This window comes from Cyprinodon tularosa, unplaced genomic scaffold (assembly GCF_016077235.1).
Source record: "Cyprinodon tularosa strain WSP-4 unplaced genomic scaffold, ASM1607723v1 ctg324, whole genome shotgun sequence".
Classification (NCBI taxonomy): Eukaryota; Metazoa; Chordata; class Actinopteri; order Cyprinodontiformes; family Cyprinodontidae; genus Cyprinodon; species Cyprinodon tularosa.
In genome coordinates this window covers 266,179-337,193 of record NW_024039035.1, presented here as the reverse complement: position 1 = coordinate 337,193, position 71,015 = coordinate 266,179, and the positions used below count along the sequence as shown (strand labels likewise).

The 71,015-nt window shown below is 37.7% G+C and overlaps 5 protein-coding genes across 8 annotated transcripts; 3 read left to right on the top strand and 2 right to left on the bottom strand.

Moving 5' to 3' along the window:
- Nucleotides 1–10,468: 10,468 nt before the first annotated feature.
- On the bottom strand, nucleotides 10,469–27,334 carry si:dkey-67c22.2 (uncharacterized protein LOC792544 homolog). The gene is made up of 10 exons (XM_038293350.1): nucleotides 27,161–27,334; nucleotides 23,661–23,752; nucleotides 23,163–23,364; nucleotides 22,039–22,112; nucleotides 19,158–21,938; nucleotides 18,698–19,040; nucleotides 18,055–18,578; nucleotides 17,486–17,958; nucleotides 14,849–14,941; nucleotides 10,469–12,142 (listed from the first exon to the last, which is right to left on the bottom strand). The coding sequence occupies exons 2-9, from the start codon at nucleotides 23,686–23,688 to the stop codon at nucleotides 14,867–14,869; spliced, it is 4,500 nt and encodes a 1,499-aa protein (XP_038149278.1). The 5' UTR covers nucleotides 23,689–23,752; nucleotides 27,161–27,334; the 3' UTR covers nucleotides 10,469–12,142; nucleotides 14,849–14,866.
- Nucleotides 27,335–29,180: 1,846 nt separating this feature from the next.
- Nucleotides 29,181–36,164, top strand: ercc1 (excision repair cross-complementation group 1). The gene is made up of 9 exons (XM_038293318.1): nucleotides 29,181–29,363; nucleotides 29,566–29,979; nucleotides 31,300–31,403; nucleotides 32,189–32,288; nucleotides 34,642–34,718; nucleotides 34,968–35,067; nucleotides 35,224–35,295; nucleotides 35,673–35,741; nucleotides 35,835–36,164. Exons 1-9 carry the CDS (start codon nucleotides 29,307–29,309, stop codon nucleotides 35,895–35,897), a joined length of 1,056 nt encoding a protein of 351 aa, XP_038149246.1. The 5' UTR covers nucleotides 29,181–29,306; the 3' UTR covers nucleotides 35,898–36,164.
- Nucleotides 36,165–37,934: 1,770 nt separating this feature from the next.
- Nucleotides 37,935–51,045, top strand: prmt2 (protein arginine methyltransferase 2). Of its 4 annotated transcripts, none has more exons than XM_038293360.1 (9): nucleotides 37,940–38,183; nucleotides 38,273–38,459; nucleotides 41,498–41,659; nucleotides 42,590–42,754; nucleotides 43,827–44,002; nucleotides 48,638–48,767; nucleotides 48,854–48,990; nucleotides 49,947–50,112; nucleotides 50,195–51,045. In XM_038293360.1, the coding sequence occupies exons 1-9, from the start codon at nucleotides 38,119–38,121 to the stop codon at nucleotides 50,225–50,227; spliced, it is 1,221 nt and encodes a 406-aa protein (XP_038149288.1). In that variant the 5' UTR covers nucleotides 37,940–38,118; the 3' UTR covers nucleotides 50,228–51,045. The 4 variants fall into 4 exon arrangements, 2 of the variants coding, with proteins under 2 accessions (XP_038149288.1, XP_038149287.1); XM_038293359.1 differs by having other exon boundaries at nucleotides 38,268–38,459; XR_005281503.1 differs by lacking the exon at nucleotides 48,854–48,990 and having other exon boundaries at nucleotides 37,935–38,183; nucleotides 38,268–38,459.
- A 693-nt stretch (nucleotides 51,046–51,738) lies between these two features.
- On the bottom strand, nucleotides 51,739–56,623 carry LOC119788739 (zinc finger protein 501). Its single transcript, XM_038293357.1, has 2 exons — nucleotides 56,429–56,623; nucleotides 51,739–53,286 (listed from the first exon to the last, which is right to left on the bottom strand). Exon 2 carries the CDS (start codon nucleotides 53,255–53,257, stop codon nucleotides 52,235–52,237), a length of 1,023 nt encoding a protein of 340 aa, XP_038149285.1. The 5' UTR covers nucleotides 53,258–53,286; nucleotides 56,429–56,623; the 3' UTR covers nucleotides 51,739–52,234.
- Nucleotides 56,624–59,288: 2,665 nt separating this feature from the next.
- LOC119788721 (sacsin-like) lies at nucleotides 59,289–70,756 on the top strand. Its single transcript, XM_038293315.1, has 8 exons — nucleotides 59,289–59,425; nucleotides 61,483–61,528; nucleotides 61,907–61,994; nucleotides 64,088–64,199; nucleotides 65,104–65,250; nucleotides 65,354–66,770; nucleotides 69,295–69,383; nucleotides 69,494–70,756. Exons 2-8 carry the CDS (start codon nucleotides 61,500–61,502, stop codon nucleotides 70,621–70,623), a joined length of 3,012 nt encoding a protein of 1,003 aa, XP_038149243.1. The 5' UTR covers nucleotides 59,289–59,425; nucleotides 61,483–61,499; the 3' UTR covers nucleotides 70,624–70,756.
- The last annotated feature ends 259 nt before the right edge of the window (nucleotides 70,757–71,015 follow it).

Genomic DNA, 71,015 nt, shown 5'->3' with positions numbered 1-71,015 from the left:
ATTAACTGGAATTCTTTATCTCCTGGAAGCCATGATCATAACACTAAAATTAATAGAACTTATCAACTCTATGGTTGATAAGACTATACACATTTTAATTCTATAATTTGAATGAATAAAATTTTTTATATTTTAAGTTAAAGAGAAGCACCTGTATTTTATAGAACATTTCCTTACTTCGTATAATATTTTCTATTATTTCGAAAAAATGACAACAGGCTTTCATTTGTAATTTTGACTCTTGAGCGCGTATTGAATTTACAAGTGTGGACACTAAAGGAAACCTTTATTTCTTGCACATAACACATTTTAACCTAGATCTACCTTGATCTCTTTGGACACCATCACAGGCTCTGTCATGATTGCTGTGACAAGCAGCACACGCAGACTCACAGCACCACCTCTGCTCTCACACTGAAAATAACATCCACACACACAGCCTTGCTTTACTGACTTAGTAGGGACCTTGTATAAAGTTTTTTATTTTTATTTTTACTTTTCTATGGCTGTCTCCTTTTGAAAACAGATTACAACTATATTGTTTTTTGAATTAACACTGAAGACAATCCCATCTCCAGATGTCATCTTCAGAAGAGGAACTTTATTTATACTATTAAAATTTGATTAGAATGTGCGGCACAATGGACTTAGGAAGATTTAAAGGACTAAAACTTAAAAGACAAACAGTACATGGTCAGAACAAACAGCTTTGATTTTCTCTTAAATCTTGGTAAAATTAACCTTTTGACAACTAGCATGGGCTTTTTTGCCCTCAGTCTGTATATTTAGATGTACAAATACTAGGGGTTCGAAAGGACAGTTCTTGAATTTAGAAAAAAGCCATCTAAGATCTATTTGAAATCATCAGTCACACTTAAATGTCTGTCAATAATAAGCAGAATCTATATTAAAAAAGAAGTTTGAAATACTAATTTAATTCATCAAAAGAAACCCATACCAAGTCCTGATACTGCGTAACCTGTAGAATGGAGAAATCACTCATATAGAACCATCCCTACAACAAAAGGTAAGTATGAGCTCAAGAAACAACACTTTATGCCTAAATCTGATTAAAATTAAATAACATATCAGAATGTCTTTGTTCTAAATCATTCTGGAAAGAGGTGCAAAGCACTTTTTAGACTTTTAAACTAAAGAAAAACCTGGAACGAAGTTCGATGTCTTTAGAAGTGGACATCTGATTTCACAAAAGGAGTTCACAAAATACTCAAGAACATATAAAGCAGTAGACATCTCAGTTGTATTAATTAAGATTAGCGTTCAAATTTCTACAAAAAGCAAGAGATAGTGCAGCAGTTCTTTTTTTCTGTCATTATGTGTGCATATAAATATTCCTACATTATTATACCTAAGGACTAGGGATGCACCGATCCGATATTTTTATCGGAATCGGTCCAGATATAGGGAAAAAAACTAGATCAGTATCGGTAACAATTGACTTGATATATGGGCCGATCTATTCATTCTAACTCTAGGAAATGCGCTGCCCTCATGCGGCTGCACAACAACACAACACGGCCATATTGTTTATGATGGAGCCAACGAAAGGATCTGCGGTGTGGAGGTTTTTCACACTCTCAGTCTACTAGCCCAATGGCTATGTGCAATATTTGTGGGAGAAATGTTTTGAGGGGTGGTGTTAAATCTTCAAACTATAATACCACCAACTTAATGAAACACCTCCAGCAGTTTCATAACAAGGAACATGCTGAGATTATCGGACTCGGTAAACAAAAAAGGAGCAGCGGTAAGCAGCTAACTTCTTTGAAAACAAAGTAAAGAAGGGACATTTTTCCATGTAACAGTATACAGGCCAAAAAAATCACAGAGATGATACTTGGTAATGATAATGACACTTTTTTTTACATGTTGACCAAGTCAGAGAACTTTTGGTTTAAGATTTTGTGCACAGTTGTTAAATAAATGAGTCATAACATTTATATTTGGGTGGTTTCCTATTTTTTTTAAGAAAAGGGAAGTCAAATCATATGCACAGAAGAAGTTTTTTTTTCACACAATAAAACCATTTTTTAGGTAATATTTCAGTATATGGTATTGGTAACGGATCGGTATCGGCCAACATTAAACTTCAAAAATCGGTATCGGATTGGAGGTGAAAAAAGTAGATCGGTGCATACCTACTAAGGACACCTTCGAACAGCCATTTGGGGGGCTATTGGAGGCAGATGGAATATCGGGAAAGAATCCCACATTAATGGGGACAGGATGCAACCTTCACGCAAAAGATTTTACCCCTACACCTTTTTACTACAGGATAACAGAGCTAACTGCTGCCCCACTGAGTAGCCTAAGTCAACTTGTACATAAAAAATTCTTCAGAGATGCACAGAGTTACACATGCCTAAATGACATTTGGGCATTGGAAAAAAAATATCAAGTGAAACTGCACCTTTACTTCCTAGTTCTCATTAATATTTTAGCTGGGTTAAAGTCATTCATCCATAAATCAGGAACTGTTTCTCCTTTCTGCTGCCTTCATGAAATATATATGCTTGAATGCAACATGTGTCCGACGTTTATGTGTTATTTTTGCAGCTAACTGTCCTCCTTCTGTAAGATTCTTTTATGGAAATGATTCGGCCCTGCTGAAAAAAGGCACTTGAGCAGAAATGTAAACGCCCACGTAGTTTTTTGAGGCTACAATAGAAGAAGTGCCGTCATATTCAGTACCTTTACTTTGTATCTTTACTCTACTTTTCAGTCCAACAATGACCCCTCACAGTTACAGACAAAGCTCCTGTTTTTAACCAGACCTTAAATCCCTCTCAGTAAAATTGCCCTTCTTATGTTCTCTTTTGTTCCTGGTTTCTCTCTTTTCTCTCTTCACTCTCGACGGCTTTTATCTCGTCGAGCCTTTCTTTCTTTCAAATCCTCTTTTCCGTTTTTTCCCGGCAGTCTCTGTTGTCTTTATTACCCTGCCTCAATGTAAAAACTCCTGGTCTGATTCAGAACTCCACCACGGGCTGAATACATCGGCTTATCTGGTGTGCATGTGTGCCTGCCTTAGTGTGTACGTGTAGACTGTGAGGCAATTTTATGATAGGAAAAATGGAAAGCAAGGGGGCTGTGCATGGAAATTTGTTATGTGACCTCCTTCCTGGCTGCTTGACAAAATGTGTAGTGTTTGGACAGGGTGGTCGTTGCAAAGCACTCAGCCGTCTATCGACTGGCAGCCATTGATCTGCGAAATCCAATGACTCACTGGCTGCTCAGAATGCAGCCCACATATATACCCACGCAGACGTGACTGCTGTGTGTGTAAATGGGTGCACATGGAGACACTGACTGATTAAAGTAATTACAGTCCACAAATTAAATGAGTATAATTGGCCTGGGAAATTTGAACTGAGTTGTTCTTTTGGATATTGTAGTTAAAGGAGATTACAAACCCCCGCCCTCACACAGTAATTGAGAAAACAATGTCGTGAACCAAAGTTGAAATGAAGATAGTGGTTTACGGTGGCTAAGGAATATATTTTTTTCGAATTAAAATAGAAAACAAGCCAAACCAATGTGTATCTTGAGCTATATGTCAATATTCATTGCAGCTGTTCCTACTGAATATGTTGAAACCAAACAAGGAATGTGATTAGCTTGGTGAAATTCTGGGAAAATACACAAGTGGATGAAGTTGTTTAATGAAAGAAAACCACACAAGAGTCGCAGAAATATCTTAAATCTGATAAAAGTAATAGTGAATACAAATTCTATGAAAATGAATAAATGAAAGTCCGACATTGCTTTAAATGACGCTTCATCAGAATGAATTTAGACAATTTAGAAATTTGACTAAATTATTAATAATACATCTGGAAAAGCCTGAGAATAATGTGACCAAAGGGAAATGTTAAATGAGATGTTTCCACTCATTGACAGCACAGTTGTCTACAGTCCTGCAATCAGTCAGTGGGCCTACATTTAGGGCTACAAGTAGTTACTATGCTGGTTGGTGAGTACCACACTCAACATGGACCTGTGGAAATGAACAAAATAGTTTTCTCAGGTGATTAGAAATACATTTTTAGACAAGCATGTTAAAGGTAAAGGCTATAAGAACAACTCCAAGTAGCTTGATGTTCCTGTGACTACAGTTACTCATTTTACTCATAAATGGAAGATCTATGGGACTGTTGCCAACCTCCCTGGATGTGACTGCAAGAGGAAAATTGATGACAAATAAAAAAGACAGATAACGAAAGAACTTCTGAAGAGATTAGTGGTTGTTTGTCATACAAAATGGGAGACGACCAAGTAGGACACTACTATTGAAAACACATCAGAAAAAAAAGCAAGACTGGAATTTGACCAACTGTTGTCAACCCAAATGTTGACAAGCCACAAGAGCCACAGGAGGCTCTTGAATCTGTCGAGGGTTCAAAGAAATCTCAAGGCTATCTGTCATGATCTGGCCTGTTTGCTCCTCCTTAATTGGATATTTCTTTCACCTGTTGTTTTCCCTCCCTGCCTCAATTATAATTTATTCCTGTCACCTGTTTCTTTAGGGTTAAATTCTGTTCAGCCTGAGCATTTGGGGCCAGATATTTTTTTGTGTGTTTTTGTTAACCTGTATGTTAGTTTTATTCCTTTGTTCATGTCCTGGATCCTGGCTGCCAGTGGAAAGAGGGCTTCGTGTTTTTCCCGTCTCCTGATCGTCCACTGTTCCTCCCCCGTGGAGTCCTCTGAGTTTTTGGCTCTATATGTGGGGAGGTTCAGTTTTTATCTCACTAAGCCTGGCTCCAAGGAGGAGACCAGTTTAAAGGTCCTGCATCAAGTTCTGGTTCCACATTCTGTCTTGGCTATCCTCTGCCACTGAGCCTCCCTGTCTGCACCTGATCCTGTCTGCTCCTGTGCATGACCGCCTGGTCATGCTTCCGGTCCCAGTCAGACTCTGAACCCACCTGGGAGCTCTATGATGCCTGGAAGCCTGGATCCTGCCACCTGTCTGTTCCAGCCGGATCTCGATCCTGTTCTATCTGTTCCTGTCTGTTCTGAATCCCTGACCAGGATCGGCTTCCTGCAAGACCTATGGGACTGCAGCACTGGGGACATTCATGGACTGGACAGTTAAACCAGGTAAGTGACCAACCCAGATAATCATCTTCAGTCAGATGATCGTGGTCACTTACCTGTGTTTCTCCCACAGAGTGTCAGAGATTGGGCGGTACCCCGCCCCCCCTTCCTGCATCCAGCTCCACTTTAGTTTTCGTTTTGTTTTTTAATAAACATTTTGAACTTTCCTACTGACTGTCTCTCCTTGAATCCTGGGTCCCTCTGTCCTCGGTTCTTGACACTATCAAAGGATTCTAGAGAGAAATGTGCTGCCAAGTGTCAGAAAGCTTGGTCTCAGTCCCAGGTCGTGGGTCTGTTACAGAATAAGGATCCAAACACAACTTAAAGAATGGCTAAGAGGAAAACATCGGACTATCCTAAAGTGGCATTGAAATAAATTCTATTAACTATCCTTGGAAGGAGCTGAAACATGCTGTCTGGAAACCTAAGACAACTGGAACAGTTTGCTAATGAGGAGTGTACCAAAATACCTGCTGGGAGGTGCAGATGTGTCCTTAACAGCAGTGTTATTTTCATCAACAATGAGGATGATATTATTTTGTTGGTGCTCCTTTTTTCATGACTATAACAAAAACTGATGAGCTAAAAGTTGATCTTTGATGACGAAATCATGAAGAATCGTGTGTGAGTTTTCGTTGACGAGACAAGACTAAATAAAAAAGTTAGCAAGTAGTCTGTCAAATGTTTAAAATGCATCCTTGGTCTGTAATCTGTTCGATTAGCTAAGCAGTATCAGCCATGCTACTGCGTCCTATTTGGTCATACCACCCACCTTGTGTGCAGCACTGCGCATTCTGCAGGACACAGATGGTGAAAAGAAGCCGGAATGGTCTGGTACCTTGCGCTGAACTCTGACAAAATCTGATCTTCCAGCTCCACTTGTGCATCTTTCTTAGACTTTGATAACTTTTCTGCGTGCTTAGCTCAGAGTCGGTGCCAGTGCTCCACAGTGATAGTTCGCTGTCAGCAGTATGGCTCTTCCTGCCCTCGATGCTTAATAAACTATATATGGCTGATCATCCTCTGCCAATTGTAAAAAAACATGTTGTCCAACTATCAGGATTTCATTTCTTCCAGCTCACAAGAGGTAATGCTAAACCTTCTTTCACTTCTACCAAAATGAATGCCTAAATTATATCCAAAGCAACTTTTTATTTTTGCATAAAGACCCAGGTGAAAAGGTACATAGATCTTTGAATATTTCTCTCTCATAGTTCTCATTTCTATCTATTCAAATATAATGCAAATTTTTCATTGTACTATCATTAAAATATTTTCTCTGTTTCCTTTGAATATGTCATTGTTTTAGTTAGCATATCCATTAAATTTAGGTCTGGATTGGCATGGCACTACAAGGCAATTATGTAGGTTCTCTCTGTATCTTTTTTATATCAGAACCCTATGAATTTAAATCAACTTTGACCCCTGAGCAGCAGTAACTGAGGGGCAAATTAAAGAAATAAAGACAGAGTTGACAAAGTAGAAAGAAGGATTTTTTTGTTTTTTTGGAGTAATGATGATTTTTTTTTTTTTATTTGTGTGTAATGCATAGTAGATCAGGAAGTGTTTCCTTTGGGATGGAAACGTTGTACGTGTAAAACTATTCTTTTATTGTACATTTTGTTAGCTTGTCTGTCTGCTATATAAATCAATATGATGTTTTGAACTAGATCTGCTATTTTCACAACTTTTGTGAGACACTTTTGTATAAAGTAGGGAATTAATTCATAAAAAAGTTTATTTGAATTCTATACATTTTTGTAACCTTGTCTCTTTTCCTGTCAGACCCATGACTTTGCAGCTGAAGTGTTGCATGGTAAAACTTAAATAAACCTAGGGTCTGTCACAGTTGAAGCTACGCTATCTCCCTTGCAAAAAATCGTTTTTGGTGCGATCATCCACATTGACACTCAATGAGCACTAAATGCTACGACATTGTATGACAAAAATTTCTGTCCAAAGAAATCTGAATATAAGATTTGGCGCTATCAGGGATTTACTGTCTTTACAGTGGCTTAGCAGAGACATCTGCCAGAAGCTGCCACAAAGTCACCAACATCTGCAGGAAGGGTGCCAGAAGCTGCCAAGGCCGCTACCAGAGGTTACCTCATGCATGAGGTTGTCAGTGACTGTTACAAGCTGCAAGAGGCTGCTAAGGCAGCTGCAAATAGGCTTTTTGAGAGTGCCAAAGGCTGCCAGTAGCTCCCAAAGGCTCCTATTGGGATTCCAGAGGCTGCAGAGGCAGCTGACAAAAGAGGCAAGCCATGGCGTTACCAGACTAGAAAGTCAAAGATGGTGACACCTTGGCTGATTGTCATTACATTTAGCTTGTGTGTTATTCAATATTTACTTTAAAATTATGATTCATTACTGTATATGATTTAAGAAACAATGTTAAGCAGGTACTATAAGGTGAGTGCACATGCTTCAGGTTAAAAGCTAAAGAAAAAAAAGCTATACTGTCAAATAGTGTGTTACATGTAAGAGGAATCAGCTTTGGTGCTACAGAGCTAAACAGACAACAAGAGATTTGACATGAATAAATATGGAAATATACTGTGTTGAATAGACAAATACCAATTGTATAGAAATAACACCGTAGCTTTTAGTAAAACTACAATAATTGCAAAATGAAATCAAACAACATAGCTTTTACATGTGCTGAGATATTTGTATTTTCTGCAAGGGGAAACCTACTATTTTATTTATATGTGCAAATAAAGCTCTAGCCTGTTACTTAGTTGCTACTTGCAGATGATGAAGATGGAGTCTGGCTGTTATTTAATAAACGATGTTAAACCTAAATTTCAAAGCACTGCAATTAGTTCAGAGTATTGACAGACATACTAAGGTGACCTCTTTTGTTTCGAAGTCTGTAGCTCATTTTCGATCTGCGAAGTTTATTTTTGGCACCTAAAAGGTTTTTATTTTGTTTGATTGCACATTGTGTGACTTTTTTTTAAGATAATCAGTTTGAATCCAATAACAGCTCCGATATTGTTCAAATGGTCTGTTAAAAAGTTAGTTTGGCTTAAACATCTGTAGCAATAATAACAGGTAAAATAATTCATATTCAATACCCGCTCCAAACTTTCTCTTTTTCCACAAGAAAGCACTATTTTTCAAACAGCCGGGCTGCAGCTAATTGGTGCCTAAAAACAACTTATATAGGTAGAAATATACCTCTCATAGTGCTAAAAATAGATAAGATACAGAGGGTAAAATGGAAGCTGTGCCGGAAGCTGTGCTGTAAAGAATTGGGAGACGTCCAGTTGAACTTTTTACTTTTGTCACTAAAAAAAAAAGACTATTACAGTAATCTGTTGTCAGTTCTTTTTGTGGGTAATAATTCACAGTAAACAGTCATATTCTGTAATCAATCAACTGTTTTTGAAATGTCTTTTTGTTCATTCATTTAACATGTCACAGATACACATAGCATCAAAGACTAAGTTTTCAACTCAAGTGAATGCAGTCACGTTATATTATTGGTTGACAGTTTAATGAATAACCGTTAATGACATCATCATTCGAAACTAATTGCTGCTTTACTTATTGGCAGCCCATTTGCTGGTAGTCAATGTTGGCTGCCACCGCATGAGCAGCAGCTGCTGGGGTAGTATTGTAAAGGTCCTGGACTCCTCTGGTAGCCTCTGGCTGCTGCCTCTGTAGAACAGAAGTGCCATAGATGCTTCTGCCATCAACTGAGCCCAGTCCTGCTGGGTTTTTGGGTGAAATTCGACGTTCGCTGTGTATTTGCTACTGCAGGCTACTGTACAAAAACCTAACACTGAGCGATTTTCAATTTTACCCCGCAAGATTTCAAGCACGTGGTTATGCTGGGGTGGATAATAGCTTTAACTTTTTGAACTATTAAACTGCTTTAACAGTTTGTCCAACAGCATGTATATATTCTACTTGTGGAAATTGTGCATTTTCGGTGAAATTTTCTTTAAGCCTTCAAAGAATCATTAGAGAATAATTCTGAAATTTGTCTGAAGAGTCCATTGTCCAAATTATATGTGGCCTTTAGGGAATTCTTAGAAAATGTTTCCTAAAGGTTACTCCATGACAGTTTTAAATACACTCAAGGGAAGCTTTAGGAACATTCCCTGTAGCTTCCAGAAGGTCATTCTGTCATTGTCTGAATAACCTGCATGGAAACTTTGGGGAACTTTTGACAGAATACCATGGAAGCTTTAAAAACAAACTGACCTATCTGCATCAACTGCCTGCAACAAATTCGTATTATTTCTCAGATGTGTTTAGAAGCCTTTAGAGATGGATAATCCAGGTCCAGAAAGTAAAAAAGCTGCCTTGTTTTCCTTCATCCTGTTTAATTAAACAGCTGATCAGCTCCTCAGGGTATTTGTTTGCATTGTGGAGCCAGAAATGCAAATGGTTGGAACTGTTCCCGAACAGGTCTTTTACTTTTTTAAGCCATCCCAGCATTATGAAGTGCATGGTCTCTAAAGGATGCATTTCAAAAAGTAAAGAACTTAGAGGAAAGATTTAGTAAATACTCTTGGAAGTTCTCTAAATTTTATTTTGCCAAACTTTTACATAATCTTTAGGCAAACCTAGGATAATTTAATCAAGAATACCAGCAAAAGTATAGCTAAAATATATTTTATGGTTCTTAAATCTTTTAATTCCAGGTGTCTAACATTTTTTATATGAAGTTTAAACGGGATTTCTGCACAGCTGTAAAGTGCACCGTTTTCCAGTGTCATAAATTCTTACTCTGGGATTTTCTCTAGGACTACGATTCCTCATTTCTAAAAACAGAAATGCTTTAATTTTTTATGGAGACTTGGCATTATTGTGAATGAACTGCAGATTGATGCTCACATATCTTTGTTATAGGAGAATTAAAAGATTCAACCATGGTGTACCTCCAAGTTCACTCACTGACTACAAGAGACCAGATTTTGTGGTTACAAAAAAGGTATTGAAAGAATTGCTGATTTTCCCACATTTAGAGAACATAAAGTGCACCACCTTTAGGAGATATTGAAAACTGCAGCTGATTTCATACTAGATCCCTTTTTAAAAAGGCATTATTGGACCAAAATACAGGTCTATTTTACACAGTATGATTTGGACCAGGCTGAGAATAATCAACAGCTTTCTGGCTCTATGCAACAGGACAGTGATTTATTCAACTAGTCACTTTTAAAATCTTTTAGTTTTAATGGTGGCTCAGATAGAGTATTGTTGGTTAATTACATGCATATGTCCCTTTATTAAAATGTGAATGGCTAAAACAGCTGCTAATCAATTTGAATATTATAAAGTCTTGCTTAGTAAAGTTCAATTACAGCCAGTGATTTAAGATAGAAGAAAAACAATATGAAAAGGTTTGAGGTTTTTAATAATCATCAACACATTTATATACAAAGCAAGCAACAATATCATGTTCAAATAAAAGAAACAAAATAATCCTAAAATGTTATAACAGTTATAACAAGACATTGTACAGAGCAAGTATAATTAATGTTGACAAAAATCAAAGATCATTTTCTACGGTTTACCAAAAAGGGGCATGAATGTGAAAAAAGTGAATGGAATCACAATAACACGCCCCTCCAATGAAGAAAATTATGACGATATCTTATTATAATAAGCACACACTTGTCCCTTACAGTTTATGAGCACCAATTGGTCTTTGTTCTTCAATTATTCAATGGGGCAAATAAGCGCGTGAAAGCAAGAGGATGAGTTTACAGCATTACCAGATTTAGGGGTTAAATTGTTCGGGCTTGTTGGGGTCTTCCATTTAAATCTACCAGATATCTGAATACAAAGCAGGAAGGTGTATGCATGTCCTGCACCTATTGTTACACCATTAATGCAAGCATCTTAGTATCCTGATTGTCAAAACCATTTCACAGTGGCGCACTTCAGGATACCCTCGGCTTCCTGTTTTAGAAAAAAACAGATTAAGAAAGAAAATGACTAAAAGTCAAACCCACAACTGAATGGATCTAAAACTATAAACCTGTATTAATAGGACAAAAGGTAATTGCCTGTTGAGCACATCTTAATGGTATTTTCTTTAGGTTCAGAAACAAAAAAGCAGAGAAAAAAAAAACAACTTGATCTTGGGGGTTTTGCGTCACATCCATTTATCAGTATCTGCGATATTCATATCTACTGTCCCTCCCAGTGCCTGAAATGATGCAATCACAGGGATCCGATATAACTCTAGGTCATTTTCAAACACACCCTATGAGTATGTGCAGCAAATCACATTCAGAAACAGATATCCCAACAAAGCCCTCATCAAATAGCAAATCAAACATGAGATTGGTGCTGTAACAGTAGACGTAATTTACACACAACCAGGGTAGCAGTTAAGCTTTTCTTTTTTTCCTTCAGCCATTAATATTCTGAAATTTTCTAAAAGTGATCTTTGCATCCTGACTTTCTCTAAAGTGTGTACCTAATTTTTATAAAGACATTACAAATGAGGATCTACTAACTTTAACTTATTCTGCTTTATATGATCATAAAACCAGGGGCTACAGATAACTGAAAAGAGTACAGAAAAATAAAGAATAGACTGTTTAACACAATCCTAAAAAAAACATTAAAGGTAAAGCGGTGTTTGAGAAATTTGGAGCATATACAAAAGCATTGCCCCACGGGTTAGTTTGGGTAGTTTCTTCTTCGGGTTTTCTAACGGTCTTGCGTAGGTGAGAAGCTGCATTGTTGAGATGGTGGTGAAAGACTTCAATACAAACATTAAAACTCACTGTACAGTCATACAACTGCGCACCTCAGTGCCTCCTGTTTTCTCAGTGGTATAACAGGTGAAAATCTGCAAGTCTCTGGCTCTCATACAAAGAAAACAACAAAACAAGGAGCAGTGCCAGGCAGTTGGCCTTGCCGACGCTCCTATATTTTATAGCTGCAACAACCAGGGTGCTTTTCCACTCTGTCAGATCATCTGGTTGACAGAGAGAACTGGGGAAAGAAGGTCCTTAAGAGAATCCTACATTTTACCTCAGTCATTCAAAGGAGGTGGCTGTAAATAGGAAAGAAAATAAAAAAGGTACTTTAGTCATTGGAAAATATAAATTTAAAAAGAAATGTTTGATGGCATACAAGAAGTATTTAAAGGGTGTTAGCATTTAAACTTAACAGTAGAAATCCTAGCCACATTCAACATATATAAATGATTCAGAAGCAAAAGCTGGATAAAGGCAAAAGTGACAAAGCTTGGACAAAAAGGTGAATCTATACAGAAAAATTGTTCAATATGTTCTGATTTTATCTGAAAACTTTGGACCACTGACCCACATTACAGTCATTTTCTGTCTCCTGATTAGATGCTTATTTGGATTTCAACCATTGAAAATGATTCTAAATGAAGAACTGATGCAGAGTCAACGATACGCTACAGATTCAATCCAATAACCTTTAATATATAAAAAGATGCTTAAATTATATTCTTTGAACCTACAAAAAATATCTAATATACTAGAAATATATTTTTCTTTACATTTAATGTAGATTATTGTGGTTTACGGATCAAAACACTAATATTCAGTTTTTCAAATCCTATATTCAAAATAAGGAAATATCTATTTTTCAGTCATTTACTGGGCCCGCACAAGTAAATCAGTACCAGTAAAAAAATCTTTTTTTTACTTAAATCATTGCTGGAATACACATACCTGTTATCACCTATAGGTGGCAGTAATGCAGGGGATACAGCTTTAACTGATCAAGCCAAGTATAAAGATGAATTTAAATCATCCCAACAATAAATAATGGCTTTGGGACTAGTGGTTCTTACAGTTGTTAGTAGCATGAAAACTATTAAAAACATTAAATTTCTGCACATTTCAATCAGAGAAGCAGCTGGCAGTCATTGGGTGAAGATCGATACGGAGACTACAGCATGGCCTTGCAGTTAATTGCCAAAAATATGAAGAGGACCGGCAGTTGAAACAATAATAGGTAGCTCTCAGGTTTAGTTCTATACATTATTAATCTGAGACTGCTCTCATTTTTCAAGCTAATTAGGCGAAGCAACACCTAGTGTCCATCTACCAAAGTGTGGTTTTAGCCAATCATGGTAACAAATGAAACAAAAACTGACAACACAACTTATGTTTTCTCGTTCATGCTGTTTCAAACATAAAACCGTGGAGTCTGATAAAACAGTAGAAGAAGCTCCTGTGTAGTTCAGCTGTGGGCTTGGCGGCTCTTACTTTCATCTGGGCTATATGTGCTAACCCATTTTGCGTCAACTTGAACGATTCAGTCTAGAGTGGTACAAAATGGATTCTTGTGTGCTTGTGAAGTTGCATATATAGAGAGATTTTAGCTTGTAAGTTGCACACAGAACTTGACAGCTTGTGCACCATTTGGAGAACAAATGGCATAAGTGTGAAAGAAGCTTCAATGAATTCAACAGCTCCATGGAATACTGTAAATGGTATTTTTTGGGTTACGTTTTGCCATGGGTAGTCTAACTAAATAAAGCCGAGAAAGAAACCATGCACACAGGTCATGGCTTTTAAATAGAAATTCAGGATCTTGTAAAAGAAAGTAAAATCTAATAGGATGTCTTTTTTTCATAGCTTTTCTAGCTCACTGAACCAAGAGGGGATACATTATAAAATGAGTCATGCAAAGCACTAACTCTATATATGAGGAAAGTTATGTCACTTCAATGCAGCACAGTGTTCGCAACTAATAAAGATGTGCAAGTGAACCATCAGTTTTACTGTGGTGCCATTTTATGGTTTACAACCTCTATACGTGATGCTGCTTTGTCCCACATTATTTATTCTCCACTCATATTGTGTCTGTTTAAAAACACAGGTGAGTTTAGAGATTGTAGCTAAAATAAATTCCGGAAAATGTGAATCAGGTGAATTTCAGCTCTTTCTCTCTGAATGATAACATATTTGTGTGTTAGACACATTAGCAGAGGTGTTTATTGATTACTACACAACCCACTGTGTGGCGCTGCTGGGTGTTTAAATCAGTGAAAAGCAGTTAACTGTGATCTGAACATGGGAGGAATTTAACGCCTTATGTAAATTGTTGTTGTTAGGTTTAACTTTCATCTCAAGGATGCATATTCATACAGGTCTAAAGAGATGAGATTTTAGAGCCCTTTGGGTACCTATTCCTACTTTATTGACCAAGGTATCATTGTTTCTGACTAGTCAGCAAGGTCACTTGACCTAAATTCCAGAGGGAGCCTGTAAGGCAGTGTGACCAGAAAGAGAAGGGATACAATGCAGATAAATTGAAGGCTAGAATAAATTCACCTTGCGCTTCTTTAACATCTTAGCAGAACCAGACAAATGCTTCCTTATTGCACATAGATACACTTTCAGTTGGCCATCATTTCTGTATTAAGATCTTGTTTGATCTGTTTTATGTTATATTGGAAGTTTTCGTAAAACTGAAGTTTTTTTATTGACAATAAATCAGAATCTTATAACTAACATAAGTAGAGACACACTGTGTATAATAATCTATAAAACAGACAACTTTTCAATTGACTTACTGAAATTTATTTTGACTTTCTTATTGATAACAATATACCGAGGTGGGGCTGAAAGTTAAATTTGCTGAGGTAAAGTTCACAAAATTATTGGCTTTAGATAACGTGACTTGTAGTAAACACATTCTAAATTGAAGCCTGTTTTTAATTGTTAGAAGACAAAAACAAAAAATAATAATAATAAGGATAAAGAGAAGATTTCACCTTTTGGCCTTGATGGTTTTAACTTTCATCATCTGACACATGGGGCTTAGCAATAGCCATCTCCTCTTTGCTATTTGCAATCATCTTGCACTTCTATAGAAAAAAAAAAAAGATTAAAAAACAAACATTGGTCACTTTAGAAATAAAAACACCACAAGTAACATTTAAAATCAGTACTTTCATTGTACAGCTCCCCTCAGTTTTATGCAACTGCTCTATATGCATTAAATAAAACAATGCCACCCTTAAGGTGAATTTTATATATGCATGATTCTAAGCAACCTTTTATTGGACAGTGAGGAAATGATCCAACAAGTTATGAAAGTGCTTTGTTTTATAGTGCTGCTCAATTTTAGAAAAGCATGCAACTCAGTTTTACTTTATTCACATTTTCTTCATTCTTCTTTGCTACATTTCGCACACTCTTTTCCCTTAAGCATGTTTCACACTTAAGAAGACCTATATTATAATTAGACTCAGCCATGAAATAAGATGAAAATGAACATTTAATACTTAAGCAACTATAACTTGGCAAGTGCATTCAATAAAGTTGTTTGCAACTTTAATATTGAACACAAAGTTACTGTATTTTCACGACTATAAGGCGCATATAAACGTCTTTTTTTTTCCCCTCAAAATGTGCGGCGCGCCCTATAGTGCAGTGCGCTCTATGTGTTACTGCGGACGTTGTTGAGACCGCCATTAAAGGGGGGAAGTGTGGGCGTGGATTGTGTATAAAAGAACAGGTACGTGCTTTATGCAGAACATTGTTGTCTTAACAACCCTGAAAATGGCAAAGAGACACGCCTATAAAGCACAGTTTAAACTGAAGGCTATCAGCTATGCAGAGGAACATGGAAATCGAGCGGAAGAAATGAAAATTGAACATTTTCAAGGAGGTCCGTCGTGGTGCTTTCGTTTTATGAAACAGCCGGACCAGGACTACAGTAGCTCAGCAACGTCCGGCGAATTATAATGAAAAACTGGCGAGCTTACACTCCTACTGCAGCAAACACATCGCAGACATGGACGAGGTGTCGCTCACTTTCGACATCCCGGTGAATCACACGGTGGAGAAGAAAGGGACCAGCATGGTAGCGATACACACAATGGGGTATGAAAAGGCGTCGTTTACTGTTGTGCTTGGCTGCCACGCAGAAACTGCAGCCTATGGTGATTTTTAAGTGAAAGACTTTGCCTAAAGAGACTTTTCCAGCTGGAGTCGTTATTAGGGCAAATGAAAAGGTGGCGTTTTCCACGCATCACCATCGCTGTTAATCTGTGACTCCATCTCATCTGCCCATCTCACAGCCGATGTGGAAAAAAAAAGGTGAAACAAATGAACGCTGTGCTTGCTGTTATTCCGGGAGCGCCGGGCAAGTTATGCCACAGTTTGCGGATGGATTGTATATGCTTGGGCTAACGTGTCTGTTGGCACTGTTGTTCGAGCTTTCGCAAAAGCCGGCATCATTTCCGAGGAGCCGCTTGGCACGGAAAGTGACTGAGAGCGAAGAAGGGGAATTTGCCGTGTCTGATTTAGTGCAGCTGTTTAATTCAGAAACAGAGGATGATGACTTTGATGGGTTTGATTAATACTTTGTAATAAATACATGAATAAAGAACAAACATACTCAGTTTTGCTCCCGCTCTATTTTTAAATACGCCGTAGAGGTATTTAAACGTAGTAGAGGACATGTACCTGTATATAAAACTCACGCCCTATAGTCCGGTGCGCCTTATGTGTGTGTTAAATACAGTAATGGCACACATAACTGAGATTGCGCCTTTTAGTACGGTGCGCCTTATGGTCGTGAAAACACGGTACTGTTAAAAGGATATGTTTTTGCATTGCAAAAAGGCAGCAAGCTATTTTCCTGCCTTAAGCTAATAAGGTTGATCTAGCAAAATAATGTATATCCAAGCTATGCACCGGGTGAGTAAAACATTTATTTTCCAATTGTTGTTGTTAAATAGGGTAACTTTTATCACCAATACAACCTAATTATGTTTGTTTTATGTGAGGTTGCATGTAATGCAACAACACCACCAAAAAACAGAGTGAGTACAACTTTATTTCTGAAACTTAAGCGTTTTTAAGCCCAGCATCAGTTTTAGACATTAAACTTGGTAAGGCTTTGGACTTGAGGCAGAATTCCAGCTTTGTTTAGATGCTTATTTAGCCTTGGTAGTACAATTTAAGCTCTAAATTAGAAATACAAAAAGGTCTTCCTTAATATATACATACAGTAGTAGCCATTCAAAATGTCCCTTGACTGGTCCCCTAAGATTCCTTTTTTAAACATCAATCTTTGTACCAAAATATTCTGTCGTGATTTGGGAACATTAGCATCTAAAGAGAAGTATCATCTCCTGGTCAGACCCTGTCATTCAGTGAAAAGTTGGAGTCAGAGTTAAAAAAAATATGAATGCCCAGGAGAAGGAGGGGGTCCCTCCATTCGGCTGGCATTTGCCTGGGAAGGGCAACTTTGAATGGCTGCTACTGAATATTAAGGATGGTTTCCTCACTGAGAACTACATATGAAAAAAAAAACAAGATTTTAAAGGTCAGTTGTGCTCAGCACAGATTTAAACCAAAGTGTATCAAATTCAGAAGTGACACATCTAAAGCTTACTAACCTCTGTGAGTTCCTTAATGGTATGTATGTTGGCCTGGTGAGTGACCTTCCTCTTTGCTTCCTCGATGTGGTCCATATTTAGAGACTGTGATTGAGGGACAAGGCTAGGGGGTGGTTTGTTAGTTATAGTGGGAAGAGGGGCAAGGGGTGGCATAGCGGCAAGGGCCCCCATGTTGGTCAAGGCAGCAGTCATTGTGGCCGCTGTCATACTTGCCACAGCGGCACTCATTGTGATGTTTGACATTGTGGGCATTCCAGGAATGCTTGGTAAGCCCATTGGACCCATGCTGGACATATTTGGCATTCCCATGCCCATTGGAAGAGGTAAAGGTAATGAAATCGGCGTAGGAGATGGTGTCGGGAGAGGAAGCTGGAGAATGGCTTTTGGCCGAAGACTCTCAGGAATGGGAACTCCTGCCTTGGCACACATGGCGGCAGCATTTGCCTTGGCTATTTCAAGTAACTGGTCTTTATCTGACAAGAGAATGGGAGAGAATGAGACAAAGGGAAGAGTATAAAATACAAAATAAGGTAGGTGCATACACTTTCATCTAAAAAAAATTGTTTTACCCAGATCAGTGAGCCTTGGAGGTGTCTTGCTAGCACTCCGCCGTGATCGGGACCCTGAGCGACGTTGTTTGCGGAGAATGACAACCGGAGAGTGGCTCGGTTCCCTCTTCCACCGGTCTCGTCTATCAAACGAACGACTGCGAAATGCTGGCCTTCTTCCTCGACCTCGTGACCTTGACCTACGTCTACGATCTGAGGAGCGAGACCGGGATCGCCTGTTTCTGTCTCCTGACCTGGATCTTTTCCTCCGGCCTGTGGAGCGGCTCTTGGACCGCCTACCTCTATCTGGGGACTTCGACCTCCTTCTTCCCCTAGCGTTTGGTGAACGGGAACGTTTCTTGCGAGTTGGAGAACGGGATTTTGACCGGCGGTTTCTGGCTCGTGACTTGGAGCTAGAACGCTTGCGGCGGGTGGTAGACCTTGAACGTGATCGTCGTCGTCGGGGAGGACTGCGAGATTTGGACCGTCGCTTCTTTCTTTGTGATGGAGAGACAGAGCTTCTTTTCCTAACTGGAGACTTTGACCTATGAAGGGATAAGATTTGAAAGAATTAATAACAGCACATAAAGGACCTTAGTGCCAAGATTCGTTGAAATCAAACTTTTTTATTTCTTTAGTATTTAAGAAATGGCGTATTGCAAACCTGGACAACTTTTTCCTGGATGCTGCCTTTGATGTAGAACCAGAAAGTTTCCTGCGATCAGTGGGTGAACGAGACTTGGAAAGTTGCTTCTTTGGTATTTCTGGAGATGCTGAACGTGAGGAGCTTCTCTTGCTTTTTGACACAGCTTTGATTGGAGATTCCTCATCCTCTGACCCTTCTGAGGACCCAGAAGCGTCTGAGCCACTGCCTGGTTCTCTTGATGCAGACCTTGAACTGGGAGCATGCAATTTTTTAGACTTAATGGGCTGATCCTGCAACAAATCCAAGGAACCTCTGGTTTGAGAACAGCCGTCAGCTGCATGGAGCAACGGTTTCTGGTCACCTGTTGAATGCACCCGGATAGGACAGCAAAAATCAAAATCTATTCTTTTTCTCCAAAGAAAATGCAGATCTAATGCAAATATAAATATTTTTATAAAGTAAAATTAAGAGGATTTACCTGTTTCAACACAAAGTGCTCCATTTTCTTCAACAGCTTTTTCTTCTTGAGTCTTCTCTCTAGCAGCAGGAGGAGGAAGCTTCTCTTGAATAGCAGGAGTGAGAGCCGTCTCCTCTTGAATAGCAGGAGTGAGAGCCGTCTCCTCTTGAATAGCAGGAGGGAGAACCTTTTCCACTTGAACCGTAGGAGGGAGAACTTTGGCCTTCTCCTCTAGAACCGCAATAGGGGGAAACCTCTCCTCTTGAATTGCAGGAGGGAGGGACTTCTCCTCTTGAACCACAGGAGGGAGGGCCTTCTCCTCTTGAACAAAAGGAGGCAAAGCCTTCTCCTCTTGAACCGCAGGAGGGAGGGCCTTCTCCTCTTGAACAAAAGGAGGCACAGGCTTCTCCTCTTTAACAAAAGGAAGCACAGGCTTCTCCTCTTGAACAAAAGGAGGCACAGGCTTCTCCTCTTGAACAAAAGGAGGCTCAGGCTTCTCCTCTTGAACAAAAGGAGGCACAGGCTTCTCCTCTTGAACAAAAGGAGGCACAGGCTTCTCCTCTTGAACAAAAGGAGGCACAGGATTCTCTTGAACAAAAGGAGGCACAGGCTTCTCTTGAACAAAAGGAGGCACACCCTTCTCCTCTTGAACAAAAGGAGGCACACCCTTCTCCTCTTGAACAAAAGGAGGCACAGCCTTCTGTAGAACAAAAGTAGGGACAGCCTTCTCCTCTAGAACAAATGGGGGGACAGGCTTCTCCTCTTGAACAGCAGGAGGGACAGCCTTCTCCTCTTGAACAGCAGGAGGGACAGGCTTCTCCTCTTGAACAGCAGGAGGGACAGGCTTCTCCTCTTGAACAGCAGGAGGGACAGCCTTCTCCTCTTGAACAGCAGGAGGGAGAACCTTCTCCTCTTGAACAGCAGGAAGGAGAACCTTTTCCTCGTTAGCAGGAGGGAGAACCTTCTCCTCGTTAGCAGGAGGGAGAACCTTCTCTTTATCTGGAAGAGGAGCCTTTTTATCTTTAGCTGGAGGGGAGGTCTTCTTCACTTTAACTGGTGTGTAAGATATGGATCTGGCTGAGGATGAACTTTCAGACCTCCCATCACTGGATTCAGATCTTGACCTGGATTTAGATTTGTTCAAAATCGCAGAAAATGATTTTGACCTCCTCCTACCCTTTCTTGGAGATCTAGATCTCCTTTTGCTCTGGTGTGGTGATCTGTGTCTTCGGGACAAAGAGCGTGATTTTGAACGCTTGCTAGACCTTGGTGGTGAACGGTTTCTCCTTCCAGTAGACCGAGAACGTCTTTTGACTGCTGAACGGGATTTAGACCGCCTTCGGGAGGGCGGACTTCTTGATTTGGTCCGTTTGCGAGGACTCCTCGATCTGGAGTGCCGGCTACGCTTGGACATTACAAAGGATCGAGAACGAGTTCGCCTACTCCTGCGAGCTGACCGAGATCGCGAGCGGCGGGACCTGGGTGGTGGCGACCTCCTGCGGCGAGACAAGGATCGACTTCTAGAACGTCTGCCTCCTGTACGCCTTGCTGGAGATCTTGATCTAGAACGTCCAATAGGACGCCTAGACCTAGAATGAGAACGACGAGGTTTTGTGATGGAACGTGACAATGAACGCCGACTCCCTGCACCACCTCGCCTTGGTGATCGAGTTCTGGAGCGTCTTTTACCCCCACGGGAACGTGATTTCGACCTTCGTTGTCTCCTTGGAGACCTAGACAATGACGGGGACCTCCGCCCTCTGCGCTTAGGGGATCGTGATACCTTTCTTTTTGGAGAGGGAGAACTTCTGCGTCGCTTTGGTGAATGGGACAAAGATCTCCGTCTTTTAGGAGACTTTGACTTGCTCCGAGATTTTGACCTCTTCTTTAATGGAGTGACAGACAGAGAGGTGGATCTGGATCGACGGCTAGATCTCTTCTGTGACTTTTGGAATGGAGAAAGGGATTTTTTCTTTGATTTTGGAGGAGAACGAGACTTAGAACGCGAGAGTCTTTGACTTTTCTGAGGAGTCGAAGACCGCCTTTCCTTAGAGCTTGATGGAGAATGGGTTCTAGATCTTTCTTTTACAAATTCTCCTGACTGAACCTCCGTTTCTTGCTTGCTGAGACAGGGAGATGGTGACCGACTAGGGCCTGATTGGGATCTCATCATTTCTAAGCCCTTAGAGGGAGATAAAGACCTGGGGGACTCAGACTCTTTTACCTTTTCCCCTTGTAGTAAACAAGCCTGATCTTTCAGGATTAGGTCATCCTTTGGAGTACTGCCTTCCTGTTTGGGGATTATGTCTGGTAATTCCTGAGCATTCATGAATTTGGCGTCTCCATAATTGCTTTCAATCTTTACCTCAACAGTATCGGTCTGTGTTATCTCATCTTGGCCAACAGAAGGCGATCTCTTATCAGTTTCTTTTTCTAGTTCATTGGTGCAAATACCCGTCTCATCTGTGCAGGGGACATCAGTGTCTTTTATCTCTTCGGCTTTTATTTCAGGCAATTCAGATTTTTCCATTAAGATGGGAGCTACTTGCTCCTCTTCTTGGTTGCCTTTTGGATTCAGTTGGGATGTTGGCTCCTTGAGGTCCAGTGCAGCAGCTGGAGAACATTTTCCATTGCCAGCTGTCTTAACTCCTTCCCCCTCAGAGTCAGAACCTGAAGCTGAGCTGCTGTCAGACGGCGAGCGTGATGATTTTTTTTCGTGTTTTTCATCTTTCTTTTTCTTCTTTTTTTTCTTCTTCGCAGCTTGCCTTTTATGTTTTTTGGGTTTTGAGCCTCCATCTACATCTGCATGATGTAAGAGAAGCAGTTGCAGTTAGTATTACAATAAGCATTTATTATGTTCTTTTGAAAGTACAAATCATTGGTATGTGTCAATTCTGTGTACCTATAACTGCATCTTTTCTCCTCTCCTCTTTAATTCCAAGGTTTTCAGTTCCAGCTGCTGCTGCCAATCTGGCACTAAAACAAAAAATTAAGCAAACTTAATTTCTAGGTCCAGGCAAGGCATAAACTTGTATAATAGAAACCAGTTTAAAAAAAGGCTGGAACAGAAATTTAACTAATTATGTTTTACTAAACAGTTTAAATACAGCAGTCACATTTCCATTCTTAAACATAGGATAATTGCTGATGTAAGAAACGTTAATTAATTTTCTCTTTTTTTTTTCTAATGTTTTCATAGCAGAAAAGAAAAAAATTATGTAGCAAAATAACTCATATGATGGTCTAGTTCAAAGAAAGTACCAAATTCCCCCAGCTTCGGTAAAATGTATTTCTTGATAGCTGATTGCTCTAATTCAGCCCATCAGTCATATGTCTCTCAACGTTTTCATCCCCTCAGTTAACATATAGAATATTCTTGTGCGAAAGTGAATAATAGGGCCCTTAGTCTGATGACATTGTTGTTTTATATGTTTAGACAAATGTAGAGGTTTCTCTACTGGAATAACTGTAAATTATTTAGTAATTTATTGCGGTACTCTGATATCACATGGTGGTTGATGCTCTTTTTACAAATAAAATACTTTATATGACTTTGTTGGTTCACATCATTTTGATATAAACCAAATGTTAAAACCTGGTCAATACATATTCATGAATATCCTCCCTCCATGCATCCAGTCTCTTCACAGATGTTTCTGTGAATTCCTTTACCTGATGGCTATACATTTTGGAAATTAAGACCATCCTTTGATACCATAAACATACATAAACAATTTTTTTTTCACGGTAGCCAATGAGGTTTTATTGTCAGAACTTGTGTTCTAACATTAATTCTCAGTAGCATGTATTAAACAAGGTGCCTATATGAACAACGTAAAATGTAAAGATCTTGTATATGCTACATTTAAAATGACCGATGGCTTTTGCGAAAGAAAGCCATTTCTTCATCCTAAGCTTAAGAAAAGAATATTAAAGAGCATTTTATATTGTACAATAATATAGTCTTCTTTAACCATTGTAGAAGTTAAACACAAAATGAATATACATAAACATTTTCTGTCTGACCTGGCTCTAGTGGTCCTTCTCGGTGGTGGAGGAGGCTCTGCGTCGGACTCGGCACCAGATTCTGAACTGCTCTCCTTCTCGCCTTTTCTCCTCCTCTTCTTCTTTTTGCTTTTGTGTTTTCTATGCTTCTTGTTTTTCTTGTGGGGTGCTTCAGTACCTTCCTTGGCATTCAAGTCATCTTTTTCAGGCGTGTCATCCTCACCTGTACATGTAAGGCAATATTTTAGTGATCTTTTTTTTATTGCTCAAAAAAGAAAACACAAGGAGAATTGTCAAAAGTTTGCCCTGACAGAGTGACCAAGACGTGTCATGCACAGGAATCAGCATGAGTCTTAAACACAATGCAATTTAATTTATCCTTTGCAAACCTACATTAAAAAATTCTGACCAAAAAAAGAATTTGTTTTTAAAAGTAAAATGTAATTTAGGTTGTATGAAATGTAAGATACATGAAAATTAGCGTACATTATACACTTTGAAGAGCTAGATATTACATACCTGATGGAATGTCCATTGCACATTCCATTACGGCAGCACAGAGATGTATTAGAGTGCCTTCTTAATGATCTTCAAACAGAAGTCTCTCAGTGCTGGAAAACAAAGGAAATATATTAATATGCATTATGGATAAACACAGCCTCATTACTTTATCAAGCGTTTTGCCCACGATCAAAATAAAATAAATTAGAAAGGAATCCTAGAGGAGTAAATCATGATAATCTAATCGGGGAAAAAGTGAAAGCAATTAAATGCGTTTTATTTCACATAAGATCTCTTTCTTCAAAAAGTCTGTTAATTAATTAATTTGTGATAAATTGATTTATGTTGTCTTTAGGGCTGTAACTAACAATAATTTTGCTAACTGATTAACCTGTTGATTATTTTTCGATTAATGATCGGATAGCAAAAGGTTTCTTTTCCACTTGAGGTGTTCTGAATAGAGCATATAGACAGACAAAAAGTTTTTCATCTTAAATGCAAAAGGTTTATGTGTTTTTTTTTTTTTTTTTTTTTTTTTTTTTACAATTTTGGTAAAATTACCGCTCTAAATAGGTTGTTCTGCCAGCTAAAGGTAAATTTTAGAGTCTCTATACTCCATTTAATGATAAATGATAAACTAAATTATTTGAGGACTATTTCAATAAATGAAATGCAGTTAGAACTGATTGAAATGCAATGTGAAGATTCTCTGAAGAGTCAACATTAGCTTCTCTCCCTCCCTGAATTTTATCTGAGTTTGGATAACGGCAAGTTTCCTTTGATGAGACACCACTCAAAAGAATGATGAGCCTATTCGGCTCGACATAAAGATGTGAACAAACATTTTCTCTGCTAAATGAGAACAACAGCAGGCTGAGAACAATAATGACTGATAGACATCTCCGGGAAGTCCTTCGTGTCTCAACCACCAAACTTTCTCCTGACATGTCAGGCATCCTTCGATACAAAGGACAGCATCACTGCTCCCACTGAGTGCAGTGTTCTTCACGTCATATGTGAGTTGGACTTCACACGGGATCACCTAGTATGTGTAGAGTATATGTATGTGGATTTATTGCATGTGAAATAATTAAAGAAACAAACACAGCAATCATGTGTCAATAGGTTAAAAAAGAAAGTGTGGACACCCCTGGCTTAAGGGGTGTCTAAACTGATGAGCCAACTTTTAATTTCCGGATGGTCTGCTACGTAGATGACTAATGGTTTCAAAATTTACAGCAAAACAACCAAGTATTGAAACAGCCTAAGAACATCACACTACCACAGCTGTCTCTGAAGGTATGGGGCCTTTTTTTCTAAATAGTTGTTTGCTCTACACTAATTGCAACAAAGTGCATATCTTTAAAAATGTCCACATATATCACATTGCTACATAATATTTTATGAACATGTGAGAAAAGCCTTTGAGAAGTTTATCGTCTGCTGGGGCATTTTGGCCTAGGATTCTCCCATAGATCCAACTTTTGCTCAGTTTCTTTCTTATCCTCCTGTCATGAACAACCTCAAGTTATGTAGGTACAGCTTCAGGGTTCTTAAAGGTTCTTAAAGTGGACAACACATGTTAACTTGTATAATTTTCAAACCTTACCCTTTTGACACAGGGTAAGGTTTGTTTCTATAGGTTTTACCCTAAATAAATGAATCATATCAAAACTGCAGTTAGTATTTACCAAGGATAAATCTGCACATTTCTCATCTTTAACATTTAAGAGCCTTGACAAAGAATGGGTATCTATAAGAGGGTCAATACTTTTTCACAGCACTGTATACATTGATATGTACAATATCAAGTTGTTATATTTACAATATTCTGTATTGAATAACGAGAAAAATTCAACATTTGGTATGTTGTGAGCTGCTCAGTGGCTAGGCTGTGCGATTTTGCCAAAAATCAAAATTGACATTTTATTTCGATTATCCTTTGCACTAACCACTAGCGTAATGAGCTTATCAAGGGTTGATTGTCCTGGGAATATAGTGTTTCCCATAGCCAGATGTGTATGGATCTGAACTCTAGCTGCAGCTCTTTGATCTCCTCTGTGAGGTGGGGAACACACTTGCTGGAGTGAGACAAATAGTATCTCACTCTCCAAAACCTTGAGCGCCTCTGCCATTTGGAAATTGCATTTATTCAAATTGAGATCAAATTGCGAATGCCAGAGAAATGTTCAGCCCTAGTGTATGGCCGCTAATTGGGCTCCCATCATTTGGGTTTACTCCTGACATATCTGTCCACTCAAAAACAGCAAAAAATTTTGTTATTGACAGTTTGAGCTTCTAGCACCTATAAACAAAGACGTTTGACTTTTATTAGGCAATCTATTGGCAGACAAAACTAAAAGTGTGTATGCTGGAAAAAATGTTACACTTTAGTGTCAGGATTAACAGGAACTATTAGCTTCAATTTGAGTGACACAATCTGTTAGAAAAAAAATGTATGCAAAATAATAACATTAACTCTGATCGAAAAAGATCTGCCTAATCACAATTAGCCAATATTTTTGAAAAATCGTTCATTTAGTGACCGGAGAACACATTCTCTAAATGTGTCATTTGTTGAAAGAACCACTTAGAGCAGAGAAAGATATGCATTTAGAATTCACGATTAAGACCCCTTAGTCTATCAACTTTATCTATTCAGAAACTACCTCAGAATGAAAGTTTTGGCTGCACGTGGCTTAAATTCAGTAAAAAAAAATATAACAGATTAGTCGATTTTGCAAAGCGATCAATAGTTGCAGGCCTATTTATAACGGCATTATACTTGATTTAAAAACAGCACAAACAACAATGCAAATACATGCAGCAGGAGCACGTAAGATCTGGAGCATTATAAACTGACAATGAGGCTATAACGGCATACTGATCTTAAAGAACCCAGACTGCACAACTCTATGAAGAAATTACCATTCATTCTGTATAATAATTACAGTTAATAATTTTTGTATGTCCTCATCAAACAATGTTAACACAAGCGGCACGATATACGCTCACCAACTTGCTGTTTTAATGTTTAATCAACAATCTCGACTTAATTTCGCTGATTTGAAATAAATGCATTGTGCTGGGATTAAAAGGCGTTTAACACTGTATTCAAACCCGCATCGAAAGCGGAGCTGAATGAGAAAAAAGTTGTGTGCACATCGCCAGCCCGTAAACACGTTAGATAACGTTATCCAGGCCTACAATGCCCTAGCTAACATTTATTTTCCATATGGCATCCGTTCGCTTTAGCTAAACACAACACAATCAATTTTATAATAAGAAATACCTCGTTTTCAATTTCTACAAGCTGTTTAAAGCTGTATTTTTATTTTATTTTTGGCCGCAGGAGCCAAATATCCGGCCTATGAAAAGATGCGGCCTCACGCGCCGACAACGCACATACAGCTCAAACATTTAAGCTAGTTTATAGCTGCTATGTTTTAGCTGCTACTGATGTCAACAAAGCAAACTTCTCCCTCGGTCACAGTTTTACTTGTGTAGCACATATTTACCAGTTTATGATAAAAGGCTCCGGTTGCTACAAAGGTGAGTAGCGGGACCAGATGAATGCTGGACTAAATAGCGCGAAATCAAGCAGTTGGTAAATATGCTAGCCGTTAACGTTAGCTCACACTCTGCTCCGCCATGATGGAGAGAGGTATCCCAGCATGCCATGCTTCGGGGGTTGAACGTCTGCGTCACCATTTCCAAGGCAACGCTACAGCAAACACCTACCCTCCAAAACAAGAGTTTCCACGTGCTCAATGTGTGCTTATGGTACATTTCATGGTCAAAAAACTGTGATTTAGTGTTAGAAATCAAACCAGTAGTAAATGCTGATGTCTAATTACACAGTGTCTCATTTTTATCAAAAGTCAAAACTTGAACCTTAGCATATCTAACCAAACTTAAAGGCAATAATCTAAACGAGATGTTATATGTCTTTTTTGTGTGGTTTTCTGTTGTCATCAGAAATAGTGTCAGTAGCGTTTTATTTTTCTACTCACAAAGCATGCTCTTTGTTGTCATACAACAGCCCTTTTCAGCCAAATAAAATTGGTTCTTCTTATTCATTCCGTAAAAATTCAAAAAATATCCACTGGACTTGGTTTTCAAGATTTGAAGACGTTTCGCCACCTCTCCAGGAAGCTTTCTCAATTCAAATTCTTATTCATTCATTTGTTTGTTGTTTATTTATCTGCTGGAATTCCCTTTATAGATTTATAAACCTCGTAATCATGCAGCTGCCTGCTATCCATGACATTTTTGTGATAATGGTATGAACTTAAACATTAATTGGATTTTTCTCAGAATTACAAGATACAATAGATGTAACAAATGTAGCCATGCTCAGCAGCCTATACTTAACCTCTGTAAATTATTTTGTGTTGCACATTTCTTTTTTAGGATCAAATCTAGATTCAGATACTATGGAGAATTTATTAATCCCAACCAATCAATAGACAAGGAAGGTTCTATTGTTGATTAAATAAGAGGCAGAGTGCACTTATCTAATAGGGGCCAATTTCCTTAATATCCATGTTTTTGGGTAGTAAATGCCTGCAATATGCAGCAGCCAATGATTATCAATAAAACTCATTAATGCAATGGGAGAACATGCAAATGACATGAAGAGAAACAACTTCCCTTGTTTACAGACTTTGTGTTCTATTTGAAATTAAACAAGACCATACCAATCATTAAAAGGGTCTCTATCCAAGGAAGCACAGGCAGCATCTTTGATTCTCCAGGATTCTCTGGGTAAGCATCTGACAACAGTGAACAGAAGAAACTTCCCATTTAAAAAGGAAAGACTTTTGGTATTTGAGAAAACTGGGATCACTATAAAATCACAGCTTCTCAAATACCCAGACAGAAAATAGTTTTAAATTGCTTATGAAACATAGTGGCTGACAATTTTCATACTATTAAATCAGTCACATAAACTAAAACACATCTACGTTTAGTGAGCAAAAAAGAGGCTCAAAGATCACCACAATATGCACAGAAATACATTGTTATAAACTCCTATTGCCAAACAATGGTTAGCTGCTTACTGTGAATATTGGTTGTAGATTTCACTACTTTCGCACTTGGATATAAAGCAATGTCAAGCCACATTGAGGCAATGCATGCAAATTTAATAAACTACAGAGAGAGAATTGAGGGAGTATAAATAGACATTAAAGCAAAAATGTGTGCTGTACTTTATAGATGGGCTCAAACAAATCTGCAGATTTTAAACATAAAACTGTGCTACAAAAACAATTTTAGTTAACTATCTGGGTTTCCTAAGTCCTTTTTCCACTGTGTATAGATGTGTCACCACAAAGGTCAAGGGTAGCTAATGCTACTTTTTACAGAACTCATAGATTTTTTATCACTCACGGATTAAGCAACAGGAAAAAAATATGTATGTTAAGATGTGCTTTTATTTTGGTAGTCCCGACTCCGGATGTGAAAACTCCAGTCTTTCTTTTCTTATGGAACGTTAGTGGAGTTACATAACACTCCTTACCAGTTAGTGGCGGAAATGCTCACTTAACGTTTTTGCCAAACGCCATAAAAAATTTCAATAAGAACAAGAAGAGGTTGATATAATAGATGATTTTAATGTGAAACGTTTTATTTTATGAAAAAGATAAAAAAAAAACGGAAATGAAAAGGTTTCACATCAACCTGGACGATTCTGCGTTCACTAAAGAAAGAATACCGGTATGTATTCTTTAGTCCTTCTTAGCATAATGTAGCTTTGTTTATAGCTAACTGTTTTAAACTTCTATTTAAATAACGTTCTCTTTTGACTTCCTTTTTCAAAATAGTATATCAAGAACATTATCATGGGTCGTCGATTTTCTACAAACCTACACATTTTCATTCGCAGTTTTTAAAAACTCTGTTAATTTTTATTTTACAGCCAAAGTCTCAGTTTCAGTCAAAACAAAACACAAGCTCTCCATCAACGTCCAGCACAGAGCCAGTTGCTAAATGCTCTGTGCAGCCCCTCTCCTATGCAGAATACATCGTCCAGAGTAAAGGTACAGCAGCTGCAGCTCCACAGAGAAATGTTGCCCCCAAACAGCCCATGACAGGAGGAGCTGGGGTCTGCAGTCTGCAGCCAAAGGAGCCAGAATCTGTATCATCCAGCACTGGGGGCTCTGAAAAGACCCAAGAGTGTGATAAAAGGACTGAAGCTCAACTCGAGGAGGGCAAAAAGAATAAGGACAAACTAGAGCCATCTGAGAGGAGCTGTCACAAGTCAGATCCAAGCCTCATCCAGGGTCCAAAACCAGTGGGCTCTGGGAGCAGCATTATTGTCAGTCCTCGACAGGTAAGCTTGGACTCAAGGTGGAAGGTGTCCTTTTATGTGCTTCCTTTTATCATCTCATGCTGGTGAAGATTCTTAGTCATCCAGGTCATCCCTTAGCAAAAAGTAGTATACTTGAAGTATATTTTATTAAGAATACTTAAGTATAAGTTTAGAACGTATACCGTACAATGTACTTTTAGTGTATTTGAAGAATTACTAAAGTAATACTTTTTTGAACTAAATTGGGACATTTTTAAGTTTACTAAAGTATACTTAAAGTATACTTTATTAAACAATAATGTAAACAATAGTATAGTCAAGTACACTTGAATTATATGAAGTATATGAAATATAGTTTAGAATAAGTAAACTCTACGTGCACTGCCTGATTTTAAGTATGAAATTAGTGCACTTTTAGTATACTTGAATAAACTGCTTTTTGCTAAGGGATAGTTATTCCAAAAAAGTTAAAAGCAATCCGCCAGACTTTTTTATGTTCATTAAAAGTCATTAAATAATTATTTTTTTGAATTACGGCCTGAATTGGCCATAAAATTTATTAAATGTGATTATTTTGGCAGATTTATTTTGGCATTTAAAATGCTTTATTTAGAAAAAAAAAAGTTTATAAAAACAATTTATTAAACGATATATATATTTGCAAATATATCGCGATATATTATATTGATTGTAAAGCCTATGTTCAGAAAAGAAGCTTGAGACGGAGAAAAGGCTAGAGAATGGGCAAAATGCTCATTTCAACAAAAGTGGCTGGAAATCGAGGAATTGCAGCTTGCCCACGGTAAAGATGAAGAAGGAATTTGCTGTGTATATATGGAATCAGGGGTACTTGTTAAATGCATTAAAATTATATCTAAGAGCATTAAAAAGCATTAAATTAGAGTTGCTCATTCCTGTATAAACCCTGTTCTAAGTTTGAAAACGAAGACAGGGGATCAAAACATCTCGCCTGTTCAGTCAGGCCAACAATTCCCTCTAACAACACCCTTTCAGAGGCGTAGACTAGTATTGGTATTGACGGCTTATAAAGAACTCAAACGACTCCCCTTTCGTAAGTGGCGTAGCCATTCTTCGGGTACAATTTGCATGTTTTCTAAACCAAAACAAGGCATTTTTTGGTCCTCGAACTCAACGAGCATTCTGACATTTTGAATTGAAAAAGCTTCCTGGATGGGAAGCGAAACGTCTTCCAACTTGGATTGGTTTTTAAGTTTTTTTGAATGTGCATCATCTTGTCCATTTGCTCATTTGCTTGTTAGTGAGTATTGCCTGTTATTTTTTGTTAAAGACGGAATACTGTGTTTGTTTTTGGTTTTGCAGAGGGGTAATCCCATTCTAAAGTTTGTTAGGAGTGTCCCCTGGGAGTTTAGAGAAGTTGCGCCCGATTACATCCTGGGACAGACAACTTGTGCTCTTTTCCTTAGGTGAGTGGTTTTGGAAGGCTATTAGATTAACAAGAAATGATCTGTCTGAACAAATTTTCCAAAAATAGAGCCGGAGAAAAACAAGGCAGTGGCAAAAGTTTTATTAAATATTGTGACGAATTCCAGGCCAGTACTTTTACAATTTTTCACCTCGTCTGTTGGTTGTATGTCATTGCAATATTTACTACACATTATTGGTCTCCTGTAGGTCTATGATGCTGATATGTGTATATTTGTGTGCTGTGGGTAACTACTGCAGTAATGGTAGATTCACATGGGATGATTTTTTCGGGCGACTGGAGTGACAGATTTAGCTGTTACCATTATATAGCGGCACGCAGCAGGAGTTATGTGACTGACTTGTTTCTAGCAACGTCACAGGCGTGATTTTGGCTATGCCAGCGGCACTACACCTGCAAAGGAGCTGGAAAATCTGAACTTCTGTGTATTGTCATGTTGCTACCACTAATCAGGGTCTGGAAACAGGTTGAGCAAACTCTCTTAGTGAAACGGAAAACTCAGTTTCCTTATTTCAGGTTTAGAAAACTTTAAGTAGCCTGCCTGAAGTCCTATAACTTGTCTGCTATTATTGCATATTATTATGCATTTATTAGTATTATGGTGAAATATTGGAATGTGTCATCTGCCCTTAAAAGTAAATAATTTAGCACCAAGGATGATGACTTGTTGGGTTTATGTTAATTGGTGAAATCTTTTCCTAACCCTTATTCTGTTCTGTGTTTTATTTTTCTCAATTTGTCAATGGTTTTGGGCCTGATTTGAAGCCTGAGGTATCACAACCTAAACCCGAACTATATCCATGACCGTTTAAAGCAGCTTGGAAACGCATTCACCTTACGAGTGTTGCTGGTTCAAGTAGATGTGGTAAGTAATATGGTAATGATTGATAAGACTGATACCAGTTGGTACCTATGCTGCAGACAAACACTATAGCTGTCAGAGTAGAGTGGAAAATTGTTTCATAAATCCGTGTCTTTTAGGAATGAAACAAATATTTGAATTAATCATTGTTAATCGATTATTAAAATAATCATCTACTAATTTAGTGACATGCCATTAGCTATAAGAGAAACTTACTCAGAGCACTAATTATGCAAAGTACCTTGTTAGGAACATGAGGAACAATCATATCTCTGATATAAGATGGAGCTTGGCCATTTAAAGCTTTATATGTGAGAAGTAGGATTTTAAATTCTATTTCTTGATTTAACAGGAAGCCAATGAAGACAAGCTAGGATAGGAGAGATATGATCTGCCTTTTTAATTTTCAACAACAGTCTGGCTGCAGCATTTTGGATCAGCTGAAGGCTTTTAACTACAGTTTGTGGACTTCCTGATAGTAAAGAATTACAATAGTCCAGCTTGAAGTAACAAATGCATGGACTAGTTTCTCAGCATCAGCCCTGGACAGGAGATTTCAAATTTTTTGCAATATTCCACAGACGAAACAAGGAAATTCTAGAAACCTCTTTGATATGGGATTGAAATGACAGGTCCCAAAATTAACACCAAGATTTTTTTATTTTATTATCTAAAGTGACTGACTAATCAGCTTCTTTTTCAAAGACTCTGGTCCAAAGACTATAACTTGTGTTTTGTCTACATTCAGCAGCTGAAAGTTAAGAGTCATCCGGGTTTTTGTGTCTTCAAGACATGCCTGTAATCTATGTAATGGGTTAGCTTCGTCTGGATTTATAGACAGATATAGCTTAGTATCATCAGCATAACAATGGAAATGAATCCCATGCTGTGAAATAACTCTACCGATGGGAAGCATTTATATAGTAAAGAGAATTGATCCTAGCACTGATCCCTGTGGTACTCCTTTAGGTATCCCTGGAGCATGAGGAAGCTCTATCATTGACGTGAACAAACTGATATTGGTCAGATAGAAACTATTTAAACTCATCTAGAGCTATTCCTTGATTTCCCACATAATATTCAAGTCTTTTTAAAAGAATATTATGATCAACTGTGTCAAATGCTGCAATGAGTTCTAACAGGACAAATACAGATACAAGTCCTTTATCTATATATTGGTGACTTTCACCAGAGCTGTTTCAGTGCTTAATGAGCTCTAAAGCCAGGCTGAAGCTCTTTAAAAAGTTGTAAGTGGTCGCACACTTATTTGGCAGCTTCTTTCTCAAGAATTTAAGATAAGAAAGGAAGATTGAATATAGGTCAATAATTGACCTAGTCATCTGAGTCAAGAGAAGGTTTCTTGAGTAAAGGTTTAATTACAGTTACCATAAAAGCCTTTAGTACATATCCGTGTAACAGGGATAGATTCATTATTCCTTAAGAAACCTTTTCGCTCTGATTATTAATCGATTAATCGAAAAAATAATCAGCAGATTAATCAAGTTTCAAAATAATCTTTAATTGCAGCTCTAGTTAACTACAAAAAAATGTTTTGATGAAGTCTATCCTTTTCTATCTTGCTGTGATGCACCAGCTAATGCAAAGTTACATTACATGTTTAAGTTAGTTTTATATAGTTCTGGTAATTGGTGTTTGTTTTTGTTTTTTTTACAGGTTTGCTTATTTTATTCTTTATTTAAAAAAACAAAAACAAAAAATGATGAGAAGACAAGGGGGGAAAAAAAACAGATTTGTTTGTTTTCTTATTTTTGTATACGTTTTCTATTTCCTTTGTACCTACACTTGCAATAGATTCTTTTCATGTTCAACAAAATTATTTGAACCCGAATCTAACTCGTTATTGTTTAGATTTAAAAATAAAACACTGTTTTTAAGGGTGTTTACAACTTATATATTTATAATATTTAAAATATTTAAAGCCGCAGAAACCTTCAAACCAATATTTTCATTCCTAAATAGATATGTTCAAACTGGTTACAAGTTGATTTGAAAAAGGAAAGTCATCTTTTTCACAGTTAAATTATTAAAATCAGTTTTAACAGAAGAGTGACTCTAATGTAAGCTGTTCTTGCTGAGCTGTTCATCCATGAAGTATATCTTAATTCCACAGAAATAGATTTGCTTACTAATAGTGCAGCTGAAACATGCAGCTGCTTACTATTTTTGGCACAATAGGCAACAGCAAAAATGTCAAAAAAGAGATGTCACAAAATGGCCTTTTTGTATAAAATTTACCTGTTATACCACTAGATCACTACCACTAGAAGAGTTAATTGTTAAGAATAATGTGGAATAATACATTGTAAATCTTTATTTATTTATTTTTTTAATACAGAAAGACCCTCATCATGCACTAAAGGAATTAGCTCGCATCTGTATCATGGCTGACTGCACTCTTATCTTGGCTTGGAGGTAAAATTACCAAATGACACACATCAGTGTTCAGTGAAACTATTTCTGTTAACTTGTGAAGTAGAAGAAACACCTATAACAGTTAAAGTTTGTAAAGATAGTATAAACCTCTACGTTTTTACATTACCTAATAATAACAGCTAAAAATACTGTAAGTCTTAAGCCGCATTTAAACTGCATTTTTTTAATCTTCTGTTTTAGCTTATTCCACTTCTTCTTTTTGTGTTTTCTTGAAAAATAAATTGGTAGTCCAGAAGAAGCAGGGCGTTACCTTGAAACATACAAGTCATATGAGAAGAAGCCAGCAGACCTTCTGAAGGAGCAAGTAGAAAAAAACTATCTTTCAAAGGCATGTATGAAGAATTGTATTCTCTAAGAAATTTATTTTTTTTTCTTGCTCTTATCTTACAAATACGCTAAACTTTTTTATATAAATAAGACGATCTAAAATGCTGAAAAACAGCTGATTTGACTGAATTGATTCATCTTGTGTTTATTTGTGTAGGTTACAGATTGCCTGACAACTGTGAAATCTGTAAACAAAACTGATGCCATAACCTTGCTATCCACATTCTCTGTGAGTATTTCTACACAAAAGATATAAAGTTGGCTTGACCAAAGCTCTTTTCAGAATCATCTATAATACTTCTTTAACAGGAGTAGTAAATGAATAAAGTAACTAAGTTTTTATTTATACAAGCTAATTAAAATATCAAGTTTTTTCATGTTTAAACTTTGAAATCTGCAAAGTACTAGGTAGTGTGTCACAAAATACCTTTCAGTTGTTGCCAGATAAGGTCAAGAAATGAAAACTATTGGGGAAATGTTTCATAAAGCATATTGATTCTACCATATCAGTATTTTAGCATATTAGCTCTCAGACTGAACCATTCAATTCAGTTGGATAGAATAATGCAGGCAGTATACAGATAACATACTTTTATACCTTTGCAGTCGGTAAAAGGAATCATTGATGCCTCTAAAGAAGACTTGGTTCTCTGTCCAGGCTTGGGACCACAAAAGGTGAAGAATATCTGTTAAGAAAGGCTTATCATGAACATGTTGAACTTTTATTAAAGATTGCTAATTTACAATGTTAACGTTTTGTGTTGACAGGCGAGACGACTTTATGACGTCCTCCATAAGCCTTTTCTGAAGTCAAAGACTGGCAACAGCTGAGATGTCAACCAACAATGTGGTTCAGAAGAGAATAGAATACGAGTAGAATAGAATAGCCTCGTACATAAAGTTTGTGTTGTATGAATAAAAAACACAGTTTAAAGTACTTATCTATGAGCACAAATGTTTTCTAAAGGTATTGCGTTACTTTGAGAATTTCCCATTGGGTTTGTGCACTACTGAAGCTGAGGATCATTTTAACTTGTACTTTCTGTATTTTGGGGATTTTTCTTTTTTTGGAATAATAAAAAAATATATTTTTGTACACTTGGTGTGATAATCATCCATTTTAAGTTACAGTACTATGAAACATTTAAAAAATTTTTTGTTGACATTTTTTTTGTTACATTTAAATATTTTAGATCATCTTAATAAAAGTTTCCTTAGAAGAAGCAGAGCAAGCGCAGACTATTATAGTATTACCAGCTTGTTTAATTTTTTTTGTATAATTTTTCTGAAATTCCCTTTAAATCTACAGTGTGTAATAATTACAGGGATATACAGTCAGAAATGTAATATATTATACATAACTTTGTTATTTATTATCATCTACGAGCTCAGCCTCTTAACCTTAATATTTGCGTTGCCTTAGAATTCGTTATTTATAATTACATAGGAGCGGGTCTCGCAGCCATGGAGGCAGACATCTTTGCACTACGGCAGCGCAGAGCCAACAAACTAGTTATTGCGAGATCGCCAAAACGTCACAACGATGTAGAAAAAATAACGGGTATATTTATTATCTTAAGTCTACATGAAATCTATACCCTACACAGACTAATGAAATACTATCTGTAAAATTATCTATGTAAACAAACCTCATCACTTGAGAAGGTAGGTGATGCGGACGTCGTGGAAGACATTTTGTCCCGTAACGCTCGCCGTACTGTTGGGGGGGAGAAGCGGTGGGGGGGAGATGTTCATGTTGCTGCAGTCTGACCGCTAGATGTCGCTAAAAGTTACACACTGTAGCTTTAATGCAAAAATCAACATTCAGTGTTTGTCACTTTAGAACGTAACCAGGAATGCAATACTAGACCGCTCTCTTTTTGGGACTGCATGGATCATTGCTTGTGTCGCTCAGAGTAGTTCTGCTGGAACAGTGAGGTCTTATAAGATCCAATACTGTGCATGTGGAAAGTAACATTGAATCAAAAAGTTGATTAAGCCATAACAAAGGGGCAATACCTTTTTCCACGTACACCCTGGTTTGTTGTGATAGCCTTTTTTACATTAAAAATCTGAATAACAAAAATCTAATTTCCCTTAAAGACACATTTTATGGAAGAGGAATAGAGCCACTGAAAAAAATAACTCATTTTTAAATATTTATTCAGTATAATATGAGAATAAAAGTCAGAATTCTGACTTTTTTTCCCCTCAGAATTCTGACTTTAATCTCAGAATTTTGGATCGTAATGTAGATGGGCATCATGAAGGAAGATGTGAGATGTTTGGGAGGAAAATTACAGAATTAGGCGACTTTTTACGTCATGCTATTTAATTAATGGAAGGACAGAGGGTGATTAAAACAAAATAGCTAGTTTAGTCATTAAAACAGACCTGGCAACGGCTTAATGCTGACATGTTTGTTGCCAGAATTCAGTCAAAATTCTGAGGTTAAAGTCAGAATTGTGACTTTTTCTCATATGATACTGACATAAAATTTAGAAATCAGTTGTTTTTTTTCAGTGGCCCTAATCCTCTTCCTTACACATTTAATTTTACATGTCTGTTGAATACTTTAATCTGTTGGAGCTGAAGATGCGTTTAAGTTAAATGTATCCCTCCGTAGGCTACATTTTGGATTACAAAAGCGAGTTGTTGAGAGCTGAACCTTTCAGTTGTTTCATTTGAAATGTATCCGAGAAGTATTATCGCTTCTACAACAGAAATATATTTTACCCTATTTGTGTTTCAATAAAAGCGGACGGTCTTATCCATTTGATTGTATCAAATTATCTTTAAATCCAAGAGTACCGAAATTTCCGACAACCGTGAATGCGCTTTGGTCAAAGCGTCACAAACAGGAAGTGGTCAACGTACGCTGAATAAGTTTTACCGCTTTTTGCGCAACGAACTGAAGTTGCCTTGGCTGGTACAAAGCCGGCTGGTGCTTTTCTCGAAGTTAAGTCGGATTTTTTTTTTTTTTTTAATAAAAAGTAAAATTCAGGTATGTCCAAACTTCGTGTGTAGAATATGCAGAAAGAGGAAGGAGAGGATGAGGATGCTGCTCCTCAGGAATATGTCGCCCTGTGTGATTTCACTGCCAGCGGCTCTGAGCAGGTTATTTTCCTCTCTCAGTTAAAGCTGTAGTAAGGCTAAGTAACAAAACTGACAGAAACCATTTGACCGTTTATTGTCTGACAGCTTAGTTTCTGCACAGGGGACGCCCTGCTGGTTCACTCCAAGCCTTCAGCAGATTGGTGGTGGGCAGAGCTGCAGGGGGAGATCGGATATGTTCCTGCCAACTACCTGCGCCAGGATACTGCTGGAGGGGAAGACACGTCCTTAGAGGATCCCTGGCAGGATGACGAATACTTCGGCAGTTATGGGACACTGGTTAGTAGAAAGAAAAAAAAAAACTAGTTTTCTATGTGTCAGTGTCTCTTTGCTATTTTTGATACACGTTTCTATTGGTTTGTTGCATTTTAATCATAATAACGATAGAACTTTATTGATCTCACATTGGAGAAATTTACCTCTGCATTTAACCCATCACCAGTGTGGGGTTAAGCAATGGTGTAAATATCGGTAAGCAGAGACTGCAGTTGCTTAGCGGCCCCCGACCTCTTAGGGGCCCCATCATTGACACCTGATTGGCCCCTTATGCAGTTGTAAACTAGGATGTATCTTTGCAGATGTACTGTAATGGTGCGAAAATTCCTCTTAAACCCGCCTGATTGATTAGTTATTAGTTAGATTGATTGGCCAGCCCTTATTTATACCCCAAGACATGGCAGATTTCAACATGACGGTGAGCCGACGACACCAATAGCAAAGCAGACAGTGGTACTTTTAATTACTATGTTAATAACTGTGTATAGTTCATTAGACGGTTGGTTAAAAATACACTAATATATGTTTAGAACTGCAATAAAGATCTTAAAAGAATGATGTATTTGAATACTTTTTTTTTTACACTACGACTTGGAATTATGGGTAATCCAGAGCGTAGATTAAAACCATAACCGTTACGTATAATGTGTTAGCAATGATAGATAACAAAATGTGGTACTTAAGCGGATTCCAGAAAAGAAAAAGGAAAGAAGAGCTGCTGGAGGAACGGAAAAAACTAAGAAAAACCTAAATAAATACGTTCTTTCAAAGGACCGAAGAGGCAAAGGAGGACGTTGCTGCTGCAGTGAGTAAAGATTGCAACCAGGAGATGAATGGAGAGAGCATGGGTAAGGAGGGGAGCTGTGAAACTCAAGGAATCCCGATAAAACACTTTTACAGCAGAATATAGTAAAGTATCTCCATGTCTAGTGAAGGTAAAGAATAATGAAGTGTGTATGTATGGGGCATGTTTTGACCTGTCTACGGTGGCAGAGGATGGGGTGTTGTACTTCGTATGGGGCCCACCCAGATAATGTTGCTTACGGGCCTATTGTTGTGTCGTTACGCCATTTGGGTTAAGGGTCTTGCTCAGGGACCCAGAGTGGCAGTCTGTGGGAGTGTGGGGCTCGAACTCAGAAGCTCTGGATTCTAAGCTCTATGCCCTAACCCTTAGGCCGCCTCCCCCTATCAACCATGCATACTCAATGTAGAGTCTGTGTTTAATCTTGTTTATCTTTTTTGTTGTTTATTTAAGCTGCTTACACTACAATAATGCTCAACCAGCACGTTTTTTGCATTTAGAACATATAGGGTTCCATTTTAATGTTGCTCCACAACCCAAGTCAGCTGCGTTGAGGACTAAGGCCTCCGTACATGGGTTTTGCGTGCTAACCACTGCGCCACCTCCATGTCCACCCCTTTAATCTTGTTAGATTTTGCACATTATAAATTTGTTTTCATTAAGGGCATATGGCATTTTGTTTTCCTTTGTTTCAACACAAAACATTTTATAACTGGCACATGTTTGTAGATACCCCTCGTCGTTCTCTCATGGGGGGCTAATACCTGAATGCAGTGGTCATAGAGCAGAAGGCCAAAAAAGTTCTCCTACAGCCTGGGATTAGGTCAAAACTCAAGACACAAGACTTGCATTAATGATTACTTTTAGGTAATCAATGGATCCTAAATATAGCCTTAGTTACAACAGGCTAAAGTCTAAGAGGGAGTCACGAATGTTCCTAATCAAATAGTTATTCTGCAAAGAAGAATATAGCAAATGTTCTGTGTTTAGTTATTGAAAACCAGACTCTAACAAGACTTTGACTTATAAAAGGGGATTCCAGTATTTAGTCAGGGCTGATTAGAAAATAAGTTGTTTTTTTAAACCAAATTTGGGATTGCGAGTTTATTTAAATGTTCCTTTTCACTGACCAAAAGCACATAGATCTTTTATTGCTTTCATGACATTCAAGGCTTGCTTGTCCAGAGCTCGTCTTTGCAGGGCTGTACTGTTACAATTGCATGGAAAAGTGCTTACTTCTACTTGCATGTCAGAGCTTTTATATAAAGATGTTTTAAAACCATTTTTTTGTCTTATTTCTGCTCTATTTCACAATTATGTTTTATTTCTCAGACTTTATGGCTGGAACATAATAAAATATAAACAGCTGTTCCTCAAGTTTGATAATTTGGTAAGGCACAGAATATTCAGCTCCACAAACTTCCATAATTAATCAGATATGACACGAGTTTATAGTCATGAGTACCTTATACAAACTCTAATGATTTGCTTCAATATTAAAGTGCTTCAGCAGCCATTTTATGGGGATTTAAAGTGACATGAAAGGAGAAAGAGGACAAACCTTCACTGCAGATGTTACTACTCTGTAATGCAACACTGTCATTAAGGAAATTAGAAGTATGCCACAACTAGAATGCACATGAAAGTAAAGGCTCATTTACAAATTCAGACAATGAAAAGCCAAACAATGAAATCAGCGTTTGACAAGATGATCTTGCCGACAGTTTTGTGCAGAATTTCTCCCCGTTATATCAGTCCTTTGGTTGTGCACATTTCCGTGCACCTTTCCATTTGTGGAAATAAAGACTACGATTAAATCAATGGCTATTTTGCACTTTTACAGCTCACAACAGAGCACATAAGATTAAATTCCACCTTGACTGAAGAAAGTTGTTGAATAAACTTGAGAAGGACATGGCATAAAGACAAGTACTTTATTACAAACCTGTCTCCTTCCTTAGAGCAATGAACAAGCACCATGGATTTATCAATGCACACTGCTGTTAGGATGCTTATACTTCAGACCCATGATCAGGGTTGTGGATTCTAATTTGCACAAACTTCAGTCAGATAAAGGATCAATGAGCCAAACTGACTAGATTAGCATACTTGATAAAACATCCTCTCTACTCTCCTGTCTTCTCTGCTGCTAAGAGGGAGCATGCATGGAATCACAGATGCACATGATTCAGATCACAGATAGTAACATTTGTAAACCCCTTAATGTAATGTTGCACAGAGGCTTCACCTGGAGATGCTGTCGGACAGGAGCCGCACAGAGACGTACCGACAGGTTATTATCAGGAACAGCTCTTCACTGAGGAACAAGGTGGTTATGGACCTCGGCTGTGGGACCGGCATCATCAGCTTGTTCTGTGCTCAGCTGGCACAGCCCTCACTGGTAAATTTGGCTTAGTTGGACATTTTCTGTTTATTTTGGTTTATTTTAATACAATGTTTTTTTTTTTTCACCTTTAGAAGGGCACTTATTAACTAAAAATAACCAAGAATATATTTTTTTTCTCTTATAATAAAAACATGTTCTAGCTTATTTTTCCTGCTGCTTTTCAGATCTAAAAACTTAGATTTTTGTGTGTCAGTTCGTGTGTTCTTGGTAATGGTTTCCTTAACCCAGCATTCTGTAAAGTTTTCCATTTTGTCTCATTTGAACGGGGCACTTTCTATTGCCGCCTCATGGCTTGTGGCAAACTACTTTGATTAATACTCCTAGCAGGCCAGTCATTTTCAGTGGATGGCCATGTCCTGGTAGGTTTACAGTCTACTTTCCTCTTTCCATTTTATGATCATAGACTGAAGAGTTTTCTGTGGGATGATAAAAGCTTGAGATATTGTTTTGTTTAACCCTAGATTAAGGTTTCCCTTAATTGACCTGCATGCTATTTTCCTGGTTCTTTATGCTCTCTTATAAACCTCTACGGGTTTCCCAGTTGGCGGCTGTATTTCTACATATATAACAGTACACCATGGTGAACTCCTTGTATTAATTATGTGAGATCGGAAGGGGTGACTGGTTTGAATTTAGGGGCACAAAATTAGAGAGTGCTCAAAAATAAGTAAGTACTTTGATTTTACTAACTTTAAAACTGTGCAAAATCTGTATTAATGTACAGTTATAGACTGCTTTATGTTGATCTAGCACAAATCCTAATAAAGTCTGTTTCATTTAGTGGTTGTGACATGACACTGTAGATGTTATATGTGCTCCATGTTACTTATTAGTCTATGCATACCTCCATCTGTTGGGTGAGCAGGGTTACTGCTGTGAAAACAGCTACTTGTCAATGCTGCTCTAATTGATTGTGGCCTGTAGGTGTATGCTGTAGAGGCCAGCTCCATGGCGGAGCACACCAGGCAGCTGGTGAAGCAGAACGGCTATGAAGAGGTGGTCACTGTCCTGCAAGGTCGAGTGGAGGAGCTTGAGCTGCCAGAGCAGGTGGACATCCTGGTGTCTGAATGGATGGGCAACTGCCTGCTGGTAATCATTAAACTTTCAATACTATGAGCTTTACGTTTTTCTCAACATACGCTCAATATCCTTAGTTCTAAAGGTCCAGTGTCTTGCACCTTTTTAGATGCGTCTCTGCTTCAACACATCTATAATAACACATCTAGAATAATAAGGTCAGTAAGATGACTCCGGAGAACTTGACTGTATACTGGGGAGGTAATTCCGTCATTTGATTTAGCTGTATTGAAGCAGAAACACATCAAAAAGGTGCAGGACACTGACCCTCAATGACTGTAATTGAAGGACGCTGACATATGTAGATGATGATACATAGACATTGACGCTGTGGGCCTCAATAGTCTGCTGCAGCACGTGACTGATCTGCTTACTTTTCAATAAATAAAGGGCAGTAAAATGCTGCTAATTTTCCCTATATATTTATAAACAGGCCTTTCATAGCTCGAAAAGAATAAGCCCAGCCAATTAGCATTTTTTTTTCAAATCACTTAACATCTGCCCCTGCCCCTATCATAAGCACAGTTACATTTTTTCCAAATAACAATCAGATCCAGCACAGTTTAATTGTGCTGGCAGCCTTCACAGCCTTTCTGCGGGGTTTAAGTTAGGGCGAGGAAATTTGGGCTGCTATGTGTCTTCTTCTCTTTTTCCAAAGAAGGACAAACATGCCAATTGAGTGAATTACCAATCATCTCCTTTATTTAACTGGATTGCATAGTTGAATACTTTTTTCCTGCAACACTCTAGAAATACAAGATTGATAAAGTTCTTTGACGATGGCGCACTGGTTAGCGCGCATGACCCATGTACGGAGGCCTTAGTCCTCGATGCGGGTGACCCGGGTTTGAATCCGACCTGTGGTCCTTTGCCGCATGTCTCTCCCCCTCTCTCTCATACCCCCCTTCCTCGCAGCCTACTGTTAGAAAAACTAAACACTTGTGCCATACAAACAAAAAAATTCTTTGACAGTGCTGTATTAGCTTTGTATTCTACAGGCCTTTTCCCTGGTTTCAGACTTTATTTTAGCTCCTCATAGGATTTGAAAATCTATTTTTTTTTTCTTTTTTTCTTCCTGATGTAGTTTGAGTTCATGGTGGAGTCAGTTCTCTTGGCCCGGGATCGCTGGCTAAAGGATGGCGGTGTGATGTGGCCTTCCTCAGCAGCTTTAACCCTGGTTCCATGTCAAGCTGACAGCTACTACTCAGAGAAAATGGCCTTCTGGGAGCGGCCATACGGCTTGGACTTTACCCCGCTACAGTAAGAGCCTCTGGTTAGGTGTAGTAGCTGGAAATTGTCCTTTTCTCCACTTTTATTTCTGTTTACTTCTCATTTGCAGAGCTTTAACTTAAATGTGTAGTCTTTACTTTAATGTTTGATATATACCCCTGATCAGAATCTTAAGACAAGTGAAACGATACTAAAATTTGTTTTTTTGTGCAATCAGATCTTAAAGATTCCAAGTTGGTGGTCTGAAGCTTAACACCATGAGGATCAACTCTTGCCCTACATACCTGAAGGAAAAAACTGCCATACATTCAATTGATATACAGAATGAGTCTGCATCAGAAACAGTAGCACATTATTTCTTTTTATATATTTATAAAATATGTTTCAAGTTAAAGCTGTGAAAAATGCAGATATATAGAGATACATACTCTCCCAAAATATATGTATATAAAAAAACATTGTGGAAACTGTGCATTATAGTTTTAATAGGTATCCCTAGTAATATAAAGATGCTGTCAGTTGTGTCTAACAGCTCAAGTTTTCTGTTATTGTATTACAGCCAGTTTCTGACCTTTAATGCTGAAGGTTATAAACTAATTTTAAAAAAAGGAGGTTCATGTGACTCATAACTTCGAAGCACCAACCCGCAGTTTGTACGACTGCAGATGACTCCTGCCTCTCACATCACAGTCGCACAATTTATATTACCGTCCAGCAGTGGCGGCCGGCCCATAGAGGGCGCTGGGGCACCGCCCTCCCTGATAAGAAGAGAGAAACGTAAAATATATTTTTAGAAATTAACTCATAAATGTCAGTTTTACTCTCTAGAGTGTGTACCTATGAGCAAAACAAATTGTATAAACTACATTTCCCTATCTACTGTCATTCATTTGTGGATATCCACAGACAGACTCCTACCGTCTCTGTCTTGGGGCTGTGATCGGACAGTCCCACATTTGCAGAGAATCTGTCAATCATGTACTATTGCTAGGTGAATTTAATAATTGAATGGCCAATCAGCGTCTCAGAATTTTATGGTTTGGGGCTCTGAAAATACTGCGCTTTGACAGGCTTCTGCACCCAAGCAGGTGCAGACAATTAGTGGGATGATGGCGAACGTAACGAGCGAGATGCAGCTTCCACCAAATTCGGTGAGATCCTTATTTATCTACTCGTTTGCCAGAAGAACATCCCTGTTGTAGGGTATGAAAATTTCATGTCATGGTTATTGTGACTGTGACGAATCCACCTCGTCACTTAAAATAACCTCTTAACTTTGCGTGCCACACACACATTCCTGTTATACTGTGTTTGTGAGGACCAATATACACTCGCGCTGAGCCCAGTAGCGCCATTAACTTAAAACACACAAGCTGTCCTGGTTACCTGCTGGCGTATTGAGGGTGCACACTTAATATTCCAGTGGGGTTAGCCGCGTGTGTGTGTGTGTGTACGTGTTTATGCTATGGGGACTTGTCATCTTCAGTCTGGCAGCGTCTTTGCTGGGTTCAAACCCAGTTTGGTGTAATTGAATAAGTCAATGAATCTGTGTAAAGGAATTAAGTTGTAAAAATTATTTGTTTTTGTATATCAATTGTTTGTGGAGGTTTTATATGGACAAAACTGATTTATGAGAAGAAATCAGAAATAAGAGAGCCGGAGGTGAGGGGCTTAAACTATTTAATGAGGGCTGTGGGAAGAAGAGCGGCCATTTCTGTTTTCTGTGTCTTTGTTACATTGCTGGTAACTGGAGGGAGGCTGAGGCCCAGAGTATCTTGTATATGTTTAATTTCTTTTGCACCCTGTTTTGAGTTTTTGAGCACAATAAATCACCAACACCGGTAACCCGACTGAGCCTGGATTCTTGGAGGCCAAAGAACCCCGTCACAGTGACCAAAATCATCACTGTTACTGTTATTATATAGTAAATTAAATCATTACTGTTAAATTGTATTTCATTTCCAATTGTTTATTTGAATTCTTATTCTGGATTAGTTGGAGACATACACTAGGCTATATCAGCCCCACCAAAAATATTTTTCACCAGCCGCCACTGCCGTCCTGTGATATATATCAATGGTCAAGCTTTGCAGAGCTCTTCTATGACCTCATGTAGAGTCATTCTGATTTTTTTTTCTGAGATTCTGGAGTTAAAGTAACCAAAAAGTGTAGTGATAGACTCCTAAAAGATTTTCCCCAGGGCTGGACCTTAGGATGTGATTGGCTGAAATGTATTTCTTTTTTCTTTTTCAAAATTTAAAACTCTTATTCAGCGTCATTTCTTACCTGAATGTTTCATGTGACACAGTGAAAGGGGGCCTCATAAACAAATTAGGCTTTTGACCTACAGAATACAATTCAATTAAACCTCTCACTTTAAAATAACAGAATTACTTGACAGAAGCTACCAACAAAAAGCTAAAATTTCTCTTGGCTTTTGCACCAGTTTCAAGGCTGTGCTGTTTTCATATTCTAGTAAACCGATTAGTCAGAAAAAGCCTAAAAATTTGAAGATTTTATCAACACTTCTGCTTTTTCGTCACATTCAATAAAATATATTTTGTTTTATCTTGATGTATATGACAAAAAAAACTACTGATATAAATAGACAAGTAAAACAAAAGAGAGAACACAAGCATGAATCAGCTAGAACAACCTGCACAGTCCCAGAAGAGGATTAGATTTTACAGAAAAGTGATAAAGTGCACAGTTATGACATTTAGCCTAATTTAAGTATTTGTCACTAGAGTTGTACATGCATAAACAATTATTTTTTTTCACCATCCATGGACGGCTGGTGTCCTGCAACCATAGGATGTATCTGTGGACCTAATCATGCACTGAACTACCTCCTCAAATACAATCAAATACAGTCTGAGTTTTGCTAATGATCAATTTCTATTTGGTTGTTTAAGATGCATGTAAAAGTTGCAGGAAACTGCAGTTCTACACATGTGCTGTAGATGGAGCTAAATATTAAAATAATGGGAAGAGGTCTTCAAAATTTGAAAACATGAAGCTCAGTTCTAAAATGTTTAAATCCTGGTGGGAATAATAAAAAAAAGTCTTCTAGTCAATAAAATCTTCTAGTAAATTTGGTCCCTTTTAGATGTTTTTTTCTCTTTTAATACAGCTTTTATTATTAATTTTTTATTTTTGTTTTATTTTTATGTATTTTTGAATGCTTTTCTTTTTTGTAGTACTTTGAGGTCTTTTTGATGAAAAGTGCAGTGTAAATTAAATGTATTATTATTATTAAAATGAACTGTTTGATAGTTTTGATATCAAAAAAATGTTTTACACTGATTATTTAAAACCATATACATAATTAAATTTTTTAAGTTTTACACAGAAACTGATTTTTACTTTTTTAAGTTTTTACAGAGTGACTTTGTTTCGGCTGAAAGAGTCGTCATCTTGCAATCCCATCCCAGCTTCCTCCTGTGACGTGTCTACGTGCCTCTAGACATTTGAGAGAGGGATTGGATGAATGTGGCTATAGTGTAAAAATCTTGACGGGGCAGTGTGACTAGATTATGATGATTGGCTTATTTCCCATCAGCAAAAAAAAAACTTTTCATCTAATAGGAAATAATATTCATTCTGGATAAACAGCTCCCGTACAAGTGGAAGAAGATGGATGGATAGATAGATAAACTGTGGTATGAATAAATTTGGACTTCCGTATACACACTAAAGTACAAATTTAATGGCACCCCAAGATAAAGATAAATAACAAATGTTATCATGTCTCTATCTGTTTATTCAGGACGTGTTTTCAGTCCCTGAAGAGAAGTAGGATCTGTAGAAAACTTGCACAGACCTGAATGTGGTTTTATTATCCTGTAGTTTATAAATACCAGATATAAAGTTATAACTTTATTGATATCCAAACCCATAATAGCACTGCTTTTATTGGTTGTAAAATAATTAAGATAGCCAGAAGAAAATATGTAACAGTGACGATTTCTCATTGAATACCAGTGAGGCTAAACTTTCCCTGTAAATTTCATAAAATTATTGGTAAAATATTAATTGCGAAACGTCATTAATATAGTCATTAAACTGCATTAAATATGCAATAAAATGCACCAGATTCCATGAGTGTGTTGTGCATTAATCAGCTGCTTATTCTGCTCTTGGACATGATCTACCCTCTGCTCTTGAGCAGCACAACGCTGCCTGTCAGTCTCTATGAGAAATTACTGTTGAGGTTTGCATTGAGGTAAGCAGCAAGAAAGAAGATGTCTGATTGGATATCACACCAAAAGGGAGGCTAAACCTTTAGAGGGTCTGTGAAGCAAGGGCTGGTGGTGAAACTGGTTGCTCAATGCTGTTTGGCAAGCATACGTAATTTTATGTGTTTCAACATTTGTTAATGTATTATATGAGGTTTGAATTTAATTAACATCACTGAGCTTCCCCTGTCTCAGAGAGCAGAAGCCACCACTTATGTTTAATAAATAATATATCGCAGAATAATTGACTAAATGATAATAATCGAGGGGTATCATGTGCAAAAAGATACAGCTTCTTCACCATTTGTGTTATTAAACTCCAGTGCTTTAAAAAGGATTAAAAGAGGCATTTAAAAATTAATAAAGTTGTCTGTAGGAGCAAGCCCATTCCCCCTTTGGGTTCCTCATTAAAGTTTTGTCCCCGCAGGCCTTTGGCACAGCAGGAGTTCTTCACCAAGCCAAAGTTTAGCCACGTCGTTGACCCCGAAGACTGCCTCTCTGCTCCCTGTGATGTCTTCCACCTCAATATGTACACTGTTCAAGTAACAGAGCTTGAGGTATCAAATGGATTTCTTTTATCTCATGCTGCTGCAGCTCTTATGCTTGGCTTTTAGTTCTAACAGAGGGAAGTTTCTTTTCTCAGGAAATGAAGGGGGAGTTTCACTTTTGTGTGACGAAACCTGGAATTTTCCATGGATTTACGGCCTGGTTCACTGTTCAGTTTGAAAGCTTGGAGACAGGAGGAGCAACAGTGGAGCTAAACACTGGACCAAACTCTGAGTAAAAATAATTAAAATGAAATCCCCACATACAGGAGCATCTCAAGGGAATAGATTACAGCTAAAAAGTCTACTTGTTTCAGTGATATGCAAAGCAATTTTTCCCCCTTCAGCCTGTATTTGGATTCACTTTTATGCACCAAATAAAGAATATAATCTTGCTTTAGGATAAACTTAAGGCAAGAGTCTCAAATGGTTTAGCAACATCCTCTCATCCAGATCCAAACATCCAAACACCTGGAAGAGCAACCACAGCCTTCATTTGAAATCTAATAGTGTTGATTATTCACCGCATCCCCAAGACTGGACAGCAGGGTGTCCAACTCTTGTCCTTAGGGGCTGGTGTCCTGCTGATTTGAGATGTGTCCTTGTTGGGACACAGCCTATTTAAACGACTAAATTACTTCCTTAACATGTCTTTAAATTATCCAAAAGACCTGATATCTAAAATATATAGGAAAACACCTGAGACCCAACTGTGCTGTAAAGTATCTTAATTAGACCATAGAATCCATTTCAGAGGCTCTTTACTTCCTTTGCCTGTTTTATTATTTCTTCCAAATGTGCTATATAAAAACTTGAAGATTTGCCGATTTATTTAATTATATGTTTTTTACCCATTGTGATTTTGTACAGATTTGCTACCAGCTTTTCGCAGCTTTCCCTCGACTAAATTTTCCATTAATCTGTTTTGAGCCAACCTGTAGAGGTTTATGACAGCTGTCAAAGCAGCAGTCTTCCTCATTATTTCTTAGGCCATAACATTTCTAAGTGTTCTTAAATGTTCTTTGTTGTTTTGAATTGTATTCTGAGAAATGCAGTGATAACTGGCTGTAAAACGTAAACATCCGTCACCAGAATTCAGGTCTTCACTATGCGTAATGACTTCACACTATATTTCAATTCACAGAGATCCAGGTATATTATAAATTGACAATTAATTCTCTAACTCCTCAGTCCAACCCACTGGAAGCAGACTTTGTTTATGCTGGACGAACCAATCCATGTGTACGCTGGGGACTCCATCCATGGTAACATCACTCTGTGCAGAAACCCAGTGTGGAGACGTCACATGACCGTTACCCTGCACTGGAACATCAACAGCAGCACAAACGACTGCCAGGCAAATATCTCAGTACAGGCCTTTGGTTCTAAATCTGTTTGTTATTTGATCCCATTTGTTTACTTCCTCTTTATGTCGTCAGGTTGGAACAAAAAGTTTCCCCATGTGGAGGTGACAATGGACCAGCTGTGAGAGTCAACAGTAAACCAGTCTGTCAGCTCTACAGTACGCCTGTGAGCTACTGCCTAACACTGAAGTAGTTACAACAAATGCGATGCCCAGAGGATAAACTGGCAGGACATTTGAGTCTGTCGAGATGAACCCACAACAAGTCACTCTGTAGGAGCAGAATGTAACAGAAGAAGAAACTGAGGAGTCACTAATGGAGCAATGGGGGTTTTATTGAAGGAGTAGCTGGGCTGAGCTTGGTGTTTAACACATTACTCTGTCAGATACAACAGAAGAAGAATGATTTTTATCACACTTATCAAGTCTTTTATAACTGTTTTGAAGGAAAACGAATCTATTTTTTCAATTATACTATACGGATGACAGAATTTCAAATAATTTGAAATCATTTATTTTTTATACATAAAGACAAAAAAGGATGTTTGTTCCATTAGCTTTTCATTCTAAAGCTTGAAAAAAAAAATTAGTTGTGGGCAGATGACTGACAAGAAGGTTAACCATTTGTCTAATAAGGAAAACACTTTTAAGATTTCCCATAATATCAATATCATTCCCAACACTCCCTTGTTGCTGTGCACTGCTGGTCAGGGGGTTTAAACTATGGTTATTTTGTCATACCTGAAGGACCCGTCAGTCTTTTTAAGTTATCACTGTTATAAAAAAAATATAGACAATAAACTATTGGCTAGATTTGCAAGATGTCTAAGATTCTACCACTACATTTACTAAGTGTTAGGCTTTCAAGCTGGTGTACATTTTTCAAATGATGACCTTTCAGCTAATTTGAATAAAACCATTGAAATTTATGTTAAATCCATTGTTTTATTTTATATATTTTTTATTTTTAAGATGTTTTAATATAGCAAGTATTCAGCAATTAGACAACAGTTTTACCTTACAAAAAAGACATAGGTTCTTGGTCCCAGTTACATGGAGGGGGGAAAGAATCAAACATTTCTGTATGCTTTGGGGGGGTTGTCCACAAAGGATATGTTTTGCACACTTGTTAAAATAGAAAACAACCCCTAAGTTTATTTCTAATTAATTGCAGCTGAAATTCCTGGGGGTTTTTTTTGTTGTTTTTTTCCTTTTCCTGCATGAACTTGTTAGGTTCCTAGGATTTTTTCTTAAGAAATCTGGTTTTAAATTTCCTGAAGTCTAGAGGTATTCTTCTTTTCCCTATTTTTCGATTTTTAAACCAGAAATGTTCCAAAGTCTTTATTAATTTATCTTTTCATTTCACTGTTTTTCTTTTGAAGATTCGCATTTATAGATCTGTCTGTCCTAAAAAAATCACCAACACTTCTGTTGCAGGAGTGATGCTCAGTGTAAGCAGCCTTATTTGGACCCCCAGTGGAAAGTAACCCAGACGACTTAAAAGGAAAAATAAAACACCCCAAAAATGTTACAAATACGTCTTTTTTTTTATCTTAAGCCTATTTTAAATGAGAATAATAAATACGCTGTATAGATTTCATTACTGTAATCCTTGTTTCATTTCAGCAAAAATAGGAATAGGAAACTAAAACCTTTTTTTTTTTTTAAGAGTATTTCTACCCACGGTTATCGTACCATAAGAGGCCTTATCGACCTATGCTGTTTCCAAATGGTTTCTAAAGCTCTACACATATGAGGTTGCAGATCAATAAACCTAACAGAAAAGAAGATGAAAGTGGGTCAGATACGCTTCAGGAACGTTTGTATTTCACTTTAATTCACTGACAACGTTGCTCTTCTAATAACATGTTCACTTCAACATCTGCAAGATTTCTGTCATGTTAATCATCATTCCCACAACAAAAAAAACAAAACTGACAAAAACAGCTTAAAAGCACATTTTCTAAAATAAAATACTGCTCATCAGGTAAATTTTTATTTAGGTGTTACTATCCCACTCACTTTTTTGTTTTCTCCTCTTTATCTGTAAACATTTTTTGTGAAATGCCATCAACTGACATCTCTGAGCTGTATCCCTTCCTGATGCATCTCAGTGTTAAACATTACTCTCAGTTTCTGTTTTTATTTTGGAGTGTGTGTTCATCTCCGGGGATAACTCCTGAGTAGGTAAGCTCTCTGGAGAAGGGGGCCTGGAGAGCGGAACAAACAGTGGAGGCTTGACCACCTCATATTTTACCCCCATTTTTTCCCTTTTCTGCCTCAAGTGGTTGTCACAGTGATTCACAAACGTTTCCAGCTTGACGAAGGTCTTGTTGCACACTTTGCAGTGATACGGCCGCTGGCCTTTTTTTAGCCGTATGTGAAGCCGGATGTATGATGAGCGGACAAACGTGCGGCAGCAGACGCCACACTTCAGATCCACCATGTTGCTTGGCATTTCCGTAGGCTGATTACCTAGAGACGCAGAGGTAGATGTGGGTCTGGCATCTCTGGAGGTCTCCTGGGTCTTGTGGGAGATCAGGTTTGTCATAGAGCGAAAGCCCCCGCCACACTTGAAGGGCCTGTCCTCAGCGTGGAGGCGAATGTGTGCCAGGAGCCCAGCCTTCTGGGTGAAAGCCTTGCTGCAGAACGTGCACTTAAAAGGCTTCTCCCCTGTGTGTAGCCGACGGTGGGTCTTCAGGTGTGACGCACGGCCAAAGTTCTTCCCACACTCAGGGCATTTGAATGGTTTTTCACCACTGTGGATTACCTTGTGAGCCATCAAGTGAGACGACTGATGGAAAAGCTTTCCACAAGTGTTGCATCTGAACTTCCTTTCCTTGTTGTGGGAGGTGAGATGAAGGCTGAGGTGGGCGGATGAGATGAAGGTTTTTTTGCATATGCTGCAGCTGTGAGGGTCCAGTCGAATGTGTCGCTGGGCCCGCCGGCCGTTAGGGGGGCCACTGCTGCTTCCAGCTTCACAGGATGGACATTTGGATGAAGCATTTGTGTTTTCTATCTGCTTCTGTTTAGCTGAGATGGATTCCGCCTGGGAGTCCAGCTGTGGTGGGCTGTAACTGCATCCACAGTCTGAACAGAGCCTGGAGGACTCCTGCTGGCCATCGGTTTTATCCAACATGCTGATATTTACAAGGAGGAGATTATAACCTATAATGTAACACAAAGAAATATGCAGCTTTATATTTATACATATATGTCAGGCATAGCATTAAAAGCACTAACAAAAGGATAATCATCTCTTCATGACACTTAATCGGAAAACATATATGTTTATCAAAGTTGACTAATTAGAAGTAGGAAATACAAATGTTAAGAGTTGGGAGAGTTTGACCTGGCCAAAATGTAATGGTTTTACATGCATGATATACAGCTATATCCCAAATTATGCTACATTTGAACAATAAGGCCCTGAGAGCATGTTTTGGCCACTAGTGCAGGAAGATTTCTCTCATATTAGGCAGACAGCAAAAACTCTTCATTAAGTCCTCTTCTAAATTAACTGTTTTGGCTTCCCATCCCCAGAGGCTACAGACAGCTCTGCTCAGCTTATTTACCCTTATGACATAAGGGGAATGCTTTTCAAACAGACCATATTGAGCACACATTAGCTAAGAGGTGAAAGGTAATGACAGTTTTTTTGTTTGTTTGTTTTATGAACCTCACTGACAGACTTTAGGACACATGACTGTTAGAAAATGTTTATAATGTGATTATTGCATAATAGGGAACCTTTAAGAGATGTCCACAGTGCTCAGAATCTCAAAAGTTGTTTAGGAAATATAATCCATTATGAACTGATAGAACTGGTCAACTATTGTACATAATGTTTCTAAAAAAGTGAATTCTGCTACAGAATAAAAGATGTAGAATATTCAGGGCATCAGTTTGGTATACATATTTATTGCAGCATACCATGCCATATGTGAGGAAGTGTTGTGCCAGTGGTTGGAGATGTGCACTTGTGCTCTGAGAAGGTTGCAAGTACTCACTTCAATCCACAGTCTGCACTCTGGGTTCCTGGGCAAGACCCTTAACCCCACACTGCTCTCTGGGCGCCGCACAGTGGCAGCCCACTGCTCCCCCAAAGGGGATGAGTTAAATGCAGAGAGTCATTTTCCAGATTGTGTGACAATAAAGAGATTTTTTTTTTTTTTTTTTTACATTTTACATAACAGTCTAACGGCAAAACAAGACATCCCCTGCCATCAAGTCCAATTGGGTATGAACCTCAGAGGTCCAACTTTAATCGATTTTAAGTTTGTTTTCCATCTAATTGTTTTTTTAGATGTTGAACCCAGAACTCAAACCTGAAAGAACTTTATCCACTATAACTTTTATCTAGAGCAGTGGTAAATCAGCAGGGTCGGAATGAAGAAAATCATCAACCAGTTAAGGTTGATGATTTTAAAGTTACAGATCATTTTTAATGATGAAATAAAATGAGTTTTTTATGCATCAGTGTTATACATTGACTTTTTAAATAAAAAATAAAGTGTTTTTGAAGTAGAGAACAAAAATCTTTCCATTTGGTATATAGACAATTTCCTGATTCACTTATTTTTTTAAAACACCTGAACTGACTGTATTTTTTATTTTATTTTTTCTGGCTTAATGAGAGCAGTGGGCTTTAGGCTGCTTTAAACCTGGGTTTGGATGGTGACAAAGCTATTCTCAAATACATATCAAAGTGCTCATTCGCGAGCCTGGATCCATGTTTATTTTTGATTCTGTTCATGGCGGAGAATCCTGCTGCACAGCAGCAGGTTGAGCCAAACATACTCTAAATGTTCAGGATTCATGGGGGCACAGAAAAGCATGAAATAAAAACAGGGCAAGGGATTCTAATATATTAAGAGAGCTGCATGAAGTGAAATTTCTATTCAATTAGGTCTTATACAAATTCTATTTCTAATGAGGTCAATATACATTTATAATTTAGGAATTTAACTTTTTTTTTTTTACTTAAGTCAAAATTACCATTTTCTAAAAAATCTGAATTAGAACTAAAGAAAGACTGATAAATTCAGGTGTAAAAATTAAGAGTTTATTTTAAACTTGTTTAGAAAAAAAAACATTTAGCAGATGAAAAATGTTATCCTATCTCAATACCACTGAAGCTATCTCCCTACTGTTTTTAAATAATTAGTAAAACATAATTTCTAAAGAAAAAAAAATGAAATAGTTCCAAAGGACCTATCAGTAACCATGTCTATTCCAGCGCATATCATCATTAGAATTTCTTTTAAGTATTATTTCTTCAGTACAGCGGCCATAACAGGGGCCAGGACATGATTTACAGGGGCACTGGCCCCTGTCTAGAACCGCCCATGATGTGGGATTTCTGGGTAACAGGAGAAGCGGCACAAGTGATGTTTAGACACTGTTGTCAGACAACATGCGGTAATTTATAAATATTTTAAATCAGGTTGGGTCCGGATCCGGACTGAGGTCTGCTAATCCATGACCTCTGATCTAGATGGATATTTAAATATATGCATTTAATCAATTCAATTTATTTATATAGTTCACAACACATGTCATCTCAAGGCACTTTACAGTTCAACCAGATCATACAGTCAAATTGATTCAAAGTTTTCTAAGGAAAACCAGTTGATTGCATCGCCTTATTGACTCAAATGCAATCCCTCACACTAAGCATGCTTGTAGCGACAGTGGAGAGGAAAAACTCCCTTTTAACAGAAAGAAACCTCCAGCAGAACCAGGCTCAGTGTGTTTATTTGTTAGCAAAGGCTTTAGGAAAGTACAGTTTGTCTTTATTTGGAAAATATGGTTGTTGTGGTTCATTTTCCTGTTGGATCAGCATAGATTGACCCTAAGTTTCTGGTGCCGATCCGCTTTCGGCCACCATTGGTGATTCCCTGGCCACCCTTATAAAATGTTTCTGGCTACGCCCCTGCTTGGCTGATGATTCGTGTCTTTTAACCTGGGGAGCAGGCAGTAAGCTGTTATGCAAGCTGGCAGAGGCGGTCTAATACTTTGGTCAAAGGTTGTGTAATATGGATCTGGAGCTACAAACCAGAACACAACAGTCCTGCTAAGCAGACGTTCAGAAATCCATCAAATGCTGATTATTATAGATGGACCAACAGTGAGCGCCACTTTCACTCCACACTCTTTATCGCTTTATCTTTTAGTGGTTTATTTAATTGTAACGCGGGTCAAACATGCAGACAATCTCATGTATATCTAAAAAGCTCAGATCATCGCGCTGCGGCCTGCATCGCCCTGAACAATGAGGAGGATGTAGATCAACAAAGACTCCACATACCGTGTCCATTTCCCCCTCCTAATACATGGGAAGCTTATTGTTTGAAGTGTTTGTCCTCTGAGCTGCAGTTAAAATGTCACCAGCAAAAGAAAAGAAAACCTGGAGTTAATAAACATATTTCAGCGGGTGTTTGGTCGTTTTCATTTGCTTAAAAGAGGCGGCCCCGGTGCAGAAACTGGGCTGCAGCATCATCTAGCGAGCGGCGGATCAACTGGACAGACTGCTGCGGGTTTAAAGGCAACATCCAGGAAAACTAACAGTGCAGAAATTAGTGAGAAAAACCGACCAAATTCAGTTATTTTCTGTAGGTTTCGTTTAATGTGGAAATGGGAGGACATTTGACCTTTGTTACGATCATCTGTTAGTTTCGTTTCTGCTGAAATCTGATTTAAATCTCAGATAGAAGGAAACCAGGCAGGAAACGCCAGGTGAATGTGGAAGGGTAAAGATCAGCAGCCTGAACTTTTTCAACATCACTTGCTTTAAACTATCTGATTAAATCATGCACGGGCTGATTTAAGGTAAAATATTTGTTTTAAAATTATTATTTTTAACCTTTAATATATGGATTTGTAAATAATTACATGTTGCACATTATAGACAGATCATGTGCAAAAATGCCACATTAACATTATCTGATTACCCATCTAGTAATTATGAATTGATTGTGTAATCTTTATCTAAAAGGAGAACACATTTACTGTTATCAGGTTCTTAACCGTTGATATGGCAATCAGTGAAATACTTTAAAAATCAACATTTCAAACCAATAGTGTTATTGGAATCCAGGACAAGACCTTATTACCTTTGTAACATAAAAAATATGGATATTTTGATGGCAAAAATGAATGTCGATGTGATAACAAGAAACGTAAACTTGCCTGAATATATGAAGAAAAATAACAACAGCGCTTCTATAAGAAATTCATGAAAACAATCTGAGAGTTAAATAAACACATTTTTTGGTAAAACATAACATTAGAGGCGTTAATGCTGATACTGTCACTTACTTTTTTTAGTTTAAAAACCTAAATATAATAGTTAACTATGCTTATTAACTTTTTAATAACTTTTGATTTAGCTATATATTACAGTAGGTAATATATCATTTCCACAGGAGAGGAGCCTGATAACAAAAAGATCTGCCTCCCATTCTACTTTTAGTAATTCTAGGAACCCCTAATAAACCTGCAGATTGAGAGTGTAGTGCTCTGTTAGGAAGAAAAGGAACAATCATATCTCTGCTTTAAGATGGAGCTTTGCCATTTAAGGCTTTATATATGAGAAGGAAGATTTTAAAATCTATTCTGGATTTAACAGGAAGTCAATGAAGAGAAATTAGGATAGGAGAGATATGATCTCTCTTTTTAATTTTTCTATCATTTCAGACCTCTGGCTTCAGCATTTTGGATCAGCTGAAGGCTTTTAACTACAGCTTGTGGACTTCTTGATTGTAATGAATTACAATTGTCCAGCCTTGAAGTAACAAATGCATGGACTAGTTTCTCAGCATCAGCCCTGGACAGGATATTTCTAATTTTTGCAATATTCCGCAGATAAAAGAAGGAAATTCTAGAAACATCTTTGATATGGGATTTAAATGATAGGTCCTGATCAAAACTAATACCATGATTTTTTACTTTATTATCTGAGATTAATTTAATCCCATCCAAATGAAGGGAATGACTAATCAGCATATTTTTCAAAAACTCTGGTCCAAAGACCATAACTTCTGTTTTGCCTGGATTCAGAAGCAGAAAGTTAAGGGTCATCCAGGTTTTTATGTCTTCAAGACCTGCCTTTAATCTATGAAATGGTTTAGCTTCATCTGGATTTATAGACAGATACAGCTTAGTACCATCAGCATAACAGTGAAAATGAATCCCAGGCTGTCTAATAATTCTACCAATTGGGAGCATATATAAGGTAAAGAGAATTAGTGCTAGCACTGATCCCTGTGGTATTCCACAGGTAACCCATGAAGTATGAGGAAGATTTATCATTAACGTTAACAAACAAGGTAGATATGATTTAAACCAGTCTAGCATTGTTCCTTTAATTCCTACAAAACATTCAAATCTTTCTAAAAGAATATTATGATCAACTGTGTCAAATGCAGAACTGAGATCTAACAGGTCGAGCACAGATACAAGTCCATTTTCTGAGACCACGAGAATATCATTAATGACTTTTACCAGAGCTGTTGCTGTGCTATGATGAGCTCTAAAGCCAGACTGAAATTCTTCAAAAAGTTCATTATGGTGTAAGTTCTTCCACACTTTTTTGGAAACTACTTTCTCAAGAATTTTAGATAAGAAAGAAAGATTGGATATAGATCTATAATTGACCAATTCATCTGGGTCCAGGGATGGTTTCTTAAGTAAACCATCAAGGACCTTTTTTTCTCTTGAATATGATAAATAACCCTAAATATTCCCCCTAATTTTAGACCCCATACAACACCATATGGTCACCACTATCCAGTTCAAAACGATTTAAGAAAAGCATATGCTGATTATAAGCTGCTGCTTAAAATACATATTTTTCATTATAGGTTGCAATAGGAATAAATATAGTTTGTTCAAACTTTAACCATAATTCCAGGAGAGTTCTACACCTTGAGATGAGCTCAGTTAGTTTGATCAACCCTGTAGACTGTGGTTTTCAATCATTAGATCATAGCGGCTACACCGCCCCGCAGCGCCACCTACCGTTATTTAAACGAAGGGATTTTCATTTTCTCGGTAAGTTTCATTTCATGCCAAAACGACACCCCAGGAAGTGATTTTTTTTTTTTTTTTTTTTTTTTTTTTTTTTATTAAACGTCTTAACTTCCGAGTTTCGATTTTCCCGTTAGTGCTTTTGAATTTGTAAGAAATGAAAGTTATAGATAGAGGGAGTTAACAGAGGTTAGGGTGAGGCTTTATAAAGCAGGACTCTCGCAGCATCCTCTCAGTTTCCAAGGAGCTGATGGGATCCAGCGCTGATGTGACTCAGGTACATTTATTACTTCTTTATTACATGATTTAATTAAAGGAGGCCTAGTATGTACTCTGTAATATTTTTTACATGTTTATATCAGGGTTTTTTTCTACCTAAATTCTAATTGATTATTAACCACCGCTTTTAGTGTATTTGTGGTAAAAAAAAAAAAAAAAAATGGCATGGCATGAGAGCTATAAAAGTATCTATGAAAGCTGCGTCACTTAGGATACAGGAAATATTGGTTTTATTACTGGTCGTTTCCCTGCATCAAACGTTTGTGCAAAAAATATGAAAAACTTCACCTGCATTAATAAACAAATAACAACTCAATTTGAGTATTTTGTGATGAATTTAAATAATTCTGCAACATGTCTGCATGGGTCCGTGCATCTTTTGGTAATTGGGTTTTTGTTTTTTGTTTCCCGAAATGGAAAATGAAATTCAAATCATTTTTTCAAATGTTACTTTCCTCTTTTTGACAATTAAAAAGAGAAACGCTTTGAAATGTAATTCTCTCTTCTTCTTTTTTTTTCTTTTTTTTCCCGTTCCTGAAACGAAAGCTCAATGACCAAAAGAAAGACGGATCTAAATCCCGTTTCATGGTTAGGCTGGACCTCCAAAATAAATCTCCTTCTCAGGCAGACATGGAAAATTTTACTTTCATTGTATTTTCTTGGTATCTTAAATGACCAGCAGATGGCGCTGTGTGTTACTTGGACCATAAATCATCTTATCCCGCAATGTATTCTACGTTTCATAGTCAATAAAGGGGACATTTATAAATCGCATGGTTGAGTGGAATTTTATTTTTTATAGGGAAAATACTTTTTTCTATCAATCATTCAGGCATATATCTGGGGGGGAAAAAAGCTAAGAAAAACCTAAGCAGTTGTAGGAGTGAGTTGACAAATCAAATCCCTGCATTTCCATCCACTGGCCTAAAAAGTTTGAACCTGTACGACATGAGAAAATAATCTTATGTGATGAAATACTGATAGGAAATTATGCAAAGTCAATGTTAATGGACTGAACCTGCCGGTGTGATTCTGCTCTGGATGGAGGTCAGCTGTTTGTTGACCATCAGTGTTTGGCATTAATTTTGCCATATTTATTTTTCTTTGATTGTGTCGACCAGAGAAAACAGAATTCAGACCAAATTAAAGAGGAAAAAACAATCAATTTCATAGGCCTACATCTGAAAAGATAATAATAATAAAGAAGCATTCACTAAAAAACACTAAACATATTTAAAAGAAACCTATTTTGTAATGTGAAACGGCATAGGTTTATCTTGGCTGTTTTTTTTTTTCCAGATATATGCCTAAATAATGGACAGAAAAAAACATTTCCCCCCCCAAAAAAAGTTTAACACAAACACCTAGTTATTAATGTCCCATTTATTGACCATAAGGAACAAGGTCCTAAACTATATTTGCTGGATAGGTCGATGGATGGTTCCATTAACGCACTGCGCCACCTGCTGGTTAAAGTACCTGTCCTCATTGTGCCTCAGACTATATATATATATATATATATATATATATATATATATATATATATATATATATATATATATATATATATATATATATATATATACTATATATATATATATATATATATATATATACTATATGTACAAGACCTGCTTTGATTTCAAACAGACGCATAGGCTACGATGAGGGCAGGAAATACAACGAAAGGACGTTTTTCTATGCCTGCCTGAGCAGCAATTTTTTTTTGTTTCTGCTGGTGTCTTTTATAACCGGAAAACGTACAGATAAAAATGACCTTATCCGTTAATGACATTCAAGATCTTTTTCCATAACACTGTAAAAAAAACAAAACAAAAGGTCGTCTGTTTAATGTGTCATTCGCCTCATCGATAAGTAAATCAAAATTGGTTTCATTCTATTCCTAAACACATTATCTGTTCAAGATTAGTTTTGCAGAGTATTCTGATGTTAGCAAGTCTACCTTGAGAAGCTTCACCAATGGTTTTGTTGAAATTAACACAAAAGATTGTATGCTGCATTATCACATGTTGCAATATGCAATCTTTCTTACAGCAACCAACTCAAGAAGGATGAGTGGGAAGGCCAAAAGTAAAACCCGGTAAGCTGCCCCACCTCTTCCCCTTCCCATGTGAAGCAATTCAATTTACATAAGAAGGTTGTCTGTGATTTTGTAGATGAAAATATCTCCATACAGAAAATTGTCTCCAGAAGCACCACCACTATATGCTTCATAAGAAGAAATTGTCAGCTAGTTTTACAATTTATATTAAATTGTATTAAATATTTAAATACACCTTAAATCAAATAAAAAATTTGACTTTATTTGTTTGTTTTAATGGTTTAGTATAACTTAACACTGATTATGATTAGGTCTAATCCCACTAAGAAATCCACAAGTTAAAGAAGTAAATGTTGATAAAGCATATCAGGTGCCACAGATTGTAATTAATTTTTATTTTGATATTCTTAATTTTAGGAGGTCCTTTGGGGCCACCGCACCACCCTTCCTTGACTACCTAAAAGGTATTCTTCGTCGATATCCTGACGGTGGACAAATTTTGAAGGTTGGTATTATGTTTATATTAAGATTATAACAATGATGTTTCTTTTACCAGAACAAGCTACTAGGCCTAGGGAATCTAAGAAACCTGATATATATTACTAAAACAACTGTGCTTGTTTTAGGCTTTTATTTTACACCTAATAAGTTTTATCTGCTGTAGATAGCTTTTTAAGCCTACACCTTCAGTCATGTCACTTCACTTATCCTGTTGTTTTTCACATTTAATTGGCCCAATAGGAGGTACAGAATTATGATCTTATATAGTTTTGCATAGTAATATTATAGCTTTGTAGGGATTACATAGTGGAAAAGTAATTTTCCTGCATATCAGAGATGTTGGCAATAGAAGTCCCAAGTCAAAACATAGATCTAAAGTTTTGAAATCCTATTCTAGACTACTTCCAATAAAATAAGGCTTTCTAGTCTTGCTACATCACTGGGTGCTGTGTTTTAATAGTTTGTTTACTGATAACCTAATATAAGCTAAGGTAGATGTTTGATAAAGGTAGTATTAATTATTACAATTACTGTGTCGTGACGCCACCTGATTCCCAGGAGTTAATAGCCAATCAGCTTTCAGCCTCTGTTGGTTCGTGTTTTATGAATTCCTGTCTGATGGCGTGGGATATAGGACAACAAAAAATAAACTGGATTCAAGCAAAGTTACACTCAAAAAGCAAGCACATGTATGCAGAGTTAACGCATACACCTCCTTTACAAATATAATAATTTATCTGTGGGGAATGTATCTGGCCCTTTTCCAGGCTTCTGTGAAACATAAAGAGAGTGTAGAGCTGGCACACTCAATTCCACAATACCCTGTGCTGTCTGCACCACCTCTAAGTGCTTCCTCCTCTGTGCCATTCAGGTCCTGCTGAGACAGGGTTCTGTCCATCTTCTTCAATAAAAGTATGTTAGTATCTGAGGAGGAAGCCAAGAACGTTTTTGAATTCCAGAAACAGAGGAGCCATTGTTTGGCCTTCTTCACCCGGAGGGGAGGAGTTCTCATTGCAGAAGAAGTTTGAGGAGATGTATATGGCTAGGCATTTTATGCTGTCCACATGCTCCCCCAAACTCCCCCTGTATGCAAAGTAGAGCGTGTGCAGTCCTTCCTGATCTACTGTGATCTAATTTGTGGATTTACTAAAACCACCCCCCGTGGACATGGACAATATTTTTTTTTATATTTTTTTTTTATTTTCTATACTCTGAAAATCCCAGAGGGAAATTACTTCTCTGCATTTAACCCATCCCCTTGGGGAGCAGTGAGCTGCCATTGTGAGGCGCCCGGGGAGCAGTGTGGGGGTTAAGGGTCTTGCTCAGGGAGCCAGAGTGGCAGTCTGTGGAAGTGGGGGATCAAACTCACAACCTCAGGATTCAAAGCCCTATGCCCTAACCACTAGGCCGCCACTCCCCTACACGCACCTTAGTTTCGTTTTGTCTTCAATTTAATGTTTCGTTTAGCAATAACTCAGTGCAATATTTATTGATGTTACTTCTTCAATAACTCAGTGCAGTATATATGTATATACAGTATATACTTATTTACCCTGTATACAGCTAGCTCTTAGTTATAGAAAACATTTATTGTGCAGGAATAATGTCTTAGCTCTGTTACACTGGTAGCCAAGTAATCAACATTTCGTTGTCAAGATTCACCTTGTGTTTTTTGTGCTAAGTCTAAGTCATAAGATTATTGCTGGAACACACTGTGTCAGACACACCACAGCGGTGTCGCCAGCAAACATAATAAACATGCTTGTATTTTGAAAAGGGTAACGAGAGTAGGGCTGAAAACAGAACCCTGTGGTGTGCGAGTTAAGAGATGGAGAAGATGTGATCAATAATGCTCACATCTGCCCCACAGTAGTACTTCAACTTATAGTTCCAGTCCTTATACATTCTAACTAACAAAATTATATAGACAATTTTGTTAATATAACAATGATTCACTTTTTTTTTTTTTTTTGTTCGGCAAACCAGAGCATCTGGTTTGGGTCTATTTATTCCTTATTTACTATGGACGGTTGCCTGAAGATTGTTTCTATTGAGCTCACCGGGGTTTGAATCATTACTGATTTTATTTTGAAACAGGAACTGATCCAAAATGCTGATGATGCTCGAGCGACAGAGGTGATTTTCATTCACGATGAAAGGAGCTACGGCACTGAGGGTCTTTGGAATGACAATCTTGGACAACATCAAGGTAGAAAAGAAAGTTGATAAATATTTGGATATGATATTGTTACATGCAGGCAATCGCCCTTCTATTTTCCTCTACGGGCGAGTCCTAATAAGAGTGGTTCAGTGCTCCCTTGCCATTGGCTCCCCTATGATTACTACGGTGAGCTCATCCTAGGATCCCTGCTCTAAAAGCAGTTCATTGTGGTTACTCTAAAAGCTACTCTCCTCATTCACACAACTCCATTTTTCACTGCTTGATTTTGGTGAGTGGCTCTGGATGCTGCAAACCTTAGGTATGTGGTGGGAGCTATGTGGACTAGATATTTAGGGTACCCTGTACATTCCTGTCCATGGTGTTCACTAGTTTAGTGTTTTGTGCCACCCTCTGTATGCTTTGGTCACCATTTTTTTAGATAAGTTAGATGTGTTTTGTTTGACTTGTCAGTTTTTCTTTAAATGGTTAATCAGGAAGTGTTTTATTTTTATTTCATTTGTTTGGCACAACCATGTGTCCTTTCTTCCACCACAGGTTAAAGCAGCTAATATCTGTATTTCCAGACCAGTTAAATACGTAATTTCGATCATTTTAAATCATATTGTCTTAATTCACTTGTTGTTGTTGTGTTTAGATCCCCTTGGGGGTCGCAACAATATGTTGATGCAGATTTTAGCCCTAAGTAACATTGTTAGAAGTTGTCTGTTGCACTTGTCATCATGTTGTGGAAGCCATTTTGTACCATGCAAAGCTCTGCATTGTTGGAGGTGGAAAAGCGGTGGGGGGAGGGGTTCCTGTCACTGCAGTGTGCAGTCTGACCATTAGATGTCATTGAAAATTACACACTGTAGCTTTAAGTTTTAAGACAGAATTATTGCAGAGATACCAGATATTTTATGCATTCATTTGTTTGATTAATCCATTTGTGCAGGACCTGCTCTTTATGCCTACAACAATGCGGTGTTTACCGATGAAGACTGGGAAAGAATTCAAAAGGCTGGAAGAAGTGGAAAGATCAATGACCCTAACAAAATTGGAAGATTTGGAATTGGCTTCAACTCTGTTTATCACATAACAGGTGAAATAAATTAATCAGATTCATAACACACATTTACTTAATCATTTTTAGGAGATTACTTACAGAAGATTTATAAGGGTTCATTTTTCTATTGTATCAACAGATGTGCCAAGTATTTTCAGCTCCGGACATCTTGGATTGATGGATCCCCAAGAAGAAATATTTGGCGATAAGGGGTTTCTGTGGTTTTTGAATGACCCTGAAGACCAAGAATCTCTGATGACAATGCAAGACCAGTTTCAACCCTACAGAGACATTGTTTTGCTTGTTGGCAAACAAGAATGGTCAAAGATCATAGAGAATCAATACTTCCCTGGGACAATTTTCAGACTGCCATTACGCAACAAGGCGTCAGAGATTTCGGACAATCTGTATAATTCAGATAAGATGGTTGACCTTTTTGATAGCTTTATTGCAGATGCAGACCTAAGCCTCCTCTTTCTGAAAAGTGTGAACTCTGTGTCCTTGGTCCACATTAGTGAGGATGGAACCGTTAACACCAGGCTTGAAGTGAAATCCTCAGAACCAAAAGAAGTTGCTCTGAAGCAAGGAGATGAATCAGACACTGAAGGCTTGACAAGATTCAAGTTGGTAACTCTAAATTCAGAAGAGCAGAAAGAAACAAAATGGCTCCTAACAACATGCACAATGAAAAAGGATAAGGTACCAAACCTGGATGTTCTGGCCAAAAAGCTGAGTTTTTTACCTAGAGTTGACTTAGCATTCCCCCTTGACGAGCAGAGAGACGGTAGTCATGGCAGACTGAGCTGCTTTCTCCCTCTCCCAAACAATGAGTCCAACAAGACCGGTCTACCAGTTCATGTCAACGCCTGCTTTGGCCTCACAGACAACAGAAGGCACATCAAGTGGCAAGAAGAAGACCAGAAACATGACGAACATGCTTTATGGAATGAGTTGCTAGTAAAGGAGGTTCTACCACAAGCATATGTGCTACTTATTCAAGATGCCATTACGCTCTATCAACAATCATCTTTTCCTCTGTCTTCCGTGTACAACCTGTGGCCTGATGTTACTCAGATGCGACACAAAGACAAGTGGCTCAATGTTGCTGTGGATGTTTTTCATCACTTGCTCAACGAGGACATGGCTGTTCTCTCTCTAGCCAGAGATGAGACCCAGTTTATCCCTTTATCAGAAGCTGTGATACCCTGTAATGGTCCAACATCACTTGACACATTATTTGCCATTAAAAGGACTTTGGTTTCCTGTGGAGAAAATCTTGTGAGTCTACCGGCTAATGTACTCAGGGCCATTGAGGTCTATCCACACACCAATCCAAAACATGTGACGCCCAGCTTCCTCAGAAAGGTGCTTCATAGGTCCGGTGTTCATAATATCAATAAAGAAGACAAACTGTGTATTTTAGAGTACATATTGAGTGATGGAGAATACAAAGAACTGGAGGGTCTTCAGCTCCTTCCACTCAGTGATGGATCTTTCAAATCATTCACAAACAAAGAGGAGGACACTGCTTTAATTGACAACAAGGATTTCCCAAGGTAAGCCTATGGTATATCTAAAGTGTCTGTTGCTATATTTATCTTGCGCTTACTAACCATTTTGTCATAACAGACGTGATCTTTCCTTTCTTTCCTTTTATTTACTTAAAATTCTGGTGTGTACAAGTAAATAAAAGTATTTTGACCACAGTGGTACATATGTTTTTATACATTGATGTTTTAAAGTTAGACATTTTATTTGACATAATTTATTCATTTAGAAAAATTTTCTGCATTAGATAAATTGGATAATTGCTGTCGCTCCAATTGTTTCCTTCTGGTATAGCTTGGTACACCCTTCCCTCATTACACAGGTCTTCTATAAGATTTAATGTGGTTGGTCCTCTTCTATGCTTTTGTCCCTTCAGTTGGCATCAGATTTACTATAGGATTTATATCTATTAGACTGAGCTAAGCATGGAAGAAGCGTGAATATGGGTTGATTTTGTTATGTTCTGATTTAGTCTGTCCTAAGACCCAATGAAGGTCAATATTTGTGGCAAAGGGCAGGAGCTTGTTTTTGAATTAATTTCTAAAATTTAGAAATCTATGCACTTCAATAGAACTTAAATAACTTTTTACTTTTTAGATTGGGGAAACTTTGTGTTTTTTGTTGTGGTTTTAACATTTTTTGATATTGTTAGATAATTTGGGTCATTGATTTGTAGCTCTTTTGTAATATACTTAGGAAAATGAGCTTCGAGGAGCTGAAAGATATCAGTACTCCAAATACAGATTGCTTGCGCAAAAATTAAATGTTTCAGAAAAAACCCTAATTAAGCCTGGTTTGTGGTTACTATGACCTGGATGACTAAGTATTTGCATTTTAGATTTAGGTTCTATTAGGTTCTATTTAACTGATTTTTCTTTGTAATATGGGGCTCTATTCATAACCTGTCCATAACATAAATCAGGATTTTGTTTATTTATTTAATTTTCTACTGCTAAAATTAACTCCCGATTTGTGTGCAAGAAGGATTTTTATTTTTTCTCCCTCGATATTACTCTACTGGCTCCTTATGAGGCAGTTATGCTTTATTAAATAATTATGGGCCGATGTAGGTACCAGATCTGCTTGGGTGGTCAGATCTGCTCGGGCCCTGCGCATAACGGTGACGTTACGCTACATGATTGGTTGACTGTTGCCACATGATGTAAAACACTGTGATTGCCCAAACAACGATGATAACATCATGCAGTGTCGTGAGCATCTGTAATGTTAGCCGATGAGGTTTGACCTGATTGACAACAAAACTGAAAAAAATATTTTATGGTTAACAAAATAACTGCAAGACCATGATATAAAGGGGGAGAGCCATATTAGGCTACACTACTTTTTACTTGATTTCAAAAATCTGTTTATTTTCTACAAGTAGAATAACAGCTGTTTTCTTTGTCTAAAATTTCTACGAAACAAATTTTCAAGATGTTCCATTTATCCTCCCCTCTTAATAAAAAGAATGAAAATAAGCTGAGGCTTTTTTTTCACCTTGGTGAATGTCAGAGAAGGCAGTACATTCTTTCAAGACTGACAATGATTGTTTTCTACTTTCGGCTACTTTAGATCGCCAAGGAAATGTAAAATAATAGCAAATATAGGTTATGATATGTTGAGACTCCAAAAGAGATTTGATTCTTAAGAATCCGGTGCAATACAGTTTGTCCAAGTGGAGTTTCGATATGATTACGTCATAAGAAGGTACCGAGCAGATCTGATCACCCAAGCAGATCTGATACCTACACCCATAGATAATTATATATGTAGACGCCTCATTCGATGCTGACCAACATGTCTAGAGGGCAGCCATCTTGGATCGGACCACAGTTTAGACAGCTGCTGTCAGAATGATTAGCAGGCGCCTGAAATCTCCTGTTAATCACATTTAAAACGAGTCAGAGGTACTATTACAATAAAAAAAAAAACAATAAAGAAAATAAAAACAAATTTTAAACTTAACTTTCAATTAGAGTACATATATTTATTCAGCTTAAAAACTATTTAAACTGAACTCAAACTGTATATGTATATATATATATATATATATATATATATATATATATATATATATATATATATATATATATATATATATATATATATATATATATATATATATATTTTTTTTTTAGTAATAAACTGTTACAATCTCTTTGGTAAATGCTGTTTGGTGGCTTAATTTTCTGCAAACTCTGTAAACAACATAATATTACTCTCAGCTTATAAGTAATGTCAGTCCAAATGACAGAAGACCTGATGAACTGTAAAACCCCCATCTTAAGCACACTGTCATTAATGATGACAGTGTGCTCTACATTAAAAGTTACTGAGCTTTTTTTTTTTTAAAGCTCATCATCTCTTACAAAGACTTCAACAAGAAATTATTTTTATTTTCCAGTGGCAAATTTATGTTAAATCAGTATTGTTTTTGTTACTGTTTATATAATTGCATTACCTTTGGATTCAAATTATTTTGAAATATTACATGCATATAAAGCCCAACAAATAAATTGATCTTTTCTGCAGAATGCTGCTTCCCTACTGCAAAAACCTCTTCATGCGCCATGATCTCAGTTCAACCTGCACAGCCCACCTTAAAGAAGTGGCCAAAATAGGTATGTTAGTTTTACTTTTACTTAAATGTTATGCTTTTACAACTCCACACAAAAAACTTCCTGTTTTTGCAATAACTAGTTAACATTATTTTAATATCTATGTTTTTAAGGGATATTTAAAGTCATAAACGTGGATAAAAACCATGTTGTGCAATACACAAGAAAACATCTGCCGCAGGACTGGAAGCAAACGGAGAGAAGACTTGTTACTTGGGACACCAACAACAGCCACCATCCACCATTAGATTGGCTTCAGGAATTCTGGAGGTTTCTGAACTCTCACTTTAATGAGTTAACTTTTTTTAGGGATATACCTCTTATACCTGTCAGTCCCCTGTCTGGTAGTCAGTGTGTTTCACTGGCAAAACTACAACAGAAGACAACCCTAATTTTCCAGAAAAGAGGACAGAGCAGTTTACCAGACCAGTTAGCTCAGCTAGTGACCAAAGCTGGCGGCACAGTGGTGAGAGGGAATGACTGGCTAAAGCATGTAGACCTTGAAACTTATGTTCTGAGTCCATCTCCAATGAGTGTTATGAAGGTGTTGATGAATTTAGACTTTCAGCATGTCATCAGTAATGTAACATGTGCAACTAAAACAGCACGAGAGGAACTGAAAGACTGTTTGTCCCATCTAGATTCTCTCTCAGGTCCAGAGAAAGATTTTCTCATAAGGCTGCCTCTGTTTCAAACTACGACAGGTTCCTTGGTCACAGCTCAGTCAAAACAGGCTTTGGTTTTAACGACTGGTCCTGGTTTAGCCCCACAACTGCCTGTGCCAGATTCGGTTATTCAGTGTACTACTGAAGCTGATCGAAGACTTTTACAGCTGCTGAAGGTGAATCTCTTGGGTCCAGCTGAAGTAGGCATTATCCTTGTTGACAGGATAAAACAGGGCGCCTGCAATAGTCAAGATACAGAGAACATAATGACCTGGATATTGCAGCACGGGAATATCCTTTTCTCACAAAATCAGTCCCTGAAAAACAGATGCAAGGAACTAAGATTCATCCAAGGGAAAGGAGAGTTGAAAAGAGCTTCCGACTTTTTTGATCCAAGAGTGAAAAACTTTAAAGTCATCCTTGAGTCAGATTTTTTCCCCCCATCTGTATACACAGAAGCAACACAGATATTGGAAAGTCTGTTAGATCTTGGATTGATAAACAAAGAGGCAGATTTGACACCTGAGCATTTGTTATATGCCACCACAATTATTGAAAAAAAAAAAAGTGAACTCTGAGGGTGAGGCCCTTCAAAGAGCTCAGGTCCTCTTGGAAATCCTGGATGCTTGTGATCTACTGTCAAAGTTTTCAAATGCACAACTTAATACTCTTAAGAAGACTAAATGGTTCCCATGTGATCAACCCCTTATTGAAAGAAGAGACATCTTTAACAAATCTACACACATTTTCTACAGCCCAGAGGAAATAAGACACACTATGTATGAGGACATTGTTGGAGAGGTGATGCCTGTAATAGGGAAGCTCAGTAAGAGAGTTAACAACAAGCTTGGCTTAAAATCTCTGCCTCCACCTGAGAAAGTGATAAAAAACTTGTCAGTCCTAAAATTGAAAGTACAAGACATGGATGATCCTGATACCAACGTTGATTTCAAACGAAAGCTGCATAGCA

Bases quoted from the DNA above. Each gene is read 5' to 3' on its own strand.
- si:dkey-67c22.2 (XM_038293350.1), bottom strand. From the start codon at position 23,688: ATGGAATGTGCAATGGACATTCCATCAG. The intron at 22,113-23,162 runs GTCAGACAGAAA...TTTTTGTTTTAG, and splicing joins AGAAGGACCACTAGAGCCAG to TGCCAGATTGGCAGCAGCAG. The intron at 19,041-19,157 runs GTAAATCCTCTT...TGCATTCAACAG, and splicing joins AGCACTTTGTGTTGAAACAG to GTGACCAGAAACCGTTGCTC.
- ercc1 (XM_038293318.1), top strand. From the start codon at position 29,307: ATGAAAAGGTTTCACATCAACCTGGACGATTCTGCGTTCACTAAAGAA. The intron at 32,289-34,641 runs GTAAGTAATATG...TTTTTAATACAG, and splicing joins TGCTGGTTCAAGTAGATGTG to AAAGACCCTCATCATGCACT. The intron at 35,742-35,834 runs GTGAAGAATATC...TTGTGTTGACAG, and splicing joins CAGGCTTGGGACCACAAAAG to GCGAGACGACTTTATGACGT.
- LOC119788739 (XM_038293357.1), bottom strand. From the start codon at position 53,257: ATGTTGGATAAAACCGATGGCCAGCAGGAGTCCTCCAGGCTCTGTTCA.
- LOC119788721 (XM_038293315.1), top strand. From the start codon at position 61,500: ATGAGTGGGAAGGCCAAAAGTAAAACCCG. The intron at 61,529-61,906 runs GTAAGCTGCCCC...TCTTAATTTTAG, and splicing joins AAGGCCAAAAGTAAAACCCG to GAGGTCCTTTGGGGCCACCG. The intron at 65,251-65,353 runs GTGAAATAAATT...TTGTATCAACAG, and splicing joins CTCTGTTTATCACATAACAG to ATGTGCCAAGTATTTTCAGC.
- prmt2 (XM_038293359.1), top strand. From the start codon at position 38,097: ATGCAGAAAGAGGAAGGAGAGGATGAGGATGCTGCTCCTCAGGAATAT. The intron at 48,768-48,853 runs GTATCAAATGGA...TTCTTTTCTCAG, and splicing joins TTCAAGTAACAGAGCTTGAG to GAAATGAAGGGGGAGTTTCA. The intron at 48,991-49,946 runs GTAAAAATAATT...CTAACTCCTCAG, and splicing joins AACACTGGACCAAACTCTGA to TCCAACCCACTGGAAGCAGA.